The sequence below is a fragment of the Rhinatrema bivittatum genome, chromosome 2, assembly GCF_901001135.1.
Source record: "Rhinatrema bivittatum chromosome 2, aRhiBiv1.1, whole genome shotgun sequence".
Taxonomy (NCBI): Eukaryota; Metazoa; Chordata; class Amphibia; order Gymnophiona; family Rhinatrematidae; genus Rhinatrema; species Rhinatrema bivittatum.
In genome coordinates, this window is record NC_042616.1 from 42213968 (window position 1) to 42284976 (window position 71009).

General features: G+C 44.3%; 1 pseudogene; it reads left to right on the top strand.

Annotated features, from left to right (window-relative positions):
- Positions 1-3812: 3812 nt before the first annotated feature.
- On the top strand, positions 3813-51030 carry LOC115085921 (annotated as a pseudogene).
- Positions 51031-71009: the final 19979 nt, after the last annotated feature.

Consider the following 71009-nt stretch of genomic DNA (forward strand, 5'->3'; position numbering starts at 1 on the left):
TCTCATAACTCAGGATCAGAGTCGGTTGCGCCATCCCAACCTTCAATCCCTATCCCTGGCAGCATGGATGTTGAATACTTGATCTTACAGCCACTCAATCTTTCAACTAATGTCTCTCAAGTGCTTCTAGCTTCACGTAAACCTTCCACACGTAAGAACTATTCTTTGAAATGGAAACGGTTTAGTTTGTGGTGAGGGCAGAAACAAATTGATCCCTTTGCTTGCCCCACTACTTCTCTACTAGGGTACTTATATCACCTTTCAGACTCTGGTCTCCAGACTTCGTCCGTAAGGGTACATTTAAGTGCAATCTCAGCCTACCATAACAAGATAGGAGATGCACCTATTTCCATACAACCTCTTGTCAGTAGGTTTATGAGAGGTTTAACGCATCTAAAACCACCAATTCGGCCACCAGTCATAGAATGGGACCTGAATCTGGTCTTAACAAGGCTCATGCATTCCCCTTTTGAACCCATAGATTCATGTGATTTTAAATTTCTCACATGGAAGACTATCTTCCTCATAGCTATTACATCAGGTAGAAGGGTTAGTGAGCTACAAGCACTGGTCACATACTCACCCTATACAAAGTTCCTACATGACAGAGTGGTTCTCCGTACACATCCAAAATTCCTTCCTAAAATAGTTACAGAATTCCACTTGAACCAATCCATAGTTTTACCCACATTCTTTCCAAGGCCTCATTCCCATCCAGGGGAAACAGCCTTACATACCTTGGACTGTAAACGGGCCCTAGCGTTTTATATAAACCGCACGGCAGTCCACAGAACATCCACTCAACTTTTTGTATCTTATGATCCAAACAATTCAGGGAAAGCAGTGGGTAAACATACTATATCCAATTGGCTAGCAGATTGCATACAGTTTTGCTATGAAAAAGCAGGCCTTCCTCTCCAAGGGCGAGTAAAGGCGCATTCAGTAAGAGCAATGTCAACTTCAGTAGCACACTATCGTTCAGTGCCAATTCTCGACATATGTAAAGCAGCAACATGGAGTTCTCTTCACACCTTTGCAGCTCATTACTGTCTGGACAAACAAGGACGACAAGATTCAGCATATGGACAATCTGTCTTAAAGAACTTGTTCCCAGTTTAATCCCAATTCCTTCTACATCCAACCTGCTGTGATCATTGGCTGCCTCATTTCAACAACAATACTCACTGTTGCTTCAGTACAAAATGACTCAGCCTCTAGCTTGCTAATCACCCATATGTGAGGACTAGCATCCTGCTTGTCCTGGGATAAAGCAAAATTGCTTTCCTTGTAATAGGTGTTATCCCAGGACAGCAGGATGTAGTCCTCACGAAACCCACCCGCCACCCCGCGGAGTTGGGTCCGATACGTTTTATTATTTTATTTTTGCTAAAGCTTATTGCTACATACGAGACTGAAAAGAGACACCTGTGGCAGAGAATATCATGGCATGCAGGGCATGCTCAGTGGCCTCACAGGGCCAGTCAAAAGTTTCTAGAAACTTTGACAGACGTTTTCCCGCACTAGGGCTCTGTCAGTGACGTCAACCTTATGTGAGGACTACATCCTGCTGTCCTGGGATAACACCTATTACAAGGTAAGCAATTTTGCTAACTCGGTGGTTGTAAAAAAATAAAAATCTTTAGCTAAAATTAACAATTCCCCTCTATTCTTAATGGATGAAGACTTATTAAAAATGGAATAATTAGGTGGGCACAATGGTATCAGTAAAACAGGACCAGTATCAAGAAGCCATGTTTCATTTCTTTAACTTTTACCTTAGCTCAGCGACATCCACACAAGGTCTATCCAGTACTGAGCGGTAGGAAGAGCTGCGTTAGTGCCTACAGCACCCGCGGTTACCGCCCGCACAGTGCAGCTCACCTACCGCTCGATCCTGAACACTAATTATATGTAAATGTAAACCGCGTCCGTAATGCCTTAGTCCCGCGCAACCCATTTTACTGGATAGAGCGCCTATACAGTATCCTGGGTGCGCGGGCCTAAGGCTTCACGCCACACTGGTATCTGTCATTTCAAATGTCATTTGAAATGACAGATACCAGGAAGCGAAAAAACCAAAAGCAAAAAGTAAGTCGCTTCGTCGCTTCACTCTTCCCTCCTCCCGGAGCAAGGCTGCTTTTCGCGCCCTGCTCCGGGAGGAGGGAAGAGTGAAGCGGCGAAGCGACTTACTTCTTGCTTTTGGTTTTTTTGCTTCGCCGCTGTCAGTGTCCCCCCTCCTCTCGGAGCAGGGCGCGAAAAGCAGCCTTGCTCCGGGAGGAGGGGGGGCACTGACAGCGGCGAAGCAAACGGCGAAGACAGCGGCGAAGCAACAGCGAAGCGACTTTTCGGGTTTTTTTTTTGCTTCGCCGCTGTCAGTGTCCCCCCTCCTCTTGGAGCAGGGCGTGAAAAGCAGCCTTGCTCCGGGAGGAGGGGGGGCACTGACAGCGGCGAAGCAACAGCGAAGCGACTTTTCGGGTTTTTTTTTGCTTCGCCGCTGTCAGTGTCCCCCCCTCCTCTTGGAGCAGGGCGTGAAAAGCAGCCTTGCTCCGGGAGGAGGGGGGGCACTGACAGCGGCGAAGACAGCGGCGAAGCAAAAAAAAACCCAAAAGCAATTTTGGGTTTTTTTTTTCAAAAGCGACAATTTTTTTTTTTTTTCCAAAAGCGACTTACTTTTGGGATCTGTCAAGATCCCAAAAGTAAGTCACGTCTTGAGCGGCCAATTGTACGCTTCCCCCGTGCAGGCGGCCATCTTTGTCTTCGTCGGGAGGAGCTACGATCGCATGGGTTCCTGATGATGGCTTCAGAAAAGTAAGTTGGCAGGCGTCCAAAAGCGACTTACTTTTGGGATCTTGACAGATCCCAAAAGTAAGTCGCTTTTGGAAAAAAAAAAAATTGTCGCTTTTGAAAAAAAAAAAACAAAATTGCTTTTGGGTTTTTTTTGCTTCGCCGCTGTCTTCGCCGTTGCTTCGCCGCTGTCAGTGCCCCCCCTCCTCCCGGAGCAAGGCTGCTTTTCGCGCCCTGCTCCGAGAGGAGGGGGGACACTGACAGCGGCGAAGCAAAAAAAAACAGAAAGTCGCTTTGCCGTTGCAGTCTCCGTGGCAGCCCCAGTCCGGACATCGGAGGGGGGCTGCAACGTTTTTTTCGCTTTTTTTTTTTGGCTTCGGGAACAGGGGAGAGGACTGGGGCTGCCACGGAGACCGGCACCCATGATCGCGGCCGGAGCAGGTGAGCGGGGGCTGGGGGAAAGCTTGCCACCTACCCTTACCCCTGCCTCTACCGCAGGGGTCAGGGTAGGCGGTAAGTTTGCAGGTTAAATGAGCGACAAAACGGCAGGGAAAACTAGCGATAGTCGGGGCGCGGGTTACGGGATGCTAGGGAATAGCTAATTCGCTCGTTTGCATGCAATATCGAGCTAATTCGCTCGTTTGCATGCAATATACATGCCGCGGGCGGAAGGGGTTGCCCGGGGAATTTAGGACGCGGTAGGAGTAGGTTAAAGGGGATTCGGGATCGCAGGAAGGGCTAACGCGGCCGGAACGTGAGTAAAAAGCCGCTTAGGAGCAGGGTAAACGCGGCCGCACTTTACAGGATAGGCCTGAAGGTAAGCACCAAGAGACGGGAAGAGAAACTAAATCCAAAGAAAGAGAAATGGAGGGAAGGACACGTCCGAACCAATACCCAAGAACATTTCAGAATTTAAATATGCAGTGTTTATTTTTATTTCCCCCCCCATCGTATTTAAAAATCAATAGCTTTCGTTTTTGTTCTTTGCAGCTTTTATACATTAGAAGGAAACCTCCCTTCATACAGTGCGAGTCCTTGCAGCCTCCCTCCAGCATTGCCAGCTTTCGGGTTTTGCAGCTCCTCCCTCTTTTGCCCTCCTGACGTCAATAGCGTGAGCCGGACAGGAGGAGAAGCTGCTCTGCTAGAGGAAAGCCCGGGAAGAGAGGCTTTCTCCTCCTCTCCTGCAGCCTTTCCTCCCTCCCTCCCTCAGCATTGCAAGAGGCAAACGCTCAGCCACCCACGGGCAGAGCCCCCAACGCAGCGAGGAAAATGCCTGCAGGAGCTTCTGCTCAGGTAGGAGACGGGGAGAGCAGGCGCTCTCTTACCTGACTGCACAAAGTAATATGGACCCAGGCCTGGCTGCTTTGAGAGGGGCTGGGGGGGGGGGGGGGGGAGGAAGTTTCCAGGAACTGGTTTTGCAGGGCGGGTGGTTTGAATTGAAACCACTATGGGATTGGGGGCAGTGCGCGGCTGGGAAGGGGCAGTTTCACGCGCCCGCTCCCGCCTGCTGCTCCCCTCCCGCCTGCCCTTGTTTAAGTTGTGCTGGCGGGTTTAGCGTTCTTGTTGCAGCTTGGGGGGCGGGTAGCCCGAGCCGATTGGGGATTCAGCCTGGTGTTTCACGGCAGGAGTTCCTGTGGGAACACTGGGTGCATTTGTACCACATTGGGTTCCTTGCTGGTTAGTGGCGGGGGGGGGGGGGGGGTCTTCATGCCCCTTGCTGGAAGGTGGCGGGGGGTCCTGGGCATGTTTAATGTTAGTAAAGTCAGCTAACAGGTTCCTAGTCCGGAGGCGCTCATCTTGCAGGTCGGTGCGGATGGTCACACTACGGTGGCTGTTCCTGGTGAGTGGCTGGGGCTGCGGCCTGTTTGATCCCCACTTGTTGTTTTGTGTGTTTAGTGCAAGGATTTGTAAAAGAGAGGGTGAGGGAGAAGTGGATGTCTTGGGTGCCTATATTATGCCCCCAACCTCCTTCCCATTCTGTACAAACCCAGCCTGCCTGCAGCTTTTTAATTTGGGACACTGCAGAGTCAGCCATGACCGTAATAGGACCCCGAGGAAACCTTTGGTGTAGAAAAGAGACTCTGGGACTCTTCTGAATGTAAGGAAAGCGAGCAGGATTCCCAGAAATTAATATTTTGTATCACAGAATCTATGATAACTGGTTTCACATTGATATAATCTTATTTTGGGACTGTGCTATGTGAATATGACTTATAACTTTTGTTAGTTTACACTAATCTCAATATGAGCAGAGCTCAAAGGTTCCCAGGCATTGTTATACAATATGTAAAAATAACACGAAAGAGAGAACCCAGAACTGAGAATGAGGAAGCAGCCTAACTTCCTGAAGCATGCATTGAAGAGAAGCACCATTATTAGCCTGAGCAGCATCCGAGGCACTCGGCTCTTCCTGCAGTCAGAGAAAGAGCCCCCAATTCATTTCTAATCCTGAAGGCAGCAAAAGCAGAGAGGAAAATCAAATGCCTGCTGGAGTTTATGCTCAGGTAGGAGATTGCCCCCAACTTCCTGCCCCTCTCTATTTAAACACTTCTTCAGCTTTCTAAGCTGGAATATTGCAGAGGACCTGAGCAGGTTTGGGGCACTGAAAAGGCACTTTGGGACCATCCTATATGAAGGACTGGGTGTACATCTGTTTGGAAGTGTGTGTGTTGTGGGGGAGATTGTTTTGGGAAGGTGTAAGTGAGGGATTGTGAGGGTGTATATGTAGAGGAATGTGGGAAGTTTGTGACAGGAAGATTTCTGCATTTGCTTTGTGTTGTGTCATTGGGGGTGTGGGAGGTAGACTTGGGTGTGGATGTGTGGGAGTTGATGTGAATATGTTTGTCTTGGGCATGCATGTGGGAAGTTGGGTGGGGTGTTGGGAATTTGTGGCTGTGTGTTGGAGTGGTGGTGTGTGAAGATGTTTTTGGGGTGTATATAGGTGTGGATGGAATGGGTTGTGTATGTGATACTTATGTCGGGATCTGGGTTTAGTTTGGGGGGATGGATGTTTGTGGGGGAGGCGGGCTCAGTGTATGTGACGTGGAGTATAGAGCTGTTTGGAGTTTGTGTGTCACTTTGCAAGTGTGGGTGGGAGAGTTGGCTTTGATAGTGCCGTTTTTAATATCACCTTTCGCTAGCTGCTTCAATTATTTTTCTCTGTCTCTGCCAATGTTCTTTTGGAGTGGGGACTTTTGGAATGGAATGCTGGTCCCAAAGCGAAGGTGGTATGTGATAATTTATATTGTACAAAACAATTTAGTATAATAATTCATCAGCTTTAATTTCTATAATGCAGAGATGCTGTCACACAGGATGAAGTGAACATTCGGTACACCGACTCCGAGCCATGTTTCATAACTGCTGCGTTGGGGAGCACTTGCATCCGGAATTGGCCAAAATGAATTTAACATGCAATTGCTAAACATGGTTCCGAGTCAGGGAGCCAAATGTTCATTTCATCCTGTGTGACAGCTTTTCTGCATTATGTAAATTAAAATTCTCTGAATTATTATATTAAATTGTTTTGGACAATATAAATTATTTAACACACATCTTCCCTTTGATACTACTGCCTGGTGTGGTGATTATTACCCCGTTCTCTCTTGCTTTATGTAATATGGAGCACTGGTCAACATTCTACAGTATCTAACTCTTTTCTATTAAAAGAATTCGTATTTATTTTATGTGGTTCTATTCTCTGAAAATAGTAAATTAGTGTTTCAAGTTGTTGAATTGTTCTGACAAATTCACATTTTCTTCATGTATGCCAAATATGTATTTCTGATCCTATTGTACAGAGTCAATATATTATTTCATTTTTAATTAAAACCTATTTTATACACCATGCAATCCAAAGATCTAGGACTGCAAGGTTTATAAAATGTATTGGTGGCATACAATACAACATTCACAGTGAAGTTTATGCTTACTTGTTAATTTCCTTTCCTTTAGTCGTACCACCCCAGCATAGATAAGTGGGTTATGCCCTATAATGATCTGGTACAAACTTCAATTTTTCATTATTCTGTGTTAAAACTAAGACCATTGAAAGCAATGATTTATTTTGTTTTCCAAATTAGTACAACCCCCCCCCCCCCGAAAAAGCCAAAAAACTTCTCTTCAAGGGTATTAACCCAGAAATAAGCTTACAGTTAGGCTAGTTGCCTTCAGAGAAGGGAATAGCATACTTGTTACTAGATTTCTGAATCTACCAGACAGAGCTCTTGTTTGCTGCGGCTTCCTGGGCTGTTTTCTAGACTGGTCTAGCAGGATTTAAAAAAAGGAAATTTAACAGGTAAGTTTAAATGTCATCTTCCTTATAATCCATGCCAGACAAATCCAGATAAGTGGGATGTACCAAATCTCCACCCAGACCAGGCAGGAGGATGCCACAATAGCTCTCGGGAATTCTGCATTCAAGGCGTAACTTCTTCTCACCTGCATGCCCACAATGAAGTTTTAAGAGTAAGGATGCAATCAAGGTAACAGCACTGACCTGCCCTTATCTTCTGGAAAGACAGATTCTGACTCTGCCTACAAGAACTGCTGCTCCCTTGTTGGAACAGGGTCACTAGTCCTCTGAGTCCTGCAAACCCTTGCAGAACTGGGCCAAAGTGCTCGTCTCCTTGATTTCTCCTGAAATTGATGCCTTAGAAATCACAATCGGGCCGAGGCAGTAAAGTGCGCTCAGGACGAGCGCACTGATCGCCCCCATTTGGATGTGTGTATGTTTACTCCTTATTCGGTAAGGGGTAATGGCGTGTGGAAAATGCGCATCCAATGCGCCCCCTCCTCTCTGAAACTAATATGTCGATGAGCCTATTAGTTAGTCCCACGTGATACAGAAAGTAACGCCTGCCAAAGGCAGGAGTTAATTTCGTCCTGCACCGGGAAAGTGTACAGAAAAGTAGAAAAAACTGCTTTTCTGTACACCCTCCGACTTAATATCATAGTGATATTAAGTCAGAGGCCCCAAAAATAAAAAAAAAATTTTAAATAAAAAAAAGAAATTTTAAATCTGCCCATGGGTTGGAAGACGATGCTCAATTTTGCCAACGTCCGTTTTCTGAACCTGTGGCTGTCAGCGGGTTCGAGAACAGACGCCGGTAAAATTGAGCGTCGGCTGTCAAACCTGCTGACAACCACAGCTTCTGTCAAAAAGGAGGCGCTAGGGATGCGCTAGTGTCCCTAGCGCCTCCTTTTACCGCGGGCCCTAATTTGCATAATTTCCTTCCTGACTTGCATGCCCAGGAGAGTGGGCGCTTGCCCGCTCTCCCGCACCGTTTACTGCGTCGGCCAGAATGCTTTTACAAGATACATTAATGGACCAGAGACATCTGAGAATAAAATGGTCACCTATGAACAACTCAAAGGTGACCAATAATGGACTTGAAGTGGCCATCACTGTACTGGTCTATACCACTTGACTTTCTCATCATAAGTGAGATTCTGATAGAAGTGGAACATTATCCTCTAAAAAAAAAAAAAGAGTATATTGGGTGCAGAGTTATCCTTTCTTTTAAAAAGACCAAATAATTCACTTCAATAACAAAGTTGAAGTCTCCCCCCATAATTATAGGGCAATCTCCTAGTTTGGCAAGGTGAGATAGTAAAGTTGTGGTCATACACATTTGGGGCAGAAATGGAGGCCAGAAGTATAGGGGATCCCATTAGATGTCCTTTTACTAACACATAACGTCCCGATGGGTCCGCATGACATTCCGTCATTTTGAAGGAGACAGATTGGTGAATCAAAATGGCAACTCCCCTATTCTTTGAAATCCCAGTGGAATAATAAAGTTGTGAAACCCACTTTTTCTTTAATTTGGTGATTTCATGGGAAAGCATATGTGTCTCTTATAGAAATGTTATTTTTGCATGGAGTTTTGTTAACCGGGCAAAGACCTTCTCCCACTTTATGGGGGTACCTAGGCCCGCCACATTCCACGAGACTATGTCTACTGCCATAGTGAAGTGACCAAGTTGGTTAGTAAAAGGTATGGCCCATAAGACACAGAAAATAATCGCGACACAGCAAGCTGTCCCCCAAACCAGATGCAGTGCAACATATCCAAACAGTATAAGAAAAAGGAAAACACTGTCATGATCCATAACATCAACCATAATTGTAGCATTAAGTACCCGGGTTTACAGAGGTTCTCTATATAATTGCCCCCCCCCCCCCCACCCCCTTGACCTCAAATGAGGATGACCCAGCATGAGACCTAGTAACATGTCTCCCATGCGAGGGTCCCACTAACCCATACCCTGATTTAGTAAACCCTGATAAAATTAGGTGAGAGAACACGTAGATGTATTAATGTATTCGGCTGCCTCCCCCCTTCTCCATAGTAAAGAGATATTGCGCAGCACCTAAATAAAAAGTTCCTGGTGCTTCCCTGAACTCAACATCAGAAACAAATCAGAGAAACAGTTATTAATGATAACAGTAGAAACTTAACCAGTATCCTCAGGCTAGTAGAGGCGCCTCTTCCACTGCGCATTTGACCCTCAGTACGGATTGTAGCCAGTGTGCCACGGAGACTGTGACAGGAAAGGCTATAGAAAAATAAAATAAAAAGAAGCCATACTCCACATGATTGCGGTACTCCTGGTAGATACATGTCCACTGTGTAACAGAAAGAAAAGTTCTCCAATGTGAGGGAAATTTCTTTTTTGTTTAAACCAATGATGGTGCCATGCGCTTAGAGGCTCAAAGGTGTTCCTCAGCGGGATGGTGAACTGAGTTAGGAAGATTTTGCACAAAGCGCCGTGCATCCGCCGCAGAGTTAAACATTTTTATCTGTCCCTGATGAGTGATTCGGAGCCTGGCGGGAAACATAAGTGCGAATCGAATTTGCTTTTTTATTAATTCAGAACAGACGTCGTGGAAAGCTTTACGTTGCAGGGTCACTCTCGGAGAAAAATCTTGAAAGATCAAAATCTTATGGGACTCATAGCAGAATTCTCGCACTTTCCGGTAGTGTTGTAGGACAAGTGATCGATGTACAAAGTGTAAGAACCGTGCAATGACTACTCGGGGTTTGCGTTCGGAATCTCCGTCAGTTTTCCAGCCTAGCTGATGCGCCCTTTCAAAGAGACCCCCCGAGGGGGAGGCTAGGGAGGGGACCACACCAAGCAGCCATGCTTCCAGTACACGTGGGAGGTCTGCCTCAGGTAATGCTTCTGGGAACCCCACAAAGCGTAAGTTGTTTCGGCGTGTCAGATTCTCAAGGTCGTCAATCTTATCTTCACTTGCCGCCGCTTGTTTAACAAGTTCTTCAACTCGTTTTTCCAAGGAACCAATATCATCCTCGGCCAGGCCGACCCGGCCTTCGAGTCTCTCCGTACGGGCATCATATTCAGTGAGGGAGGCTCTCACATCTGCAATCTGTTCCGATAGTTGATGTAAACGAACATCTAATGCAGATGATACAGCGTGCGAGATTTTTTCTCCTAAGGTTTCGCCGTCCGGTTGTGAGGCCATGCTTGTTGTGGCGGCCATTTTGATGCTGGGAGCCGGCGATTTAGCTTTTTCCTTGTGTAGAGTTCTAGTAGCCATACAGCACCTCCAAGCACTCTGAGACGTAGGCGATGGGATGCTATATACTTCGAAAGAGGTATTTACCGCGCCAAAATCGGAGTTGGGTAAGTAAGATGGTTATGGATAAAGCCGGGGAGGCAGCCGGAGCCTGGAGGAAAGCGTCCTACCAAGCCCACCACATCACGTGATCTCCTATATTGTTAATTTAATAAAATGTCAGTCAAAATAATGGACATTAATCTCCAAAATTACAATGAGGAAATATAAAACATATTGATCAGAGGAAAGGGCAAATAAACAATTGTTACCATCACATTATCTATTCAAACAGCAATATTTCACAATATCCTTTACCTTTTTCCCCCTCCACCATACCATTATATGATTAAATATCCAAATACTATGCAATTGGGGAGACCAAGAATCAAGTTAGGAACAATTCACATTCAAAGCTCAATATAAAGGAAAATGAGGAGGGACCCAGTCTTGCTTCTTATGCAATAACATTAGTTGGCGGTATTCTCGATCAATGACTTGAGATCATCTGGTTCAAAATATACATATTTAAGATGATTAATTTTCATGATGCATTTGCATTGGTATCTAATATTAATCTGGGCCCCAGCTTGCTCAGCTGCTTGTTTTAAGGCAAGAAATTCTTTTCTCCTTTGGGTTGCTTTCACAATATCTGGGAAGATCCATAATAATGACCCTGTCTGTTCCTCAGAAACAGCTTGAGAACTAAATCTCTGTCAGAGGAAATATAAACTTAACAAGCACTGTTCCTCATCTTTCAATGGACTCTTCACCCGAAGCCTCCAGTATTGCTGAGGTATTAACAGAAGACTGATCTTCTTTTCTCTTATCAAAAGATACAAAGATAGCCAAAAGTGGCAATGCCTCAGCTGGAACTTTTAAAATTTCCTGAAGATATCTCTTGAACTGAAACATACTGAATTTGAGGAAAATTCAATATTCTCAAGTTCTCTTATCTTGCTTTTTTTATTCAGTCCATTTCCCCCTGTACCAAATTTCCTTGCACCTTCTGAATTTGAACCACTTTTTGTTCCAGGTCTTCTATTTTTGTAAAATGTACTCCAGCTTGTTGTTATAAAACTTGTGAACGTCTGTTTGCCTCAGCAGTAGCTGATGTCAATAAAGATATCGATCTTTCTAACGATATTAAAGCTGACCAAACACTGTCCAAAGTTATTACAGACAGTTTTTCAAAGTCCTTTCAGGAATATCAGCAAATATATCTCCCCCCGCCAGTTATTTCCACACTTCTGTGTTCTCTGGCGGTTCCTCCCTTCCCCCTAGGAGCAGATGCTAATTCTTAATGAACAAACTTCTTATCTGGCAAACATTTCTCTATCGGAGAAACTCCAAAATTCACGTTTTCATTTACTTCAAAATTCTTAACCACTTCCAATTGGTTTCCTTCGGTGTCTGGTCCAAACGGGGTTTCCACTCCCTCTGAATCTTTTGTCCGTTGCACTTCGCAGTTGTTGCCGGTATGGGGGGGGGAGGGTGTTGTCTGTGCTCCAGGGCTAAGAGAAATGGTCGAGGCAAGTGACGCTGCATTTAGCTCCACAGCAGTGTTCACAGCGCCTCCAACTCCTGGAGAAATGCCGGGTCCAGCGGCAAAAAAGCTCTGGATTCTGTGAGTCAAGCTTACTGGAAAATGATACACAAGTTATCTTTGTTTGCCCTTTCTTTTTGTACGTGGCATGTTTTCAAACAGGCACAAAAATAGGAAATAATTCAGAGCAGAGCATGTCCGACGTGTCTCTCCTTCAGGCAGCCATCTTGGTCTGAGAAATACATCCTTTAGACATCTGGAGGGCTCTGAATCCTGAAGTTAAAGATTTTTACTTATATTTCCAGAGCGTATAACCTTTGTCTAGGATTGACTACATTTTAGCCTCTCAATATTTTTTTCTCAAATTATGAAAGTAGAATTCGGTCTCCCTGTAGTCTCAGACCACTCCCTAATTTGGATAGATTTCAAGGTGGTGGAAGAAGGAAGAAAATGGAGATTTCCCAGTTTTTTTGCAAGGAGATGTTCAATCCTTTCTCTGCAAGAAGTGGAAGGATTTTGAAAGTAACAATAATCAACATTTATTTATTTATTTTACAACTTTTATATACCGGTATGGGTGAGGACATCATACCAGTTCAGAAATGAACAAAAGGACTGAAATTACATGGGAGGGCGATAACTTAAGAGCAGCAATGGAAGGAAAGGTTATATACAACAAAAAAGGAAACTCAAAAGAGAACTTAGAATACAGTATCATAATGTGGCAGTGCTAGGTGGGTAGGGAGTGGAGATACTATTCAGGGTAGGCAGTTTAAATAACCAGGTTTTTAACTTCTTTTTTGAATCTGAAGGAGCAGGGTTCGAGTCGCAGGGCAGGTGGGAGAGCATTCCAGAGGGACGGGCCAGCAATTGAGAACGCTCTGTCACCTGTGGTTGTGTGGCAGGCTGTTTTGAGTGGGGGGAGATTCCCTAACTTCTGGGAAACTAGTAAAGCTATTTTAAGTGAGGAAATCATTTCTTACCTAAATGGTAGGGGATAAGAGATTGAATAAATCAAAATTACAGTTAGGAAAGAAGTTAAAACTGGCAAAGGAAAAATGAGTGCGGCAGGGGTCTAAAAGCATGTAAAGAAGAATTTAAAAATATTGTAGAGTTTAAATTCACTCTTCATCAACATCACTTCTTCTCCTTTGGTAATAAAGTGGAAGCTACTGCCGAAGAGTTTGGAGGGGGAAATCATTTATCAAAAAGCTTAAAAATAACCGAGTTTAGATATCTGTGCATTCCTGAGGCATTTTTATGGAAAATTATATTCGGAAGATAGTCCGGGGAAAGGGGAGAGAGAGAGATTTTTTCCAGGGTCTACATGTGCCTGGTATTTCTGAGCAACATTTGGAACTTTTAAACAGGCTCATACGGACATGAGATTCAACAGGTCATAAAGACTAGTAAGTTTTGTAAGGCCCTTGGGCCTTATGAGTTTTTCTATGATTACTACAAGATTTTAAGCCAGCAAACTTTTTGACCCTATGTGTAATTTAATTTGGGGGGGGGGGGGGGGTGCTCTCTGGGATGATACGTTCCCTCCAGACTTTAATAAGGACACATCACGGAGTTGGATAAGGTGGGAAAAGACTTGCTTTCCCCAGCATCATATAGACCCATTTCCCTGCTGAATTGTGACTTGAAGATCTTTGCTAAACTCTTAGCAGATAGATTTGAGTCTGATAATACCATCTATGGTTTCCAACAACCAGGTGGGATTTCTCAAGGGCAGAGTGGCATTCTCCCATATTGTGAAATTATTTATTTAGTTTTATATACAGACATTCAATCTGACATATCACATCGGTTTACATTCAGGTACTGTAGGTATTTCTCTATCCCCAGACTACTTACAATCTAAGTTTGTACCTGATTAACTATGGCAATGACCATTTGTATTGCCAACAATATTCAGGCTGTGGAGATAGGCTTTGACTCTGAAAAGGCCTTTGATAGAATCTTGTCTGTACATATTTTCAGTATTACAGAAGTCTGGTTTTGCTAGAAATATTCTAAAGTATATAACACTTCTTTACGAGCATTAATTTCAAATAATATCGCTAATGGGCACAAGTTGGATGATTTCTGTATAGGAAGGGGGATGAGGCAGGGTTGCCCTCTATCCCCTCTGCTGTACATCTTGTCCATGGATCCTCTATTGAGGAGAATTGATACTGATAGTACAATTCAGGGATTTAATAAAGGAGGCCAATCCTTTAAAGTTGTGGCGTTTGAAAACAATGTCTTCGTCTTCCTCACAGAGCCAAATGAATCTATACCGAGATTTTGGATTTTGGGGAGTAAAAATCAGTCAGGACAAGTCTGAGATATTATATCTCCAGGGAACCTTGAGAGGATCGTGGGGCAAGGAATTCCCCTTACGTTGGATAGAGGGGGAGAGGAGGTAATTGGGGATAAAGATTCAAACTGACATTAGTAAACTTTGTCGGCTTTGTCCTTGTCGGCTCATTCTGATGTGGTCTGTTTTCTGAAAGAAGTGGAACATCTTCGTCATCCTTTGCATTTCCAGTGCCCCTATGGAGTCTCAATTGGTTTTGGATTTTTTGGTAGGCCCTATGCTTCAACCACTATGTGCAGTTTCTGACCTTGACACAGTGTTCCTTCTGGCAAATTGTTCTGCGTGTAGGGTTTCCAAGGTGCAGGCCTTGTCTTGCCAGGAGCCATTTCTCTTTTTACCAAAAGTGGTCTCTGAGTTTCAGTTGAACCAGTCCATCTCCCTGCCATCTCTGATCAGGGAGAGAAATGTAGAAGAGTCTCATCTGATGGGGCCCTTGGATGTCAAGCAGCATATACTGTGAGGTATCTGGAGGTCACTGGGCCTTTGTGTAGGTCGGATCGCCTGTTCGTCCTCCATGGCAGTATTAGACAGGGGGAGCAGTCTTGCAGGCTACAATAACTCGCTGGATTAAGAAGGTAGTCTCGGCTGCGTATGTGGATGATGGGAAGCAGTTACCAAGTCTGGATCGGGCCCATTCCACTCACCCTCAGGCAGTGTCATGGGCAGAAGTTGGATTGTTGTCTCCCATTGACATTTGCCAAGTTGCAACATGGTCCTCCTAACTCTCCCTGCCATGTATTATCGTCTGGATGTGCAAACCCAGGAGGATACAGACGTTGCCTCTTCGGTTTTGACAGTACCACTGGCAGGCCCCCACCCTGTTTGGGAGTAGCCTGGGTAGATCCCATTCCTTCTGAATTCATCTGACTGTACATTAAGAAATGAGAAAATTACTACTTACCTGATGATTTCCTTTTCTTTAGGACAGTCTTATGATTGCATAATGATCTTACTGTGTGTCTATGTGTTACAGGGCTTACTGGTAATTGTTACTCCAGTCCCTAGAGTAGTGTTATTACATTCTTGCTAAGTTCAATGTTGCTTGTTGGCTGAGTATTGCAGTGGTTATCTGTTTTTCATCAAGCTTTTTGATAGTCTGTCCACAGATGCTTATGAAGAGAATACTGGCAGGCTGATGTAACTGCAGGGGTGTATGTACTGTGACGTCAGTTTACTCCGTCTTCATCTGCTGGTAGGCTTGCATAACCCACTTGTTCTGGATTCATCCTAAAGAACAGGAAATTATCAGGTAAGTAGTAATTTCTCATTTACTTTTATAATGTAAAATAGATATATGTATTTAATTTATGCAAACTCATGCAAGTGCACTGCCTGTTAATACATTTTGCCACAGAATTAACAAATTCAGTGCAGAATTTACCCTGAGAAACTGGGATCTCTGATATCTCCCTGTAATTTACAAACAGAAGAAAAACCCTCCCTGTCATGCTGAGGTCCCCTGATGAAGGTGAAGCAGAAGGTGCTGAGTGTGGAAGGATTTGTGTTTCAGGTCCCAGTAACTTTTGAGGACATCGCCATCTATTTCTCCAAGAAGGAGTGGGAAGATCTAGAAGAACGGCAGAAGGAACTTTACAAGGATGTGATGATGGAGAATTATGAGACCCTCATCTCTCTGGGTAAGGGAGAATTTTACAATCTTTGTTAGCAACCTTGGGGCATCATGAAAAGGACAGTTCGGTGTCGAGGTTTTAGTAGCGTGAGCTGGTAAAAAAGTAAGAGAGCGAGTGCTGAAGTGGTCAGTTGGCTTCCTGTCAGCTGAACACATGCAGCAGATACTTTTTACTCCCTGGTAAGGGTGCAACATTTGATTGACTGTCTCAGTGGGTTATAGCAGGATAGAATGGATGCCACACGTGGCTTTTAATAAATTTAAGTGGCAGTCAATCAGGGCCTTCAAGGGATTCAGTGAATCCCCAGCCCTAATCGGTTCCTGCTATCATGGGAGCCAATCTTGCAATTCTTATCATGCGATGGCAACAGTAAATTATGTCCCATTCCACAAAGAGAACCTGTGATGTGGCAGGCTACCACAGAGCCCATCCCATGGAAGCTGAAGAAGAGAAGGGGACCAGTTGACAGCCAGTGGAGCCCATTTCACTCATGGGTAAATACAAGTCATCAAGGTGTCCATCCCAAGGTAGCTGAAGAAGAGGACCAATGATCCAGCAGCATGATGAAGAGGCAGAGAAGAGAGGGAGAGGCCCTGAGTGTGAATGAGTGAGTAAGAGAGACTGTGTGTGTGTGTGTGTGTGAGCCACTGAATGTGAGAGAATACCTGTGTATATGTGTGTGTGTGTGTGTGTGTGTGTATATATGTGAGAGCGAGAGTGCCTGTGTGTGAAAGCAAGAAAGCTACAGTATATGAGTGCCTTTTGTATGAGAGAGAACTTGTATATGTAAGGGAGAGACAGCCACTGAGTGTGAGAGTGTGTCTGTGTGTGAGAGGCATAGGGAGCTACTGAGTGTAAGCGAGTGCTTATGTTTGTAAGGGTGAGAGAGCTACTGGGTGTGTGCGAGTGCTTATGTGTGTGTGAGGGACTGAGAGCCACGGAGTGAGAGTGCCTATGTGTGTGTGAGGAAGAGAGAGCCACTTTGTGTGTGTGTGTGTGTATATGAGGGAGAGAGAGTCATTGAATGTGAGAGTACCTGTGTATGTGAACGACAGAGCCAAAGAGTGTGAGAAAGTGCCTAAGTGGGTGTGAGGGAGAGACATGAATACCTGAGTGTGTGAGAACCACTGACTGTGAGATAGTGTCTGTGTTTGTTTGTAAGGGTGAGAGAGCTCCTGAATGTGAGAGAGTACCTGTGTGTGTGTGTGTGTGCGTGCGTGTACGTGTGTGAGAGGAAGAGAGAGCCACTGAATGTGAGAATACCTTTGTGTGGAGGGACATAGAATGCTTATGTTTGTGTGAGAGTGCCTGTGGGTATGTGTGTGTGTGTGTGAGAGAGGGAGATAAAGCCTCAGATTATGAGAGTGCCTTTGTGTATGTGTGTGTGAAGAACAGTCAGCCACTGAATGTGGGAGTGCCTTTTTGTGTATGTGTGAGGGAGAGAGAGACAATGTGATAGTGTGTGTGTATTTGAAGAAGAAAGAGCCACTTAATTACTGTGTGTGGGAGAGAGAAAGCGGATAAAGTTTGTAAACCCTCTTCTCCCCCTCCCCCCACTAATCCAGGACAATCTCAGGGTGACTGGAAATCAGAATTTCCCCGTATGAAGAGTGGAGGATTTTTAAAAATTCTCATTAGTTTTAATTGTTGGTTGATCTTTGCAGTGCTGGTCTTTCCTGAGTAGGGTGGTTACCTTTTGAGTCCTGGGAGTTAGTGTTATTTTGATAAGGCAGATTGTTTCTTGGGCTAAACTGTATTCTTGGCAGGCTCTTATTTGGACTTTGTAAGTATTATCCTAAAATGCTGTCTCAGTAGCGTATGTGCGATGTAAGACCTGTCTTTAGATGCTAACATTTCTGATCTGACATCTTAAGAATGGGCCTGTGTAGTTTTAAAAGCTTTGCACAAGATTTTTAGGTAAGGGTATATTTTTATTTTGCAAGTAGTTTTAGGAAGCCTGACTTGTTCTGTTTACATAATAGGTGGTGTATTGGTGTTTTAGGGCCTGATGTAATATTTGCAATGTTATCTTTTTAAAGGTATCCCATATATAAATTTGTATTGTATCTTTATTTGTTGCTCACTATGGGAAAAATGTATCCCTTTTATATAATATTTCACGTAACTTTTTAAAAAAAAAACTGTGATGTACTCCAAAACACCCAAAGAATTTTTGAAGGAGAGGATGGAATGTTTCATAAGTTTTTCACTGTCAACGATCCACCTCCATCCTGAATATTTTTAATTTCTGAAACATGCGCCAAAGTGATTTAAAATATTTTTTATAACTGCTTCCCAAATGAATTGTCCTCTTGATGGCTAAAAATTAGCCGACTGATTTACAGGGATATCTTATTTCATGAATGACAGCAAAAACAGATTATTGCAAATAACAGGTCAACTTCCTTCGGCATAAACACTATGCTCACAGATGAAATATAGAAGAAACCGACTTATCTTAATGGCTATCGTTGTCCACCCGACAACTGAAACAAACTACTGCAACATCTGTCATAGCCACGGCAATCTGCCAGCATTGGCATCTTTTGAAGTTACATGACATCTTTCAAAACCCCCCAATAATAGTGACATCTGGAGGAGTAACTTACGAGACAAGTTAGTACTTGCACACTCTCCTATTGCCAAAGGGGCAGAAACACCAGGACACCATAAATGTGGTCAGTGTCTACACTGTACAAACTGTATAGAGGAGGAGGTTTGGGTGGACCCGGTGTCAAAGTATAAAGTATTTCGGAAGTCCAACACCAATTGTGATTCGACATACGTGGTATATGCCATCATTTGCCCTTGCCCAATGGTGTGTATATAGGTAGAACAACCCGCAGTATGAGAACGCGGTTAAATGAACATAAATCTCGGTTAAATACCCAGACTATCAAGGAACCGATCGTTTCACATTGTTTACAAGCCCTTCATCAATTCAGTCATCTGCAGTGGACCATCATAGACCAAGTTAAGGAGTCTCCATGGGAAGGTGACTGCTTAAATATATTTATTTTATTTATTTAAAGTTTTTCTTTACCGACATTCGTTAGATACATCACATTGGGTTACATTAGAACATAACGGTAGCAAAAGTTTGCTTTTACAGAAAACAAGAATTAAAAACAGTCAGTTGTGGCTACAGGGGGGAGGGACAGGGGAGGAAATAGGGGTAAAACAATCTGAATGAACATAGATAACTGCAATAGAGTGGGTGCTTGCAGGTTATGGGCTGGCTAGATATGGAGAGGGGTAGGGTAAACTATATATGTAGACAGGTAAACTATATATAAAATGGGTAAACTATATATAAAAATGCGAAGATAATTACATCTTGTACAGGTGTTGGCAGTTAGGGGGGGGAAGGGTTTAAAGAGAGGGTTAAGTGTATGCTTGCAAGAAAAGCCAGGTTTTTAGTTTTTATTTGAATTTTTCTGAGCTTGTTTCATGTCGAAGATCGGGGGATAAGGTGTTCCATAGTGTGGGGCCTGCGATGGAGAGGGATCGCTCTTTGATAGAGTTATAGTGGGTAAGTTTGGGTGAGGGTGTGTTTAAGGTTGCTGAGTATTGGGATCGGGTTGGTCTGTTGGTGTTACGGAAGATCAAGGAGTTGTTAAGCCATTTCATATTTTGGTTATGTAGGGTTTTGTGTATGATGTTGAGGGTTTTGTATTGGATGCGTTGTATGGGTAGCCAGTGTAGATGTTTGAGGATCAGGGTGATGGGTTGGTGAGAATCTGAGCAACTGAGTTCTGGAGCAATTGGAGGGAGGTGATGTGGATTTTGGGGAGGCCTAGTAAAAGAGAGTTGCAGTAGTCTATTTTCGAAAATATGGTTGCTTGGAGTACTGTTCTGAAATCATTGAAGTGGAGTAGGGGCTTTAGTTTTTTCAGGGTTTGTAGCTTAAAGTAACAGTCTTTCAAGGTGGAAGTAATGAGTTTTTTTTTATATTAAACCATCGGGAATCGTTTAGGATTTTTACTTTAAAAACCCAAACGCCGCAAGGCTTAAATGAAGAGCTGGATTGGAGCGCATTGGTTTGATACTTCGTTTCCCGCTGGCTCCATGTAAGGTGTGATTGGTTGGCTTTGAATGAAGGGGGGTAGCATATAATCACATCAGCTGTTATAGTGCAATTTGAGAGCGTTTCGTGAGAAGAGACAGGAATCTTTACAAATTTTATTTTGAGGCAGCAAAACAAGGGAAGCAGATTGGCCTGAGAAAGTTAAAAAGTCCGGCTTCAAAAAGAACGGCCTGAAAAAGCGACAGCATTCGTCTATGCAACGACTACTGACATGTAAATCCGGTTCAACATACTATATATATATATATCCCCTGAGGAAAGACCCTTTTCAGGTCTGAAACAAGGCCTTGTCGGGTGGACGACGACAGCCATTAAGATAAGTCGGTTTCTTCTATATTTCATCTGTGATCATAGTGTTTATGCTGGAGGAAGTTGACCTGTTATTTGCAATAATCGGTTTTCGCCGTCATTCATGAAATAAGATATCCCTGTAAATCAGTCGGCTAATTTTTAGCCATCAGAGGACAATTCATTTGGGAAGCAGTTATAAAAAATATTTTCAATCACTTTGGCGCACGTTTCAGAAATTAAAAATATTCAGGATAGAGGTGGATCGTTAATGATTAGAAATTGGTACATTACACAGTGGTAATGACATTGAAAAACTTATGAAACGTTCCACCCTCTCCTTCAAAACATTTTTTGGTGTTTTGGAGTACATCACAGTTTTTTAAAAGAAAAAGTTACTTGAAATATTATATAAAAGGGATACATTTTTCCCATAGTGAGCAACAAATAAAGATACAATACAAATGTATATATGGGATATTTTTGGAGTTGGGATTGATTGATCTATTAATATTCTAGCAAAAAAATCTTTTTGGTGCATGGTATTTTGGTTTGTTACATCTTTTTAAAGGTAGCATTGTTACTGTTTGAGTGCTGGCAGATAGTGCTTTTTTGGTATGGGAGGTTTACTATATTATAATTGTTTATCCATGGCTTTCTGAGGGCCTAATGCCATATGAGTTCCAAATGACTTTTGTGTCTTGGAGAGAGAGAGGACAGAGGGAGGAAGATTGCTGAAGACTTGGTGGTGGGTGTGGGAGGGGAGAGGGGATGGAGGGAATGAGACTGCTGGTGAATCAGGGTTGGGGGGAGATGGAATTGGAGAGGAGGCTGAAGGAGAGAGATTGAATCCCCTACTATAAATGTCATCACACGCTACTGAAAAATGTACACTTAATCGTACCATTAAAAAAGATCCTGTGGATCTGTAATGGCAACATGCACACACACTGGACATGCAGATTAATCTCAGTGGGGTAGCACATCCTCTTCATTTCTTTGTAAAGAGACTAGGCATTCTTTTAGATTTTCGGCAGGGCTTGGAGAAAGATATCTTCATTGTTACAAATTAATCCTAGTTTAAGCTGCATATGATTAGACGGCTTAAATCCTACCTGATGACTAATCAGCTTAGGACGGTGCTGTAGGCTCTGATTCTGTCCCAGGTGGATTCCTGTAATTCTTTCATAGATGACTTTCCTCAGAAACACATTCAAAGTCCTCAGATAATTCTAAATACGGCTGCTTGACAGATTTCCAGCTGTAACACAGGGGAACACATAGAGGTCCATATTCAGCCTTTGTCAGGCTCTGTTAGTTAGCTGGGTAAACATATCCAACTAATAGACGTTGTACATTCAGTAGTGCGGTCACACCGTCTAATATACCTGGATATGTTAAATTTAGCTGGATAAATTAATCTGACCAATTTTCAGACAACTGAACAGGCCAACCAAGGTTAGCCAGATAAGTCATCCACCAGCTCTGAATATTGGAGTTAGCCAGATAACTTATCCAGCTTGCTCAACTCCTCCCAGTTACACCCCTGGAAAGCTTCTAACTTATCCGGCTAAATTCTAGCTGGATAACTTATTAACTTATCCAGCTAGAATTAAGCCAGATAGTTGCCCACATTTTCATTTAGCTGGTTAACTTTTTAGTTAACCGGCTAAATGCTTTTGAATACGGGGCTTATAATCATCATCTTACTAAATTTACACTGGTTCCCTGTTTTATTTAGGCTTTATTTTAAAATTCTTTGCTTGACTTTAATAGCCTGACCTAGTGGTGGCCAGTAAAATTTAGCTGAAAATCTTAATGAATTCAGTTTCCCTTACTGAGGGATGACTTGTTGGGCTTTTTGTATTTCTTTAATTGTATTTTCCTTATTATCCTGCCAGACCAGTCTGGATGAGTGGCTTTCATTCACTCCTCAGCAGATGGAGGTAGAAAACACAAGCATTTTTTTGTTTCCCTATATATCTTGACAAAGCAGAAGAGGCTGCCAATAGTAGTTCTCTGCCTCCAGCAGATGATGAAGACAGACTGGGATAGCAGGAGTCAAAAAAGTTCTAGGACAAAAACCTGTGAGGGTCAATTTTCCTAGAGCTTCCGGGAGCAACCTAGAAAAAAGAAATGATTAGACCATAGGATGATGGGCAGCAGTGGCGGCTGTTCTTTCATGGAAAAAAAAATGCAGTTCCCATTTGTGCCTGGTCACTGGTGTTGGGACCCAACTGGAACATAAACTTAAAAAAAAAAAAAGTAAAGAAGCAGACTTCCTGAGCAGACACACCAGGGGAATTGGAGTTGGTGGAACCTGCCTTCACACAAATTGTGTCCAGATGGGCCTTCCATGGTGGGACCTGATTGTAGTCTGCTGGAATTCCAAGGCCAAGAGTTTATTTATTTATTTAAACATTTTTCTATACCGGTATTAGTGGTAACATCATTCCGGTTTACATCCGAACTGAAGGTTGAAAATACATTTGACAAGGGTAGGGGATACAGTAAATGAAAGGGAAAGAAGCTGGAATATTGGCAGGTACAGAGGTCAAACTGAAAAACTTAACAAATTAAACCAAGATATGTAGCTTGCTGAATATTTACATGGAATAATATATTCTGATATTTGCAGTATTTTGAAGAGTACGTTCATATTCTGATTCACAGGATATATATTAGAAAATGTAGAAATGGCAGGATTTTTAAGGTATAATTGGGTAATTGCAATAATTTAGAGGAGTGCGGTCGTATCGAGTTCTAGTAGAGGGTGCGTTTGGCTCTTGTTTTGGTGCAGCTGGGGAGGTAGCACAGTAGAGAAGTGGTTTAGTGGATTAGAAACGCCGTGGAGCTAGTCAGGGTAAGCCTGTTTGAAGAGCCAGGTCTTTAATTTATTTTTGAATTTGATGGTACAAGGTTCTAGTCGAAGGTTAGAGGGTAGTTGATTCCAGCGGGTGGGACCGGCAATGGAGAGGGCTCGTTCCCTTGTGGAGGTGAGGTGTGCCTTCTTGAGAGAAGAAATGTGGAGGGACGGAAAGAAGCTGACGGAAAGAAGCATTGATTCCTGATATAGCCTTGACCTCCAGAAGAATTTCTGTATGAATTTTCTATCTTATCCCATGATAAGGGGGAGCCTTCCAGAGTATTAGATCCTATACTGATTTGGTTATTCTAGTGGCACTGGACTGGGCCAGACACCCCTGGTATGCAGATCTGATCAGGCTGAAAAAAGGAGAAACCACTCAGGATGAGCATAGGCAGACAGGGGACAGAGGTAAGGGAAGATCCAGCTCTGTTCTAGCTTACAGACTGGCTATTTAAAGGAGAAGGTTGAGAAAATGTGAATACTCAAACTTCCAGAGGATAGAAATAATGGTTTATTCCACCCTTCTGCAGCTATGACACGTTTCAGGGAGTTAAAACAATATCATCTCAGGAAATCGGTAGCATTTTAGCAAACCTAGCAACTTTGTAGTTCACAGTCCTTTCAGGAGGAAAAAAGAGAAGAAATGTTAGGGGCCACAAGTGGGACCAGTTGTAATGACAGTTCCCAATAATGGTTTGAAGGCCCCATCTCTGGAGTTTCAGATAGACAATCAACTTCCATTGTTTTACTAGAGTTGAGTCCAGTTCACTTCAGACAGGGCAGTCTGGATTGCTGTCAGATGGTTACAACTTTCAGTTTTCATGCCCTGTTTCAGATACCTTTTTTGCTGACCACTGTCACTCCAGCAGAAGAGAAGTGGTTCAGGTGAATCTGTAGTGTCTTTGTCAAGTGGGAACTGTAGTTCCTTTTCTGTATTCAATTTATTTCATGGTACTCAGAGAGGAATTAAGGTCCTCCTGGTTCATTTTGGATCTGAAGCAGGTCAACAGGGTTCACAGGGCGTCTTGACTCTGAAGTCAGTCATGAAGGTGGTTAGACTGAGTTTTTCTCTCTAGATTTAATGGAGACCTATCTTAAAATCCTCATAAGGGTGGATAAGCAGAGATTCCTATGCTCTGTATTGTCCAGAGCATTGGTTCTCAACCTTTTTTCAGCTGGGACACACCTGACAGATGGTTCTCAAGTGCGTGACACACTGAACATGTGACCGTCACGGGACAAAATGTAAATATACATTCTGCATCCTCAGGAACCAGATCGACCCCCAAAAATGGGTGCAGAGCAGAACTAGGGCATTACCCATACAGCTCACGATACAAAAAAAGATATTCTGGATCTGATGACATCTCAGTAAAAGCAAAACAAACTCTCTTTACTGGCAAGCGCAATACCCCTCCTTATGAAAAGACAATAATTTACCACTACAAATATTTAACCAGGACCTAAACACTAATACACCTCCTATTGGGAAAACAGAGCAAGCCAAGCTGCTATAGATACCCACTTAGAAATAATTGTAAAACTATACTAATAAATGTTACAAAACAGCTGGTGAACAGAATAACATCCAACAATTACAAACTCATAAAAATTAATAAAAATAGTCTAAATATCAAAATATTTCAAACAGCAGACACATCACATAATACCCAATAATTAAAATGGCAGTCAATCAAGAAAAATAAACTTAAAAAGCTGCCTTTACTTACCCTCTCCAGCAACTCTCCTACTCCTTTCCCTTGCAGACCAATAGCACTCACCAGAAGCAGCAGTGGCTGCTGAAGCTCTGTCCTCACAGTCCTCTTCCTTAGGGCCCACAACCAGTCTCTGTCTCACACAGACCAATAACTTCCCTAACTAGTATCTCTTCCTCACACACACACACACACACACACACACACACACACACACACACACACACACACACACACACACACACACACACGTCACCTCCCTGACCAGTCTCTCTGTCTCTCACACACACACACACCAGTCACCTCCCTGACCAGTCTCTCTCAATCACACACATGCTCTGTCACTTACATGCAATCTCACACATACTGTGTCACTTACAACCACACACACTGCCACTCATGCACCCATTGTACCACATACACACAAGCTCTCACTTATGCACCCAGGCACCCATTCTACCACACACACACAAGCTCTCTCACTCATGCACCCAGGCACCCATTCTACCACACACACACACACAAGCTCTCTCACTCATGCACCCAGGCACCCATTCTAACACACACACACACACAAGCTCTCACTCATGCACCCAGGCACCCATTCTACCACACACACACACACACACACACACACACACACACAAGCTCTCACTCATGCACCCAGGCACCCATTCTACCACACACACACACACACACACACACACACACACACACAAGCTCTCACTCATGCACCCAGGCACCCATTCTACCACACACACAAGCTCACATGAAGCCTCTTCTCATTGTTTGGCCCAATAAGCCTGGCCTCCACTTCTCAGCCGCCTCTGGCCTGACCTCCCGCGGTGCGCAGGGTCTCTCCACTCTTCAGCCGCCGGCAGCAGCGCACAGCGTCTCTTCGTTCTTTGGCCCCGCCGGCGGCGGCGCACAGGTCTCTCCACTCTTCAGCCGCCGCCGGCGGTGCGCAGCGTCTCTTCCTCCTTCGGGCCCCGCCGGCATCGGCGCGCAGCGTCTCTTCATTCTTCGGCCCCACTGGCGTCGGCGCGCAGGTCTCTCTGCTCTTCAGCCGCCGGCAGCAGCACACAGCGTCTCTTCATTCTTCGGCCCCGCCGGCCTGGCCTCCAGCGGTGGCGCACAGCATCTCTCCATTCTTCAGCCCTGCCCCTGGGGAAAAGGGCAGCACAAGCGGGGCAGTGGAATACCGGGAGCCGCGACACACCTGCTGGTGCTTGGTGACACACTGGTGTGTCGCGACACACCGGTTGAGAACCACTGGTCCAGAGGACACTTCTAGTTCAGAGCCCCCAGGCCTTTCTCCAAAGTGATGGTGGTTGTCAGTGGCTTTGCACCAGAAAGGGTATTCCAGTTCCTCCTTACTTGAACAATTGTCTTTTCTGGATGTAGGAATGGGAAGAAGGTCATGCATTTACTACCGGAGAAGTAAGAGATCTTGCAAGGTAGTGAACTTTTGCAAAGAGCAAGCTGGTACCTGTTCTGTTTTTGGAATATTTGGCAGTCTAGTTTGACAGGAAGAAGGGCAGAGTACGTTTGACAACAGAGAGAATTCTCAATATTCAGAGTGCGATTTTACATCTGACCAAAGCTTCGTGGCACAGGACTAACTGCTAATCTTGGGGTTGATAGCAGCAGCCATGTACTTGATGACCTCTGCAAAGATTCACATGCAGTCCTTGCAGAGATCTCTCCTGCCTCAGAGATTGCCTTAGTTCCAGGTAAATTATATGTGACACGTAATGCTGCAGCGCCACTCCTGATACCCACGCAGGGTTACCCTGTGGCCACTTGGAGGACCTGCCAAGCACTGCACATTGTTTAGCCTCAGCCTTACTGTTCCTTATTCCAAAGGGTTTCAGTTCCCTAATTAGTTATCTGTATTTTCAGATTAGACTGCTTGCTGTGGCTAACCCTTCGGGAAGGGGAAGGTTCTCTCCCACATCCCTTTTCTATAATCTGTGTCTCAGAAAACACAGAAGAAGACTTTTTCTTTTTAGAATTTTACAGATAATCCATCTTTTATTAGTATTGAATCATAACAGCAAGCATGTTTCATTTTATGCAAATAGGTTTATAAGTATTTTATAAAATGTCTTGCTGGGGAGAAGGGTACAGCGCAGTGTACACGCTGATAGAGTCCCACCCTTCTCCAAATATCCAGTATTCCAACCACTCCTTATATACAGTTTATTTTTTTTTCTCTGTCTCACCTCAAACCCTCTGCATGCAGTCAGTTGTCATCCTTCTGACCGCCAGGACACATTTTCCTTCATTCTACAAATAGCTTAACTTCCCACATCGATTTCCCCTTTGGTGCTCTCTTGCACAGTTTCCACAGGTAAAACAAGGACTTTGGGTCGTGGTGATACACAGGCACTTGCACCCGTCCTCTGCCAGATACCAAGTTTCCCTATGTTGCTACAATGGCAGAAGAACAGTACAGATTTCCACAGTTTCACAGCCCCTGTGCCTCAAAAGGTCACAGGTTGTTACGAAATTGTTACAAGCGTCAGATCTCAGGAGTAACTTCAGATAATGTTTGTTCATAGAAAAAAGTGATGGATGCATGGAACAACCTCCCAGAAACAGATGAGTATTAACAAGCTTGTTAGTTTTAAAACAATATTTTTTATAAAATAAATGATTAAATGCTCCCTTAGCTATTTGTTACAACAATCACTTGGAAAATTGTCAGTATTATAATTTAGAAATTCTTAATATCATTAAAATACCTGCAGTTTCTCTTTCAGAATCTGTTAGGAAAAATATGCAAGAGTGCACGATTTTCTGTAAAATAATTCAATTTTAACCTAACTTTACTGATGGCAGGAAATTTTTGTTCTGAGGACTCTGATACTCTGTCTGTGTGCATCTGCAGTCCCAGGTCTCAGATTTCTGGATGATGCTGGTCGCGGCTTCTCTGGCTGCAGTGTGTCCTGCTGAATCTGTTGCTTCATCTCTGTCTTTATTCTTAAAGTTTTGAGAAAAAATTCTGTGGTTAGAGGTCACATGTTGTGTAGTAACCCAATTAAATATGGGTTGAGGTGATACCAGTTTTCTCAGGTTTTTGAGATGGAGGAGAGGGTGGGACTGGTTACGGTCATGGGTTTTCAGGTGAGGTAGTCATTTGCTGGCTGTCATTTCTAGAAAGTTCATATAATTTCAGCAGAGGCTATATCACTACTTGAGCCTTAATTTTAGGCTATTGTAAGAAAAGATGCACAGAAGAGAGACTGATATGTCCTGTTCAGCACCCAGGCCCTGTGTTTTTAGGTAAATAATTGATCTTTATTTTGCTCTCTACCTCTGGTTGGTCTTTTGTTTATGGACTTTTCTTGTGTTTGGATCTTATGTTGGTGGTGCTCTTCCAAGAGACTTTCCAAGTGATGGGCTTTGCTTTGGGTGAGGGAAGAATTCAGAATCACAGCATTCTTGATTTCATGAGTCATTTTTCCCCTGTCCAGATCTAATAATAATCCTGTAGCACTATGATTAATACCTTAGCATAAAATAATTATATATATATATAACTCATCCAACACAGACTGCCAGCTGCCATCATGAAATGACTGAAATCAAATGAATTGAGATCCAGTATGAAATTTTCATGTACACGTCCGTGACTCTGTAAGTGATTCTCCTAATGAGGAAATATTGTAGGAATCCTGAAGCCTCCTGCAGGTGAATAATCCTGCCCAGACTGGATGTGGAAGATTTGAGAGAGACAGAAGCTGTTCAGGTCACTCCTGACCAGATCTTTTATCTCCCAACTGTGTGAGCAATTTCATGGACCCCTTCAGTCCATAAAGACCCTCTCACAGGGTGTCTGTGGAGAGGAAAGGGATAACTGCTGACTGCTTCCTATGTCCTGTCTGCTGCTACAGATTGACAGGGGAGAGAACTGGAAACAGTCGGTTCTGTCTGCAGGTGTTGCCTCCATGGTTTCTTGAAAGGCTGATAATATCCAGTACCTGTGCATCCAGCAGAAGAGGCAGGAGGTGCAGGATGGCATTTAGTAGGGATACGCTGTTTCAGCCAAATTGTTTTGTTTAGTATGCACTAAATGCTTTTAGTGTTAGATACTTTAAAAATGTTAAATTGGTTTGGAGTGTACTAAAACTGAAACATTCTAAAATTCATAGAAACAAAATCACATGGAATGAAGCAAAATTAATGGGTTTTTTTAAATTCATTCCCCTACCTTTCGGAGTTAATGAAGTTTATGTATTTTAAGATGACTCTCCACCCTGAAAGCCAAACGTGACTCTTACGCATCAAGGATACAGGACTACAAATACAACCCAAAAGCCCTCTTCTCCTATGTATCTAATCTCACCAAGGCTGCGCCCTCTGCTATTGAAGACAACGAGGCCAGTAGCAAATGTGAGGAACTGGCCCTCTACTTTCATAATAAAGTTGCTAACATCCTCCTCAGATTTCCCCCTAATCCCCATCCACCCTCTGCTAGCACATGCACCACCTCTGCTACCTTTAACTCCATTGACACTGTCTCTTCCATTGAAATTGCATTCATCCTTAAAACGATCAAACCTGCAATCCATCCTTCAGACACTAGCCCCACCAAAGCCCTCCTCCTGATACCGGACACCATTGCTAAACCCATCGCCGACATCATTAACTCCTCTCTCTCCTCAGGCATCGTCCCCGACCCCCTCAAGCACACAGTTGTTAAACCACTGCTCAAAAAAACCCTCCCTAGACCCTAAGGACCCCTCCAACTTTCGCCCCATCTCCAATCTCCCTCTCATCTCAAATTATGGAAAAGGTCATCAACTCCCAATTAACGGATTACCTTGAGACGAATAACATACTACACTCCTCACAATTCGGTTTCTGTAAACACCTCAACACAGAGACCCTCCTTCTCTCCCTCACTGACTATCTCATTAGAGGCATGGACCAAGGACACTGCTACCTCCTGGCCCTGCTAGATATCTCTGCAGCCTTCGACACCATAAACCATAAGCACCTCCTCTCCTGTCTATCTGACATTGGCCTATCTGGCTCTGCATTCATGTGGTTCACCTCCTATCTCGCCAACAGGCAATTCTCAGTTAAGATAGGCAATGCAGAATCCTCCCACCATTCCCTCTCACAGGGAGTCCCCCAAGGTTCCTCCCTTTCATCTACCCTCTTCAACATCTATCTCACCCCGCTCTGCCAACTTTTAACAGACCTCTGCCTCAAATTCTATCTTTATGCTGACGATGTTCAAATCGTCATTCCCATTCAGGGCTCTTTAACTAAGGCACTCAAATTCTGGGGGAACTGCCTCGCAACCATCAATACCTTACTTACAAACCTCCACCTGGCTCTAAATACATCCAAAACGGAACTACTCCTTATTTCCCAACATCTCCCTATCAAACCCTCCATCGCAAATGACCCTGCCTACAACACCCTTCCATCACTGCACCATGCCAGTAACCTCGGGGTTCAGATCGACCAGCAATTGAACCTCAAAAAATGCATCAACACAATCCTCAAGGAGGGATTTTACAAACTCAATGTCATGAAAAAATTAAAACCCTTACTGCACCCCGGTGACTTCCGCACCGTCATCCAAGCCACACTCTCTTCTAAATTGGACTATTGTAATTCCCTCTTCCTTGGCCTACCCTACTCCTCCATAAAAACCCCTCCAGATGCTGCAAAATGCAGTAGCCAGAACCATCTCCAATGCACGTAAATATGGCCATATCACCCCTATCCTCAAGGACCTTCATTGGCTCCCGGTATCATCTCGCATACTCTTCAAGGCCCTTACCATTACACACAACTCAGACTGGCTTGATGATCCTCTCCGCCTCGCATGCTCTAATCGCCCTACTAGAACCTCCAACAAAAGGGGATCCTCCATGTGCCATCCCTAAAGAAGGCACACCTCTCATCCACAAGAGATTGGGCCTTTTCCATTGCTGGCCCTACGCACTGGAACGCACTCCCATCCAACCTCAAGCTAGAATCATGCCCCCTGAAATTCAGATCCTAACTAAAGACTTGGTTATTCAAACAAGCTTACCCTCCGAACAATTAAGAGCTCCCTACCCAATCGCGCCCCATGCCCCACAGTCTTCACCCTATCCTTGTACATAATTATGATTTTAATTTGATTTAATCAATTGAATTTTTCTAATTGTTTTAATTGCTTTATTTGCATTGCATTTGTTTTTCCATGTTGCCTTTGTGCCCGTTTTTGCTCCTTCCATTTATTTATTTATTTTAAAAACTTTTCTATACCGTCGCTTAGTTAAGTACCATCCCAACGGTTTACAAATAGGCACAAATAGGTATGTATCGTACATTCTAACAAGTGCCAACTAAAAAGGTTACAATATCGTTAATAAAGTTAAATTTTTGGGTAGTGATGGATTAGTCTGGGAAAGTTTATTGATGTACTTTATTTCGGTCTATTTCTCTACCGTATTGTGTATTTATAATATTGTGATGCCATTTATTTTTAGCTGCGTTTTTTCTGTATTTTTCGTTCTCTCTCTCCCTCTCTACCCCACTGTCTCTTTTGGAAAGGCTTGCTTAAAGAGCCATGTCTTTAAGGTTTTCTTAAAGGATTTGATATCACTCTGTAATCTGAGTTCAGTGGGCATTGTGTTCCATAGAAAGGGCCCAGTCAGTGATAAGGACCTTTCTCTTACTTGGGTTAGTTTTGCTGATTTTACTGTAGGGATTGTTAGTAGTGCTTTGTGGGACATGGACTCTTAGAGCTGTATTTAGCCAGTCTGCTTCTTTATCATATATTAGTTTGTGTATTGTGCATAAGGCTTTGTACTTGATCCTGTATTCAATTGGTAGCCAATGTAGTTCTGCTAAAGTTTCTGTTATATGGTCCCTTCTTTTTTTTCCTGTTAAAATTCTGGCTGCAGTATTTTGAAGTATTTGTAGTGGTCTGATTGATGAGCTGGGGAGTCCTAATAAGAGTGCATTGCAGTAATCAGTACTGGCGAAAACAAGTGTTTGTAGGATTGTTCTGAAGTGGTCAGTTCCCTGTACGTACCAGGATCATTCCAGACGGTGGGTTATGTCCCCTGTCCAGCAGATGGAGTCAGAACCAAAAACTCCCAGGGGAGGACCTATATAGCCACGCCTCCCTCGCCTCAATCCTCAGTATAGTTCTGACTCCAGCAGATGTGAGCAGGGGACACTGTGGTCCCCAGCACTTCTCTAAATTTATTTCTCTCTGAGGGATCAATTTAAAAAAAAAAGAAAAAGGAAAGTTTTTTTTTTTTTTTTTTTTTTAGGGGATAGGTTCTGTAGTGTTTACTGCCAGGACCACTCCGTTCAAAGAGAGACACTGTTTCTAGTCAGGAACTTGCTGACAGGCTGTGTTTTTGCCTGTCACTTTATTTCCCTCTCTCTTTCTATTCTTTTGTTTTCCTCTTCCTTGCTAGAGTGTGGTAAGTGTTGTTTTTATTTTATTTACAGTCGTTGGTAGGAACAGGAATTTGTGAGGGGTGGAAGTCGGTAGGGCCGACCGCTCCCCCCTAGCACCAGAGTTTTACTTTTCCCCTCCTCCCCTTCGGGGAGTGATTGGAGTCCCGCCCTCAGCTCTGCGATGACCCATTCCCCGGAGCTGCTCACCGTCGGGACGGCGCTTTCTCCGACGGTCTCTTGGGGATGGTGAGGGGTCCGGAGGCCGGATATTGCTTCGCCGCTTCAGTTGTTGCTGCGCGCCGCAGCCACCCCTCCCCCTCCCTCCCGCCTCGATGCAGAGATCGCCGAACGGCTCCGGAGCTCGGCAAGGGGTTCAGCAGCCCTCTGAGGGATTTTCTTCGGCTTTTCCTGAGGGGGAGTATAGCTTACCTGGTGGGCAGCTTGGAGGAGAGTCGGACCGCGCCGGCAGGAAGCGGCATGCCCCGTTTCCCCTCAGCGCGGGAACGGCGGCCATTTTGTTAGCTGACTCGGCGGCAGCTCTCTCTGAGGAGGACGTCGACGCTCCGCTCCAGGTTTCCTCTCACAGTATGGGGTTTCTGAGCAAAATGGACCAGGGCAGGCAAGGGGACGACGCCTCGGGGGGCCCCTCATCAGCACTTCCTGCTTTTTCGCCAGAATTTGTCGTTTTAATGCACAAGGCATTTTTACAGAGCAGGGATCCGAATCTTGGAAACTGGGGTCCCCCTCCTCCCAAACTGGCTTGCTTGACCCAGCTTTCGACGGCGGACCCTCCCTTAGGGAGGGCTTCTTTGCCCACAGGGGGTGCGGGGTCCGCTCGGCCCCCTCCTGTGGTCGCTATGCCGCTGCAGCAACCGTCGGGGGATTCATGGCAGGACCTAGATGCGGATGATCCCTCCCTGGCGGCCCAGGTAGAAGGTGACGACCCGAGGGTCCTCCGCATTTTTCAAGCAGCGGAGTTGGATGATCTCATCCCCCCCACATCCTGCAGGAAATGGACATCGACCCTCCTCCGGATCCTGTGGCTCAGGATCCGAAGATTAAGAAAGGGGACCCTCTGCTAGCGGGCTTACGACCCCTAGCGAAAGCTTTTCCCACGCATCACAACATCTTGCAATTGATTTCAAGGGAGTGGGATACTCCTGAGGCCAATCTTCGAGTCGGACGAGCCATGGAAAAATTATATCCTCTGCCTACTGATTTCTTGGAGATTCTTAAGGTTCCTGCGGTTGATTCGACGGTATCCGCGGTCACGAAACATACTACCATCCCGGTCACGGGTGGGACGGCGTTGAAGGATGTCCAGGATCGCAAGCTCGAGGTTTACCTCAAGCGTATCTTTGAGGTCTCAGCGTTGGGGATGAGGGCTGCTATCTGCAGTTCCCTAGCACAGCGAGCAGCTCTGCGTTGGGTACAACAGCTTCTCACATCCCAATCTTTGCCACAGGCAGAGACTATTCAGGCTGATAGACTTGAAGCAGTGGTTGCCTATGGAGCTGATGCTTTTTATGATCTGTTAAGGGTTCTCGCTCGGTCCATGGTGGCGGCGGGGTCCGCTCGCCGTCTTTTGTGGCCATGCAACTGGGCGGCAGATGCTTCGTCCAGGACGCGCCTGAGTTCCCTTCCTTTCAAGGGTAGGTGCCTGTTTGGGGAAGATTTGGATCAGATCATCAAATCTCTTAATGAGAATGTGGTGCACAAGCTACCAGAAGATCATCCACGTTCTTCTAGATCCTTTTATTCCTCCAGGAACAGGTACCGGAATCAACGGAGGTCGCGTCCTACCAGACAGCAGACACCTCGGGCGCCTTCTACACAATCACACACCTGGAACCGGTCCTTTCGTGGGCGCCGCCACGGTAAGGATACTCAAGGGGTAGGTTCCTCCTCGAAGGCTTCACAATGATGCCAGAGGGACCCACGAGGGGATCCCCCATCTAGGGGGTCGCCTTACTCTCTTCTACAAAGAGTGGGTCCAAATTACGTCGGATCAATGTGTGCTGGACATCTTAAGACAAGGCTACGTATTAGATTTTGTACACGAACCCCGAGACCGTTTTCTGTTTTCTCCTTGCAGTTCCCGCCTCAAACAATTAGCAGTTCGACAGACTCTCGATCGTCTGCTACAGCTGGGGGCGATAGTCCCGGTAGCGGCCTCTGAACTGGGAAGAGGACATTATTCGGTCTACTTCGTGGTTCCCAAGAAGGAGGGCACTTTTCGACCTATCCTGGATCTCAAGACGGTCAACAAGTGTCTCAGAGTTCCTCGTTTTCGTATGGAAACGCTCCAGTCAGTGTTAGCAGCTGTGCATCTGGGAGAATTCTTGGCCTCTTTGGACCTTACAGAAGCATACCTTCACATCCCGATCTATCACCATCATCAGCGCTTCTTACGCTTCAAGATTTTGGGACAACATTTTCAGTTTCGTGCTCTCCCCTTTGGCCTGGTGACAGCTCTGTGAGTCTTCACCAAGATCATGGTGGTGGTAGCGGCGGCGCTCCGCAGGGAGGGTATCCTAGTACATCCCTATCTAGACGACTGGCTCATTGGAGCGAAGTCGAGGGCGCAGGGCTACCGTGCTGTCGACAGAGTGGTACAGCTTCTTCAATCTCTGAGATGGATCGTCAATTTCTCAAAGAGCAAACTGATACCGTCCCAATCGCTGGATTTTCTGGGAGCACACTTCGACACCAGCCGGGCCAAGGTGTTTCTGCACCCGGACAGAGCTCGGGCTCTACACGCTCAGGTAACCGGTTTTATGGCTCTCGTCGCTCCCACAGCATGGGACTATCTTCAGGTGCTGGGAACCATGGCTTCAACTATCGATTTGGTACCGTGGGCCTTCACTCATCTCCGACCTCTCCAGAGGTCCCTACTTTCGCGATGGAACCCGGTGTCGAGAGATTTTCAGGCAGTGCTGCCCATTCCGGGTGTTGTCTTGAGCAGTCTACAGTGGTGGCTGGACCCTCAACGATTGGCTCAGGGAGTGTCTCTGCAGAACCCGGATTGGGTGGTCGTCACCACCGATGCCAGCCTCACCGGCTGGGGGGCGGTTTGTCAAGACAGGTCTCTCCAAGGCCGATGGACGGTAGATCAGTCCACTTGGCCCATCAATCTGCTGGAGACCAGGGCAGTCCATCTAGCGCTGCAGGGGTTCTACCCACTGGTACGCAGTCGAGCGGTTCGGATTCTCTCGGACAATGCGACCACCGTGGCGTATATCAATCGCCAAGGGGGCACCAGAAGCCATCTAGTCTCGTTGGAGACCGACGAGTTGATGGTGTGGGCGGAGCTACACTTGCAGCGTCTAGCGGCTTCGCACATAGCAGGCGTGGACAACGTGCAGGCAGATTTTCTCAGCCGGCAACACCTGGATCTAGGAGAGTGAGAACTCTCAGAGGACGCAATGCAGAGGATAGTGCAGCGTTGGGGGATACCCCATGTGGATCTAATGGCAACCGCGACAAATGCAAAGGCTGCCCGTTTCTTCAGCCGCAGGCGAGAGCACGGCGCGGAAGGAGTCGACGCACTGGTTCTTCCCTGGCCTCGACAGTGTCTCCTGTATGTCTTTCCTCCGTGGCCTCTAGTGGGCAAGGTCATCCGACGGATAGAGACGCATCAAGGTCCGGTGATTCTAGTTGCGCCGGAGTGGCCTCGACGTCCATGGTTTGCAGATCTTCTCAATCTGGCAGTGGAAGGCCCTCTTCGGCTCAGTCACCTACCACGTCTCCTTCGCCAAGGGCCAATATTTTTCAAGGAGGCAAATCGCTTCTGTCTTGCGGCTTGGCTTTTGAGAGGCGCCAATTAAGAAGACGCGGATATCCAGAATCTGTCATCTCGACGCTCCTGAAAGCTAGGAAGACTTCCACGTCGGTTACCTATGTCAGAGTATGGAAGGTTTTTGAGGAATGGTGTGAGTCAAAGACGATTCTGCCAACGCAGGCCTCAGTAGCGCATGTGCTTTCCTTCCTACAGGCGGGTCTGGATTTGGGCCTGGCCTATAATTCTCTTCGTGTGCAGGTGGCGGCTTTGGGAGCTTTCCTACGGAGTAACGACAGGGAGCTCCTGGCCTCACATCCGGATATTCTACGTTTTCTAAAGGGGGTAAAACACTTGAAGCCTCCCATTAGACCGCCTTGTCCTTCATGGAATTTGAATTTGGTACTCCGGGCTCTATGTGGTCCACCTTTTGAACCTCTGAGTACAGCCACAGTCAAGGATGTCACCCTTAAGACCATTTTCCTGGTGGCAATCAGCTCAGCACATCGGATCTCCGAATTACAAGCTCTTTCATGTCGGGAACCATACCTTCGTTTCACACCAGGGTGAGTTTCCCTGCAGACAGTTCCATCTTTTCTACTGAAGGTGGTCTCGGCTTTCCATCTCAACCAATCGATAGAGCTTCCATCATTTGTATCCTCTGATTCGTCTGACCTGCGTCGGTTGGATGTCCGACGTTCTTTGATACATTATTTGGAGGTCACTAATGATTTTCGACTCTCCGATCATTTGTTTGTCCTTTGGTCAGGGCCCAGGAAGGGTTGCATGGCATCCAAACAATCAATCGCTCGCTGGCTGAAAGCGATTATAGCTGCGTACATCGGAGTCGGTAAGTCTCCACCTTTAGCTATTAAGGCGCATTCTCTCAAGTGACGTCGTGGGCAGAAAGTTCTGCAGTTTCTTCTCAGGAAATCTGTAGGGCGGCAACATGGAAGTCGCTCCACACTTTTGCAAGACATTATCGTCTAGACCTTCGCTCGCCGTCTTACGGTCAGCTTGGAGACAGGGTCATACGGGCAGGGCTGTCCGCGACCCAGCCATGATGGGGAAGCTTTGGTACATCCCACCGTCTGGAATGATCCTGGTACGTACAGGGAAAAGAAAATTATTCCTTACCTGCTAATTTTCGTTCCTGTAGTACCTTGGATCATTCCAGACCCCTCCCTTACTTGGGGGTTCTTTGTGGGCCATCCCTGCTTTCCTGTCTTCACAATATTTTCACTCTGTATCTCTAGTTATTGCGAGCTGTGTCTTTGAACACAGTACTGTTTGCAAGTTCTCAGTTACAGCTTTTTGAGTACAAGTTAGTTGCTGTCACTTTCAGCTGTTATTTTCTCTATATTTTGAGATTAATTGATCCCTCTGGTTCTGTCTCTTCTCGTCTTGGCTTTGCTAGTCCGGTTACTGAGGATTGAGGCGAGGGAGGCGTGGCTATATAGGTCTTCCCCTGGGAGTTTTTGGTTCTGACTCCATCTGCTGGACAGGGGACATAACCCACCGTCTGGAATGATCCATGGTACTACAGGAACGAAAATTAGCAGGTAAGGAATAATTTTCTTGTGTGAGTAATGGTTTCAATCTTTTAAGGATCATGAGTTTTGCGTAACCTTCCCTTACTTTTAAGGATATGTGTTTTTAAATTGATTTCTGGATCCATTAATACTCCCAGATTTCTTACTTCTTCGGCCAGTTCTATTTTCTGGTTATTTCCTAGCGTTATTGGTGTTTTAACGATTTCAGTTTGTATTCGTTCAAGCTGTAGGAATTCTGTTTTATCAATGTTAATAACCAGCTCCATTTGGGTTAGAAGTTGTTTTATTATGCCAAGGTACATGTTTGCTAATCCTAGTGTTTTATCAATGGAGTCCTCTATTGGTAGAATTAGCTGAATGTCGTCAGCGTAAATGTAATGAATTATCCCTACTCCTGCCAGTAGATGACAAAGGGGCAGCATATATATATTGAAGAGGGTGGCAGACAGAGCTGAACCTTGAGGTACTCCAGTTTCGAGTTTAAGTTTTTTTGAAAGAGTGTTTTTTATCATAACTTGGAAGAACCTATTGCTGAGATAAGATTTAAACCAGTTAATCGTTTTGTCGCATAATCCTATTTCTTCTAGTCTTTTGAGTAATGTTTGGTGGTTTACCATATCAAAAGCTGTGGATAAATCTAGCATTATAAGGATGTAATGTTTGCTGTTATCGAAACCTCTTAAGATGTTGTCGGTTAATGAGAGAAGTAATGTTTCAGTACTGTAGTGTTTTCGGAAACCGTGTTGCGAAGGGTACAGTATGTTGTTTTCATCTAGGTGTTCAGCTAATTGTTTTTGCACTGCTTTCTCTATTAATTTGGCTATTAATGGGAGGTTAGAGACTGGACGGTAGTTGTTGAGAATTAGGGGGTCACTGTTTTTCTTTTTTATTATTGGTTTTATGATTGCCCCTTTCAGTATGTCTGGCATTATTCCTTCTGTTAGTGATAGGTTTATGATGTTCGTTAAGGTTGGGGCTACTACCTTGGTGATCTTTTTTATCTCTGTTGTGGGTATGGTATCAATCATATGGGGGTTTGTATTTTTAATCATTGATTCTACTTCTAGTTGTGATATTTCCTCAAAAGCTGACCATGGGTTAACATCTCTCTTTTGCATTATGATTGCTTGTTTGGTGTTATTTGGGAGCTTATTTCTTAGGTTTGATATTTTATCACTAAAGAATTGGGCTATTTCATTACATTTTGATTCAGGTAGGCTTTGAGGTGACTCTTGCTTGTCGGTTGTAAGATTTGTTACTATAGCAAAGAGGGTCCTTGGGTTGTTGGCGAATTTTTCTATTTTGTTACTATAGTATTCTTTTTTAGTATTCAAGATTAGTTGTTTGTAGTAGGCTAGGTGTTTCCTGAATTTGTTTAGGTTTTCAATTGTTTTGTTTTTTCTCCATGTTTTTTTGAATTTTCTGAGGTTTGTTTTTGCATCCTTTATTTTTGTATTATGCCATTGGTTATTTTGTTTTGTTTCTTTGATATGTAGTGTTTTCATGGGGTTTACCATATTGGCTATTTTTTTTGTTGATTCTAACCAATGATCCATACTTTCTTTTGGTTCTATGTACCCCCTTCCCCCTCCCTGTTCAATGTATTTTCCATTCTTTTGTTCCACTGTAAACCGACATGATGTTTCGACTAATATCGGTATAAAAAAATTCCTAAATAAATTGTACTCTTTGACAGCCAGGCTATAAGGATAAGTAATGAATGTTTACTGTATGTGACTTTTCTGAGTGATACAGGGCCTCTAAAGTGTGCTGCTGTAACCAAGAGTTTGAATATTTTTATTCCTTATTGTTGGAGAATATATGAAGGGTGAAAACTCTTTTTCAATTTGCTAAAATTAGGCAACTCACACTCAATGATGGGAAGCCTAATACAGTGTTCTTCTCCCAGGAAAAGACATTCTGACTGTCTCCCCTGATGTTATATCCCACATTGAACGGGGAGAAGAGCCATATATCAGAGACGAGCCAGGATCAGAGGAAAGAGAAACTGGGAAAATCAGCTGCTCAGGTGAGTGCAGTAATAAAAGGCACGGGTGTAAACCTGCTGAGATGAAGAGTGGAAGGAGCAGCTGGGAACTGCAGAGACCCCCTTCACAAGCTCCTCTGGAGATCTCTTTAAACACTCACAGGGTTTCTGTTGCAGGCGTCAGTCACACAGGATGTCCTTTTCCAAATCCAGACAGCCAAAGCCCTGTGACATGGTTTCTGTAAGATGAACTGCTCCCTCTTGGGTTGGATCCCCCTAGTCTAATCATTGCATGATTTACAGTATTAGGTCTCTTTGGCTTACAGCTATGTATGTTACTGGTTTACTAAGTAAGGAAACAGGAAGTGCTGTAGCAGCCACTCCTGATTATTGTCCCAGCTCCTCTCCTGTGGTTGGTTCTGTGCTGGAACTTGGCATACCCCAGTGTGGATTTCTTTCCATTATCAAAAAATGCTTTATTTCCTATTGATCTGAATTCTAGTTACATCAGAGCCCTTCATATCTCTGAAATATCATAATCTGTCTCTCCAGAAAACAGCATTATGTCCAATTTCTTTTTTGTGTCTAGAAAAAGATGAATCCAGAAAAAATAATACAGAACCAAATCACAGCAAAGTTGGTGAGAATCCAGAGGAGAACGAGATATTATCAGAAAAAGATGGAGAGAATACTTCATGTTCTGACTCTGGAAGAAATTGTCAGAAGATAAACTGTGCCACTGAGGGACTATTTTTATGTACTGAGTGTGATAATAGCATCAGCAGAAAAGATAAATTATCATACCAGAAAATCAAAAGGAAAAAAATACTCGTTTCATGGTCTAAATATCAGAAAGATTTCACAAGCAAAGAAATGTTATCTCACCAAAAGATCAATTCTTATCAAAGACCATTATGTATTAAATGTGGAAAATATTTCATAACAAAAACAGTATTCTTTCCTAAGAAACCTTTGTTATGCACTGAGTCTGGTAAAAGCTTCAAACAGAAGATGCACCTCGTAAACCAAAAGAGAACTCACACAGAAGTGAAACAGTTTCCATGTAATGAGTGCAGTAAAAGTTTCAAGAGCAAGTCTGATCTTGCAATCCACCAGAGAATTCACACAGGATTGAAACCATTTACATGTACTGAGTGTGGTAAACTCTTCAATCACAATTCAGGTCTCACAATGCACCAGAGAATCCACACTGGGGAGAAACCATTCATATGTACTGAGTGTGGTAAAAGTTTTACTTGGAAGTCAAACCTCACTGTCCACCAGAGAACTCACACAGGACTGAAACCATTTACATGTACTGAATGCAGTAAAAGTTTTAATTGGAAGTCAAACCTCACTGTCCATCAGAGAATTCACACAGGACTGAAACCATTTACATGTATTGAATGCAGTAAAAGTTTTAATTGGAAGTCAAGTCTCGCAGCTCACGAGAGAACTCACACAGAATTGAAACCATTTATGTGTACAGTGTGCTGTAAAGGTTTCAAGAGCAAGTCCGAACTCACAGTTCACCAAAGAATCCACAGTAGTGAAAAAAAGTTCATATGTACGGAGTGTGGTAAAAGTTTGTCGGAAAAGAAATCTTGCACTCCACCAGAGAATTCACACAGGACTGAAACCATTCACATGTACTGAGTGCAATAAAACTTTCAATTCAACATCAGATCTCAGAGTCCACCAGAGAATTCACACAGGTGTGAAACCATATACATGTACTGAGTGTGGTAAACTCTTCAATAACAATTCAGATCTCACAAAGCACCAGAGAATCCACACTGGGGAGAAACCATTCATATGTATGGAGTGTGGTAAAAGTTTTAATTTGAAGGCAAACCTCACTGTCCACCAGAGAACTCACACAGGACTGAAACCATTTACATGTACTGAGTGCTGTAAAACTTTCAAGAGCAAGTCTGATGTTGCAGTCCACCAGAGAATTCACACAGGGGTGAAACCATTTACATGTTCTGAGTGTGGTAAAAGCTTCAGTCAAAAGGTGCATCTCACAATCCACCAGACAATCCATACAGGTGTGAAACCATTTACATGTTCTGAGTGTGGTAAAAGCTTCAGTCAAAAGGTGCATCTCACAAGCCACCAGATAATCCACACAGGAGTGAAACCATTTGTGTACAGTGTGCTGTAAAAGTTTCAAGAGCAAGTCCGAACTCACAGTCCACCAAAGAATCCACAGTAGTGAGAAAATGTTCATATGTACTGAGTGTGGTAAAATATTTAATTGGAAGTCAAACCTCACTGTCCTCTAGAGAACTCACACAGGTGTGTAACCATTCACATGTTCTCTGTGGTAAAAGCTTCAATCAGAAGAAATACCTCAAATACCACCAATGATTACACACTTATGCAAAACTATTCATGTGTACGGAGTGTGATAAATGTTTCAATTACAAGTCTAATCTTGCAGTTCATCAAAGAACTCACACAGAAGCGAAACCATTTATTTGTACAGAATGTTGTAAATGCAACAACACCAACGGCTTCTGACCTTACAGATCTTCTGACAAGAGAAGAGCTGCGGGGTTGGTTCATGGAGTTAGACAGATTTTAAGCAGCAGAAAAAAGAGCTACTCAAATCTATATCTGAAATAAGGGAGGACTTAGCGCTGGGTAATCAAGTTGATGAATTAGAAATGTGCGCAGGTTGTCATGCACAGGTATTACAAAATCTCTTCGAGCAGCAGAAACTCGTCTCTACTGACATGGCTGCACTAGCTGAAAAATTAGAAGACATCGAGAACTCCACATGCTGCAATTTAAGGATAAGGGGAATCCCTGAACCTGATACCTATAAAGATGTAGCGTTAGTGGCAAAAAATATTTGCATTTATATCCTCTCATTTCAGACCAGCACAGGGGGACTGGATGGCAGCCATCTTAACCCAGTCAAGACTGAGAGGGCGCATAGAGCCCTAGGCTCTAGATCTGATAATAAGGCTTGGGATATTGTACTCTGCCTGCACAGTTATATGCTCAAAAATCACTCATCTTTGAACTGGCGAGAAAGCAGTCTGATTTACTTTGGGAAGGCCATTCTAGTTCTATTTTTCAAGATCTAGCGCCTTCTACTCTCCGCAGACGTTTCGAGATGCGAGATGTTACCAAAGCATTATGGGATGCGCATCTCCGCTACAGATGGACCTTTCCTTTTGGCCTGCTTTTCGTGGTCAAGGGAATCACATACAGAGTGAAAACAGTGTCAGAAGCAGTAGTTGCCTTCAAACAAGCCAATATCTCCTTTACCTTTCCAGTCCCAAAGATGGCGGTCGAGATGGATAACATCCCAAAATGGCAGCATGCAGGCAAAGGTGGAAGGAGACTACAAAGGCAGTCGAAGACCTGCTATGCTATGTCTGATCAGGGATGATGGGAAGATGTGGGCTCTCTGCAGCAGCGGTTTGTCATTGTGGACTATTTTTGGAGTCCTGAATTTTTCCTTTCTATCCATGAACTTTAATTGTTTATATGTTGGGTTATGCACTTTTAGTCTTCTTGCGCCATGTTTTGAAGGCCTTTTCTGCTGGGGCCAATTAGTATGTGGGGAAATTGTGTTGGCTGACTTTAGTTAGTGTCTGATTTGAAGGGTCTGGGGGGGGGCCTGGCTCTCTTTCTATATTGGTCGGTCAGTAATGTCCCCCAGGAGTTGGTGGATCTACCAGGGTGTTGGGGTAGTTCAAATACAGAATTATTTTTGGGGTGGGTATTTGTTATATTTGCTTTATATTTCTGTTGCTGGAGAGGATTGCACGTATTCATTTTATGGAGCCTTCAGGCGCAACACATAATCTCCTAATGATAACTGTGATTGTAATGCAATGACAGCTAAATTTTTTCCCTGAATGTCAAGGGTCTTAATACTTTTCGGAAACGCTAGCTTTTATTTGCAGAACTCAAACAGCATAATATAACTATTGCATTTCTCCAAGAAACTCACTTACGGAAAAAGTATGAATGCCTACTTTCTCCTAAAGATTATCGTCATCAACTTTTTGCAGCAAGCTCAGTGGGCAATAAATATGCGGGTGTTGCTATCCTAATCTCTAATTTCTTCATACATGAGGTACTTTTTTGTTTTTCTGATCCAAGTGATTGATACTTTATGCTAACTATTAGAGTGGGCAGTGAGGTCATCGCTTTGGTTAATATCTATTCTCCCAACTGTGACCAGGCTTCTTTTTTACAGAGGCTAGATGGAGTTTTGTTTGCTTATATGAAAGGACCGCTGATCATAGGGGGGGGATTTCAATATCACCAAAAGTTTAGAACTAGATAATATACAACAAATTAATTCTCAGATGCAAGGGGGGAGGAAATTGTTTGGCTCTCTGATTTCCCAATGGTATGATTGTGGTCAGTGCTTTTGGCGCCTTAATGAAAATTTACCGAGGAACAAGCCTTTTGTTGAAACTCTTGTGCTAAAGATAATATGGGTAGCCATGACTGATGCTGCTGCCCATGCCCAACCCTTTACAACAAATGAACACACGTAACACCAGGTTGAGGATCAAACAGGCCGCAGCTTTTATTAACATCCCGAAGCCCAAGCCATTTTATCATAACAACAAATTCCCCCTCCCCTGCCCATCTGCCACCAACCAGCAAGATGGGCACTCAGAGGCTATCCCAGCCTGTATGCGGTCACATCATGGACACGACCCCCGCCAACGCTCACCACGGAGCTGACCATGTCGACCCCCTCCCCCCCACTACCTCCCCAGTAAGGAGTCGTACCATCAACAACTGCACCCAGTTCAGTTAGGAATCACTGACCTGACCCCAGTCAAGTCAGACACTTTTAACCACCGCATAATCCCCCTATCGGCTCGGGCTACCTGCCACAGGCGCAGGTAAGAATTACCTGCGACCCACTCAGTATGTATTGCAAGGCCTCTTGCAGTGCATTCAAAAAGAGGTCCAAGCCCACAAAGGATAAATAAACCACATCCCCCCTTAACAACCCCGTCTCAAGGTCCCAAGCCCAATCATGGCGCATATCCTTTGTACCTACGGCATATCCTTTGTACCTACGGCTAAATGTAACCTGTTTGATCTTAAAGTACATCTGCACCGCTTTATTCGGTCACTTAAGATCAAATCATTCTTTGCAGACACCGCGCCTGGCACTGATTTTTCATTAGTTCGGCCCAGATCCCGGTGGGTCCCACCGGGCCCTGTGGATCCTTTGATTTTGGCTTTTGAACGCCTAGTGGACCACGATCTAACTAAGCTGGCGGGAAGTCAGCATTACACTAAATTTAATCTCTCTAAATCCGAATTCCAGGCGGCGCTGTCTCTCCAGCATGATTCATCTATAGTGATCAAACCGGCGGATAAGGGTGGCGGTATTGTAGTGCAGGATAAATCATGTTATCTATCAGAAGTGATGAGGCAACTGAGTGACACCTCTTTCTATCTTCCGTTACCAAATGATCCATCTCCGCAACTATATCAGCAAATTAAACATGTGGTCGACGAGGCAGTTGACCGCCACATTTTAACATCCCGGGAGGCCAAATTCCTCACACCTGCATACTGTATCACTCCGGTTTTTTACACCCTCCCGAAAGTACATAAAAGCCTTCAGAATCCCCCAGGTCGCCCTATAGTGGCGGGGATCGGTTCTATTTTAGAACCCCTGTCCCAATTCGTTGACCTGTTTCTTAAATCTTTTATACCAAATATAAAGTCATACGTCAGGGATTCTTCACACTTTATTACCTTGCTAGATCAAACACCGGTTCCCCAAGAACCTTTTCTTTTTGTGACACTCGACATTGTCTCCCTCTATACCAGCATTCCCCAGTCTGATGCTTTACGAGTTATTGAACAGGTATTGAACTCTCGGATTGGTCCTCAACGTATTCCAACCTCTTTTTTGATCTCTTTAGCTACACTGGCACTCACTAAGAATTTTTTTCGGTTCAATGATTCTTTCTACCTGCAAACGAAAGGCACAGCTATGGGTGCCACTATGGCCCCTAGCCTGGCCTGCCTTTATGTGGCAGAATTTGAGAACACCTTTGTGTATTCTGCTGAAGGTTTTCAAAATGTCACACTATGGCTTCGCTATATCGATGACATCTTTCTATTATGGGGAGGTACAGAGGTCCAATTGTTTATGTTCATTGATTATCTTAATGCATGCAACTCCAATCTGCAGTTTAACTTTTGTGTACACCGTTCCCAGATTGCTTTTTTAGATGTGCTGGTATCAGTTGAGGATGACCGTTTCTCGACTACTATTTTTCGCAAAGCAACAGACCGCAATACTTTGTTATCTTTTCAAAGTTGCCACCCGAGTGCACTTCGCAAAAACATCCCGACAGGTCAATTTTTTAGGCTGCGTAGATTATGTACCACTCATAGGGAATTTTTAGTTAAAGCCGAGGAGATGTCATCTCGCTTTGTGTCAAGAGGATATCCTAGAACTGTGGTTAAAAAAGCGATGAAACGCGCTCTATATACCAATAGGGACCTATTATTCACCCCTCCTCAACACGCTGAGTCATCAGTAACTAATTTCATTTTACCCTTCTCGACCTTGAGCCGGCCCATCACTCATATGATTCGGAGACATTGGGAGGCTTTATCTTTAAATACGTTGTTTACTGATCCCTTGAGGTTCACTTTTCGGCGTGGTAGAAATCTACGCGATAAATTGATTCACGCAGACCTTCCAGCATCTCCGGTTCCCATCAGTGAGCCTGGCCATTATCCTTGTGGTCACTGCACAGTGTGTATATACACCAAAATTACCACTAGTGTGAGGCATCCGACCACTGGTAAACTGTTTCAATTACGTTTTCACTCTGACTGTACTACATCAGGTGTAGTCTATATGCTTTCCTGCCCTTGTTCTTTAGTGTACGTCGGCAAAACTACCCGGATGGTAAAAACCCGGATTATAGAGCATTGCTCTAATATCCGTTTGCAACGTGAAAAGGAACCCTTAGTTGATCACTGGCTTAAAAAATCTCATTCACTCTCAGACCTTTCATTTTGCGTTCTTGAGGTTGTTCCGCGTCCTGCTCGTGGGGGTAATTACTCTGAGGTATTAGGCAGGATTGAACAACGGTGGATCTTTACTCTAGATACAGTATTTCCGAAAGGTTTAAACCGTGAGATCGAATGGTTTTTATTTTTTTGAAGAATACTGACTAGCAGGGTAGGCTGTTCTTGGTACTGCTCTGGTGCCTTATAGGAACGGCAGCCAATGACTGGAGTCCCTTGACTCACGTGGTTGCCTTCCCGTAATTTTGGCGCCAACTGTCATCTTTAAATACCTGTCATTGTAAAAGGGCATTGCGCTCCCGTCTATCTTTAAATGCTGTGAACAGGTATGTGAAGTTTTGTACAATGCATTATGGTCGGTTGTAAGTCCTCTTTTGTCTATCCTGACGCTTGTTTATTTTCCGTGTTACAGCTTATTGTGTGAATGCCTGAAGTGGTGATCCCCCCCGATGCAGCCCGCGGCGAAACACGGGTCCGTGTCGGGGGACGCCATTAAGCTGCTGCCTGTATAAATCTGTGGAGTTGCCATATTGAAGGAATAAAACATCATACATTTTATATGACTTTTGAAGTTTTGTGTCAGGACTGAACATTCATCTGCACTATCTGTATTCTATGATATTGCTTCAGGTGCAGTACTTGCTCATTGTGGTTTGTTGGTCGGGCATATGATAAACCCCCATACCAGCTAACCAGGAGCCAATCTGCTGATTTGCCTTGGCACGACAACGGCACAAAACCTTATTCGCGATCAAAGCAGGCCTTGGAATTATATCGGACCAGCAAATTACAGTGGCAGGGAACAAAATAGGAAACAGTCACTAGGTCCCTGCGCACCATGCCAATGAACTTGTGGCCAGATATTTTGCCCCAGTCATATTCCCACCCAGGTGGATGATTAAAACCTGCGGCAGGCTGAAACAGCTGAGCTCCCTTTGCAGACAATTCAGAAACTCTGCCCAACGCATTCCCTGTTGCCCCAGCCAGCAAACATTCACCCCCTGGCCCTCCAAGTCCAAATGTGGCCCATAAGGGTGCCCACAGGTGTCGGAATGTCCCCAGGCTACATAGGAATGTCCCACACAATCATCCCCTGGTGTGCTGCACCTGCAAAGAGAAAAGAATATCTTGGATGACTTAATTACTGGGCCGCAGATACCCGGTGAAAGCATCTGACTTCCACCTACCAATCCTTTGGATCACTCCCCCTAACAGACCTGAGGTCGCCGCGGATGTTTCTGCACCAATCCAGAAGGAGTGAGTCCTGAACCTCGAGGTATCCAACCCCAACGCAGTCAAACACATCTGTAGAACTGCCTCAAACTGATACTTTGTCAGGGGCCGCAAGTCGTGGGGAACCAGAAAATGAACCCCCCCCCCCCCCTTCCGGGCAAATTCGCCCAAAAGCCACTGCGTTCACCACAGGGCAGGTCTGCAATCCCAGAACCGAATGAAGCACCACAGACGACCCTCTACCCGCTTGATCGGTTTTTGACCTATGAATAACTAAGGTCACCGAATCCTCCCGTATGTTCGCATTCCTAAGTAAGAGGCCAGAAGCCTCAGAAACCTCAGAACCCTGAGAGGCTCTTGCTACCAGCTCGCTAATGCGAAAAGCGCCAAAGAAGGTGAACACGAAAGTGAGCCGAAATAGACAATACTCTAATTGCTATTACAAATACTCGTAATTGCAGCAAGTCCCATATTTTTCCCAAAATCTCATGAGTAATCAGGAGACATTTATCTGGAACCGCCGCAGGCCCACCCCAGCATCAGCCGACGAACCAGGAATCTCCCTACAGGAAAGCCCCAGCCATGAGCCCTCATAAAAAAGGAGAATCCGGACAATTGCCTACCCACCGATGCCCTGGAAGCCCCGCTCATCCTTGTCCTCTCAATAAATTGTATGATGTGTTCAACCTGCCAGGAAAGACATAACCTTGTTTTGCGGACGCCACATAACTGCTCCAGGTGGACGGAGCTAATAATGCCCGGAGCAGCTTCCGGGAACTGAAACTCCAAAGGAAATGTGGCACTGATGCTCCCTGCTGATCCGCTTCCGGTGCGAGCTCCCGAAACAAGGATCACTTACAATGAGAATCAGCCACAGCGTTAGAAACCCCGGGAACATGCCTAGCCCGTACAGTGATGTTCAATCTCATACAGCGCAGCACGAACTCATGCAGCAGATCAGACACGCAGACTGCCTGTTAATGACATCAACTACTCTGGTTGTCACACCAAAACACTACTCTCCTGTCTTGAAATTGCGATCCCCAAAGGAACACAGATACGACAATGGAGAACAATTCAAGGAACGTAATGTTCTTGGTAACCCCAGCCTCCCTCCAGTCCTCCAGCCAAGATGCGCACACCAGGCACCCTGGAAGTAGGCGCCGAAACCAACTGACCGGTAAATAATTCTAAGACGCAATTTGAGGCAGAATCATTTTGCCACAATAATGAGCCATTGAAATCCGACAGGAAACTATCCAAAATCCGTAAATATTCCCTCAGCTGCTCTTTTATGCAAATCCGCCATACTAGAACTCAGCCTTCTCAGAAAAACCCTAGCCATAGGAAGCACGTGGCAAGCAAAATTCAGACTGCCCATCAGGGATTGCATCTGGCGCAGAGTCAGCCCTGGACACCAAATCCCTCATGATCACCAGTTTGTCCGCCGGCAAGTGTGAGATTATCCCACTGATAATCTCACACAGAGTCCAACTCAATGCCCAAGAAAACCAGCCAAGTACAAGGACCTTCCGTCTTGTCCTCTGCTAACGGGATGCCAAAGTCAGCAGCAGTGCCACGGAAACAGCTCAACAGGTGCAAACAAGTCGATGAAGATGAGTCACCAACAAAAATGAAATTGTCCAAATGCACGATTTTCGCCACCCCAGCTCGCTCGGCAACCACCCAATGAACAAAGGAACTAAATGTTCAAAATAAGCACAGGCAATGGAATACTCCATAGGCAGGCATTTGTCAAAATAGAACGCTTCCTGGAAAATGAAACCAAGCAATGGGAACGACTCAGGGTGGTTTGGAAGCAACCGGAAGGCAGAATCAATATCCACCTTCGCCATCAGAGCCCCCGCGCCATAACGATGAACCATTGACATCACCGAATGAAAAGAGGCATACCGCATGGTGCAGAGATCTTTGGGAATGTAATCATTGACCGAATTGCCTTCCGGGAATGACAGATTATGGATCAAACGAAACTTACCCAGTTCCTTTTTGGGCACCACCGACAGCAGGGATAGAACCATGCCCTTGAAGGGAGGGACCTGAAAAGGACCCGCAATTCTACCCGAGTCGATCTCCTGTTGCACTTTAGCGGCTACCACATGGGCCAGTTTATGAACGACGGACAATTCTGACCCCCCCCCCCCCCATCAGATCTTCAAAGGGGATATGAAAACCATATGCAAAACCCTGAAAGAGCAACACAGCTTCCACTTTGTGATACCTACCCAGCCATACTGTCAGCTGCTAAACGGATGGGGGTAGGAGCCAACCCCGTTACCTCACTTCAGGGGCTTTTTGCAAAAAACCCACCGCCACTCCCGACACTGGATCATTTCAGACACTTGGGGGTGGGGTGACCCAACCCGCAATTGGAGCATGCATGTTTGAACTTGCAGTCAGGCTGACCAGTTGAACTTCCAACACACATGTGGGAAACTGGCCCCGACTCGACTGCCCCCTGCTGGAGCCGGTCCTGTCTGAAAGGGTTGCTCGTAAGGCACGCCAGATATTCCGCTAACTGCCCTTCTGCCAGAAGATCCTACCTTGGCACACATCTGTGTCAACCACAACCTGACAACCCTACTGCCCCAAACCATAAATTTGATCTCCTCCATCTGGTCTTGAAAATGCTCATCATAATTGATCCACGAACAACCCTCGTACACCTGGCTGGCTGCCAGAATAGCATCTGCAGATGCCAGCATGGGGCCATACTGAGCCGGATCACGATAACCCACCACACTAGCCAAATGGAGGAATGAGTGGGACCAGTTGAGCACATTGCGAGCCACCCTCTGTTGTGCACCCTGAAATCTATCCGCACTCCCTTTTTTCCTCTTCTCCCTACGCTTCCCCCTACGACCCTCTAACAGCTGGAAAATATCGATGTACTTGCGCTGCCTGATCTTCTTGCGAAGCGACTTGGGCACATCTCCCACAACTCGGACAGACTGACTAATGCAGGCGCACCCCTCGACTGACCCTGCTCCCCTGCCTGGCTTTTCTCGCCAGAACCTACTAAAGAAGGGCCAGAAGAGGTAGAAAAGGAGGAAGATGAAGAGGAAGAAGAATCCGAGGAGCTGGACTGGGAGCGCTTTTTTTTATGCTGCGATTTCTCGCGTTACTTGTAAATTGAAGAACCAGGAGCCAGAGGCTCTGCAGCCCCTCCCTGTGAAACCACCGCCTGCTCTGTCAAACTAGGAATCCCGAGCCCTGACGGAACGTGAACCCCAATCTGCGACTGACCTGAACCCCCTGTGATAACCTCGGACTCACTAAGTTGTCTGCTGTCTGCACGTATCCCAGTGATGTTCGAGCCTCGGGCACAGCCGGTATTACCCATTGCACTGGGGGTTGAAATCTGGGAGCTGCTGTCAGGACCCATCTCACTGGGGGTTGTAGCTCGGAAACTGTTGGTGGGATCCATCTCACTGGGGTCAGGGGCCCAGAAGCTGGAGGTGAATGCCGCAGCCGAGACCAGAGGAACTCTGCTCAATTTAAAGCCAAAATATATTGTATAAATATTTTAATTCAACATGATATCAAAATACATTTTAAATACAAATGCTACGTGCAATACATCATATCCACGTTTAAAATGTACACATCATACTGCCATCCATACCACACATACCATCACAACACACCACATAATAAAAAGAACAACATATGCATCTACAATATAAATACCCAGTACAGTACATTACATATTCAACAATCATCAGTTGTAACACAATACCTAGTATCTGCACTTTCTTTAACACATATCCTATTACATAGCGTATTATTTAATTATTCAGGATTCTCGAGTGTCAAAACTGATACATAGTATCTTCCATTATTCAAAATTTAATAATTAATCTACTAATGCAATATAATGTACCCTACGATGTAATACCCTACGATGTAATACCCGACGGGACACCCGTTTCGCCCCTTCCTAGGGGCTTCTTCAGGGATATACTGCTGTGTTGTTCACATCAACATTGTATCTGCATCTTCATGGGATATATTGTTCAACATCCATGCGTTGAAATTACTTTCCTGAATTCCATGAAGATCATTAAGTGGATATCACATTGCACGGAGCAGTCAATTCTCCAACCTGATTATTTCAAACCGCTGTATATATACTTCACTTGCAAGCACGCATTTGCAGGAAATACGATGTTAATGGATTTCTCAAAGGGAACTGTCTCACATTTATTCAATACCTTAACAGTACTCACGGGCCATCTGCATTCATAATTATTACTTCACCAAGAAAGTATCTCTTCAATAAGTTTGCTGCGACAGACGCCGACACCAAACTCCCGTCCTCACAACGAGGAAGATGAAGAGGAAGAAGAATCCGAGGAGCTGGACTGGGAGCGCTTTTTTTAATGCTGCGATTTCTCGCATTACTTGTAAATTGAAGAACCATCTGTCGACGGGAGTTTGGTGTCGGCGTCTGTCGCAGCAAACTTATTGAAGAGATACTTTCTTGGTGAAGTAATAATTACATCGTAGGGTACATTATATTGCATTAGTAGATTAATTATTACATTTTGAATAATGGAAGATACTATGTATCAGTTTTGACACTCGAGAATCCTGAATAATTAAATAATACGCTATGTAATAGGATATGTGTTAAAGAAAGTGCAGATACTAGGTATCGTGTTACAACAACTGATGATTGTTGAATGTGTAATGTACTGTACTGGGTATTTATATTGTAGATGCATATGTTGTTCTTTTTATTATGTGGTGTGTTGTGATGGTATGTGTGGTATGGATGGCAGTATGATGTGTACATTTTAAACGTGGATATGATGTATTGCACGTAGCATTTGTGTTTAAAATGTATTTTGATATCATGTTGAAATAAAATATTTATACAATATATTTTGGCTTTAAATTGAGCAGAGTTCCTCTGGGTTAGTAATGTATTTATCTGATTAACAGAGGATGCACTTAAGTATATGACCTCAGCAGCCGAGACCAGATCATATCGCCAGCCCTCCTGTCGCGAAGAACCAGGACCATCACCCACCTCTCCAGCAGGATAAGCCTGTGAAGAAGGAGCAGCAGCAACCGAAGACCTGGAAGACGCCGTGACTGCCGGACCTCCTGGAGGACCCCCAGGGAAGAAGGGCCAACGATGCGGACCCATAGCAAAAGATGGCGATGCCGGAGCCCCTCGCCAAGAACCAGGAACCCCCCCCCCCCCCCCAAGGGGACATCGAAAGGCTGCATCCCCCTAAACCTCCCTTGAGGGCACCGATACCAAGCAAGAGGAAATCCCTCACCCCACGGCTGAAGAAAAGGACCCGAGCCGGATCTGGGTCACACATCCCAGAGGAACCTTCCCCACCCCCCCCCCCCCCCCCCCCCCCCCCCCGCTTTTGCCCAGAAGGAGCCCATTAGGAAGACCCACCAAAACTTGTCCGAACCTCGGAGTCCGTCCGTCCCCCCCCCCCCCCCCCCCCCCGACCCCCTGGGCATGGCATTCTCCCCCCAGGCTCCAACCCCCTTGAAGCAGGCAAAATCAAAATATTCTGTACAGCACTTCCCACAGCTTCAGCACCGGACAGCTCTGAGTGCGAAGCTGCAGCCTGACACAGCAGTAGGGGAAGGCACAGGAGCTCCCGGTACTCGCAAGAGCAGAAGGGGGAGGGCCGCAGTTACTCACTGCATCCGGTCCCGGGGAAGCCGCCGGCGTCCCCGACTTCTGCCTTGCAGAGATCCTCACGCTGCGGGTTTTGGACCGCGACGCCCCCCCCCCCCCCCACAGCTGCTGGAAGCGCCAAGACCTGCCTCCCTGAACCTGTCACATCGGAGCACGGCCAAACCGACCCCCGACCTCCCTGTCACCACGGAGCTCACCCGGGGCCGCCAGGGATGCTTCTTCCCCCGGCATGGCTGCTTCCTCAGACGCCATTTCACCGCGGCGAGTCAGGCCGAAACTAAGGAGCAGAGGCCGGACTTGCAGCGTCAGACGCGACGGCAGGCAAGTAAAGGAATGGCTGCTGATCGCAACAACCCTCACTCAACTTCTCCCACTCCCATCTACCCCTGCCGAGGAGGAACCAATGGGTTCCCAGAAACAAGTGGTTTGAAACAGACCTCCAACTCCCCCCCCCCCCCCCCCTCCCCTGACCTATTTTGCTGCATGGGCCACCGGATATTGGCAGCAGCAGCTCCCATCCCCCAGCCCACTTTAACCATCAGTTTGCCAGGATGACCTGGCACCATATTACAGCAGCCAGGCAGGTATGGGACCTGCCTGACCTTACAATGCAGGAGAATTTTCTCCTCCCTGTTTCCACTTCTACATCTAAACCTGTAATCTGGGAATGTTCTAAAAGTGGTGGCACAAGGTTTTTTTAATTTCATACGCCACACACTATAAGAAAGAACATAATTCTAAGCATTCTCTAGGGAGCACATGTGTACACAATCCAGATCAGTGTTACAAAACTTATCCTCAATTTGATCTGAATTACAGCTTCTGGATAATGCTAATATCGCTCACCAGCTTGATTTGCTTAAACAGGAGCATTTTGAGGGGAGAATAAGGCTAGCTGATACCTAGCACGACGTCTGAAGGCCTTACAATTTGGATCTCAAAATTTTAGCTAAAGTTTTGGCAGAGCGCCTAAATAAGATCCTACCACAATGAGGGGCAGATTTTTAAAGGGTTACGCGCGTAACCGCGAAAACTTGCTCCTGCACAGGCTGAGCCTATTTTGCATAGGCCTGGCGATGCGCGCATGTCCCAGGGCTTGAAAAAAGGGGCAGGGCATGGCCAGAAGCCTCTCTATTGCCGCTGGGCCCGGGGATCGCTGGCCGGCACTTGGCCGGCACGCGCAACCTACTAATAAAACAAAGGTTAGGGGGGGACTAGGTAGGGTGGGGGCCGGGTTAGTGAGGGGAAGGGAGGGGGCGGAAGGAAAGTTCCCTCTGAGGCCACTCCGATTTCAGATATTTTATAAAATCGGACGTAGATTCGTGTGTGCAGGTTTTAAAATCTGGCCCTTAGTGCATTATGACCAAATGAGTTTTATTCCTCACCGATGGGCAGCAGATAATGTGCAGAAGATTGCGGTCTTGCTCTGGTGGGTTCATAAGAAGGTACCAACTGTGCTATTGTCTATTGATGCCGAAAAGGCATGTGACATGGTACATTGGTCTTTTTTATTCAGAACTCTCCGGAAATTGCAGTTTGGTCCCTCCTTCTTACGATAGGTTGAAAAATTATAAGATTCTCCTGAAGCGAGGGTGAAAGTGAATGGAGAGTATGGAGGATGTTTCACCATAGGCCATGGAACCAGACAAGGTTGCCCTCTATCCCCTCTATTTTGCCCTCTTTTTTCGAACTCTTTACCACTCGAATTTGATTATTTCATCAGAATATGGGGGCAGAGGTCGGCAGTCATCTGTATAAAATTTTATTGTTCGCTGATGATATCCTTTTCACTATATGTGATCCCTCTTTTTCACTACCAGGAGTCAAATCAGAATTACAACGCTTTAGCAGGGTTTTGGGGTTTAAAGTCAATTTGGATAAATCAGAACTCTTGGATATCAATTTAGATACAATCACGCAGTCTTAGCTTAGTAAGGCCTTTGCCTTCCGTTGGGCAAAAGCTTCCCTGAAGTACCTCGGTGTTCATATCAGCCCTCATATAGATGACTTACATAGTTTGAACTATACACTACTATCAAAGGCGGTGCATAGGGATCTGGATAGGTGGAACAGAGCCTGCTTTTCTTGGCTAGGCCGTATAGCTATTATTAAGATGAATATCTTGCCCAGGTTTCCCTATTTATTTATCACTCTCCCCATATTTTTACCTACTGTTCTGCTATGTCGGTGGCAAAAGAAAATTTTTTTTGTTTTATTTGGAGAAGGTGCCCGCCACATGTAGCTAGGGCAATTCTATATCAACCTAAGAAAACAGGTGGCATGGGCATACCCAACCTTTTTTGGTAGTTTGCTATAGCACAACTGTGGGCGCTTATGGATCTCCACTGTTCTGTAGAGCATAAGCAATGGATGTTACTGGAGCAAAGCATGGTGGGTTTAATGCCCTTGGCAGCGCTTCCCTGGCAGCCTTCTTCTACTTGGCGTTCCATGTGCACTTTGCCTATTGCATTATCAACTACTTTGTGAGTTTGGAAACAGTGGAGACGTAGGGTTGTGGGCAGTGCTTCTTATTTTTCTCTTTCCCATTTATTTCACAATACAGCCTTCCCTATTTGTAGACCTATCCATGCCTTTTCAGACTGGAAATCCCATGTCCTATATAAATTTGGTCATTTAATAGAGGGTGATGAGGTTATTTCAATTAACTCCATAATTTCTCACTACCATACGACCTCTCTAAAGTTTTTGCAGTATGCACAAGTCAGACATTTTCTCCTTAGGTAGCAGAAGGCCTTGGCCATTAGACCGGGTAAATCAATGTTTGAAAATTATGTGAACAAGTGGATAAGTTAAAGGGCCTAGTATCCAAGGAGTATGATATTCTCAGTTATTGCAAAGATGAAAAATTCTCACGTCTTAAGGCCTGGGAGTTGGATTTGGGGGAAGAGTTAGAGATGGAGACATGGGATGACATCTATTCCAATGCCAGTAAATGTTCAGTACCTGCTAACCTTCAGGAAAATTGCTATAAAATGCTGTTTCGCTGGCATCTTACTCCATTAAAATTATATAACGTTTCCAGCCGTGAACAATCTGTGCTGCAGAAATTGTGGGCATATAGGTACTTACATCCATGTATGATGGGAATACTCGTTGATTCAGCCCTTTTGGTGTGGAATTAATGATTGGACATCTACAATGTTGGGAACTGATAATCATTTTAGTGCTAGGCACGTTTTGCTGGGAATACCTGTGGCTCAGTTCTCTTAAGTCTCAACACCGTTTATACCAGCAGATTTTTATAGCAACCAGGAGCGAGATTGGCTGGCTGTGGAAGAGCCCTGATCTTCCCTCTTTCCAAAGTGTAGTTTGTCGCTTACATAAAAATTATCGTTTATCACATATTACAGCGTTGCGACATAATGGTCTTAGAGCTTTCAGGGATATATGGGGCCCTTTTATGCAATGGAGTCGATTGCAGGGGAAAGAGAGTTAGCACACTCTGCTATCTATTCTTTAACTGTTACTATCCATTTATGCTTCTTGCCTTTTGGTCGTTAGCTTACATTTCGAGCTCCCCTGGTCAAATTTTGTTGAGTTCTGTCGAAATCCTCTTGTTGCATTACACAATGTGTTACTGCGCCTGAGCAGTTCTCCTTTATAGCTCTGTTTTGAATATCAATCCAATTATGTTGACATGGCCATTTTTGATCAGCATTATTTTATGTTATTCTATTTTATTTTACTGTTTTATTTGATATGATTTGATCTGTGTTTCTTGCATATGATATGGGATATAGGGCTTGGGCATTGTTATGAACAGACTCTTTGGATGATTGTTTATTGTTGTTCTTTTTAAGGATTATATGTTATATGCACAATATCCAATAAAAATTTTCAATACAAACAAAAACAAAGAAAACTACTCCATGCCTACCAGGTGATAGATGGCAACCTGTGTGTGCACAGATTGTACATCCCCAGAAAATGCATGTGGTATGGCCCTTATAGAAATTGCTTATTTAACAGAATCAACATTCCCAAATACTCTAAAAGCGATGAAGTACAAAAGTGAAAGGCCAAAATTGGACTCTATTTTTACACTTGGATAAGTGTTTTGATGATTAGAAGGAATGAGCGAGAATTTACCAGAATATCTGAGAAAATAAGTAACAATTTGCAGTCCAAGATAAAAAAAAACCTCTTTATAGAATGAGAACAGCAACCAAGGAAAAAGAATTAGCAAAAGCATAAATACAGTGGGGGAAAACAAAGAGGTACTTCACCATCAATGTATGGATCAAAACCTGACACAGGAATGGTTAAGGGATGAAATTAAACCTTAAAGATGAGAATGATTGATAACTGCAATGCTGGACATTGGAGTACAGACTAGATGGATCACAGCTTGCATAGAAAGTAAAACAGACAATTGCAGTTCTTTATAACAGACAAAGAAATGGTTACACATCTCATCAGTGGTTGGGTTGTTGTAATCCAAATGTAACCACAATACTTATATAACTATAAAAGACCACCAATCAGAACAGTTAACAAATTCCAGTAACTTTATTATAAACTCATTGCAGTGCATATTCCTTAGCAACTGCACCTAAGACCTAGATCTAGAAACCAAGGAGAAGCAACAAAGTATAACATTTATTAAATTGCCTGGACTGATTAGTCAAATTGAGTCCCTCTGCTGTTTTCCTTCTGAGTGCACAGGGGAGGGCAGTGATTTAGTAATATTTATGATTCCTGCTCCATACATCCCCCAACTGAGGATACTCCTCCCATATCTCAAGTCACAGAGAAAACTACCCAGTTCCTTCCTTGATCCCACATGTCAGTCTTTCTTCCCTGTGTTCTGTCTGACAGGGGACCTGCTGCAAGGTAAGAGTGTGTCACTGTTTAAGGACTAATCTCATCTGGTTATCAAAGAATCAGGCTTTGCCAATTGTCCAGCCTGCAGATTGTGTGCCCAGCTATGGAGACCAGTTCTTGGGATAAGAAGATCATATTGGCCTGCTTGCTCTATTTCTGCATCATATGCAAATGAACAGCAATAGTTGTGCTGATGTCAGAAGGCCTGTATACACAGAGGCACAATAAGACAGACTGGCTCATCCACTGGAAACTGTTTAAACACTGTAACAAAAACACTGGGATCACAATCCTGACACAACTTAACATAGACATCCACTATGACAGTCGAGACCCCACCCCCTCCCTGCTCGAGAGCCATTCCCTCAAACAAAATGAGAGGCCAAAAACTGGATGTAGAGGCCGCAGCTTTAATGTGGATAGTATATACGATAAATTCGGTACACGAGCCACAGGTCTCCATCGACACCAACCGTGTCTGACCAGTGCCGCCGCCATGTTACCTAGCAAAACAGCCATCAAGTCCAAGCCCTCGCCGTGACCTTCAAGCAAGGTGGCCACCCTCAACTGGCAAAGTCAGCCTGCTCCCCCATGCACCCGCTAAGGCTGCAACAATTCCTTAAAAATGCCAGTAGCTACTCCTAAGAAGAATATTATGCTGTCTAACTCATGCCTGAGGGTGGTGGGAACGCAGGAGAAATGAAAAGGGGGTGGATCAGGGAAGCAGCTGCTTAAATACACCCTGTGATGTCATCTATCTGTGCCGGAGCCCTGGAGCCCTGTACCGTGTCACTGCGCCATTCTCGTGATGCACAAGCCTGCCTGCCCTCTACCCTCGTGTGGGGGGGGGAGGGGGGAATCATAATAACATCGACATCCGCTATGACTGTCATGACCACACCCCTTCCCTGCCTGAGAGCCATTCCCTCAAACAAAATGAGACAGAGGCCAAAAAACTGGATGTAGAGGCCACAGCTTTGTTTGATAGTATATACGATATACACGAGCCACAGGTCTCCCACAACACCAAACGTGTCTGACCAGAGCTGTCCCACCATGTTACCTAGCAAAACAGCCATCGAGTCCAACCCCCCCCCCACCCTCAACCAAGCAAAGTCAGCCCACTGGCTCGTGCACCCACCACCAGCATGAGGTAGTACAACTTGCCTCATGCCCCCAACCTAAAGCTGTGGCCTCCTCACGTGAAGATTATCCTCTAAGGCCTCCTGCATCGCATTATTGAAAAGATTGTGCCTACAGAGGCCCTCGCAAGGCTCATCTGCCCACTCATGTTGCCTACTCAATACAAAGGTAGTTTATTTCTGTAAATAGGGGGGAAGTACACTTTATTAAATGTTTACACCAAAATTCTTAAAATTGCACTTTTTGAAGAAAAACACTTTGCTTATGCTCGGACCGATGATTATACAAGAACCATTTGGTTGCTAAGAACATGAAATATTGTTTATATACCTAGAGTGGCATGAAGGTCCATTTATAATATTTATTTTGTTATGATTGATTTGGCTTAGCAATACGTTTTCACTTTTGAATTTTTTCAGTTGCGACACTCTTGGACTCTGTTTGTGATTTACACTAATCTAATGATGTCATTAGAAATAGTGCTGAACCTTGAACAAGATGGCGGCATAGAGGAAACATCGAATGCACGCTGTGAGTTATAGCTATACACTTTTCTAACTAAATCGCTGATAATGCCGTCAAAAAGAAAGGGGAAAGTGAAGGATTTTCCCTCTGAACCCCTACCTTCCCTGATGCAGTTTAAGATTCTGTGTTTTTTTTGTCCCAGCCGGATTTAGAGGGAGTCAGTGAGCCCGATGGAAATCCCAGCGGAGGAGAGCGGGAGTTTCCTGTGGAGGAGGCGCCAGACCAGCGACCGCCTCCGGCACAGCGTGACCCCGGCAGAGATGCTGCACAGTCGCAGACTGATGACGCGGTACCTGCGACTGAGTTCGAGGGGGCATCCCTTAGTGTTGCGCCCGTTGGTCGCAGACGGCTGCGCCCTCTTGCTCACCTTTCTCCTGCCTATTTCAGCTCCAGTGGGTAAGATGGCTGCCTCCGCTGCCACACGCCGACCGCTCCGGCGTCCCCAGACCGGCATGGGCGATTGCGTTAGCCATTTTCCTCCTGGCATCACATAGGGCATGCGCATGCGTTCTGACCTTTCTTTTATGTGCGTCATGGTGGGAACCTCGGGGGGCGTCCACTCCGCAAGATGTCACTCCCTTCACTATACCAGCTATGAGTTAGCCAGGATTCCCTTCTGCTGTTTTCGCCTCATTACCAAATGCTCACCGCTCTGTGTTCTCGCTCAGGACAACTTTGATACCTGCTCCTCAGGGGCCTTGCCTCGTCCTGGACCTCTGCTTCTCAGGGATTCCTCTCTACAACAGCCTTCAAGACTGAGTGAGTACTCCTGCTCTTCAGTCTGTTTCTGCCTCTGCCTCACCACCCACAGAGTTGATCCTCGGCGTACCCCACTCCGCAGACCACTACCGGATCTGCCCTCTCTGGCATACCATCTGTGACTGGGTTTTCGGCCTACCTCACTCTGCGGACCACTACCGGACCCATCACCTTCTCAAGACCTGGTGAGACTCCATCTCAGCATTTCCTACGCTACAGTGCATAGACTGGACTACGCCATCTGAGATCCTCCTCTTTTGGTTAAGGATCGCTGCCCGCTCCTCGGGCTACTTTCACCACTGGCTGTATAATAAAGACTCTGAGTCCGTTACTACTAGAGCCAGCCTAACGCTACAAGTCCCCAAAGGAGCCATCTCTTGTTGCGACCAAGGGCCCATGACTATATCAAAATTACAACACTTAGCAGTGTGCAGGAAGTGGAAAGCTCCCTGTTAGCCGGAGTGAGGACAAACTCTGGCAGAGGAAGCAGCCTGGTAGTAGGACCAAAGGAATCTCTGGGGAGAGAAGACGCTGAGACCTTTGAGGACGGGAACCAGGAACAATCGACAACCTGTGCTCAGGGTGAGTCTTTGCTGTTACCCACTAAGCCTGAGGCAGTAACCCTAGAGGCACTCTGGGTCTTGGTGGCAGGCTTCGGCGTTTCTCTGCAACGATTAGAAAACAAGATGGACTCAGTCGCGTATAATTGCCAACAAAACATTTTGGGGGTACAGGAACTTACTTCAGCAATTACTAACAGGGTTGCTGAGGTGGAGAATAAAATCCAGTCTGTTCAAGTTTAAATACTGGCATAATTAAGGATCAACTTGCCTGTTCTAGGAGACTGGAGATATTGGAAAATAATACTAGACAGCTGAATTTGAGGATCCTAAAATTTTCCACAAATTGTTGGTGAAAATTCCTATATTACTCTGAAGCGTTTCCTAACAGAAGCCCTGGCATTTCCTTAGGACAATATACCTTCTATAAACCTTTGTCATTTTCTTAATAAAAGGGCTTCTAGTTTGGGGGATACTGCTGGTTTACCTATTTCTGCTAACTTAACAAATTTCCTAGAAAATTCAAATTTGGAGGTAATAGGAAAACTTTATTAGTTTCCTTTATTTCCACTAGTGATGTTAATAATGTAATGAGAGCCTTGTTTAGGAAGTTTCCTGTTACTTTCCATGATCAGTCAGTAAGAATTTACCCTGCTCTATCTCAAGCGCCGCAGTCTAGAAGGAAGGAATTTTTGTCTTATAGGCATTAGGTTTTACTTTCACACTAAGATACCCATTGTTGTTGTTACGTGTGTTTTAGTGGATCCTTGGGTGCTATGGAGATGACCACGCCCACGGGGAGGAGCCCCATGAGGAGCCACAGCACTAAGCTAGACTCTGGTACAGAAAACACCGGAATATGAACTCTTTATTATACAGCTTGATGTAGCCACCAGGTGGCAGTGGTGAGTTGTAGTCTCAGGGACCTCGGCAGAGGGAGCCCTTCGCTCCTGGATGACGTCAGGAGGTTCCACAGCAGGTTACCCAGCAAAGCGATACTGTGGATGAGACAGATGAGATGTTAGCTGTTATGGAAGCGATTCCATCAGATAGTTGTAGAAAGGTACAAGCAGGGAGAGCAGGCCCTCGAGGAGCGAGTACCTGTTCCCTGAATGGCACCTGAAATAGAACAGAGGGCCCCCGAGGAGCAGGTACCAAGTTAGTCAAATCCCGAAGGGCAGAAGGAGAACTTCCTGCAGGCAGCAGGGAAGCGGCAGAGTAACACAGACAGGAATAGAACGAATCCTTATTCGAGCCTTTGCCAACTCAATGAGCTAGCAATCTTGAGAAGTAGATATACCCGGATGGGCGTGACGTCAGCTGAGGGAACGCCCTCGAGGTTCGTGCCACTGGGTGTACTTAGACGTGGATTCTGCGCGCGTGCATCCTAGCAGGTACCTGGGAGGAGCAACAGCATACGGCTGCACCACAGCTGCTCTGGGGATGCCAGAGAGGTCGGCTTGACGACGCTGCGGTAGCCACCTTGCCCAGGTAAGCGGGAGGAGCCGAGATAGGGGTCCAGCAAGCGGGGCGAAGCCGTTGAAGACCGGACGCAACACCCATGCAGATGTATTTTGAAAAGAGGTGATGAGTCCTTAGTTTTCTTTCAACCCGATCAAATACAACGGTTTGTATTAGCCCATAAGCCATCCACCTCCTCTCCAGTAGCTAACTTGGGAGTGGGCATATAAATATGGAAAATACCGGTGAAATTCTATGTAATGCCATAAGTGTGATGAATTTCCTAAGATATTGCCTATAATTTCTTGGCTTAACCTATTTTATGATTTAATTTTTCTTGTCTCTTATTGTATCACAAATTGGATACGAAATGTACTGGAATATTTTTGGTTTATGATATATATGATGTATCTGACTGGGATATTTGAACAGAATTTATTCAATTTGTAAATTTAAAAAATTGATAGATAAAGAATAATAACAAAAAAAAGAAATAGTGCTGAACCTGTTTAAATAAGGCACAAAAACCCTTTGATACATATGGATATTTCAAAAAGGCTATCCAAACCTTCCTAAATAGGAATAAATGTAAAAACATTTCTGCACTTTGTCTAAAGGTTAGTGTCATTCTGCAAGCCTGCTTGCATCTAGCTTTGGGTAAAAACCTGGTTTCCATGGAGTTACTATGGCGACTCCATGTTGATGGCTTCAGAATGTTCATATTGGACCAGTTTTTTTCCTTCTTGTTCCTAATATTCCTCTCTGTTAATGCACAGACCGTATTTTTCCTATATGAATTCTATAGACTATCCCCTTCCCTCCCCCCCCAGCTGATAGCATGCTGTGGTTTTTGTGGAGTAGGTTGACCACCTGGGCTGACTGACCAGTGATGGAGAATAACTGAAGAGTAAGCAGATAAACGTGCCTGACTTAATATGGTCCAGACTGGAGAGAACTTCGATATGTTATCTATATGCTATAATCCGGAATTTTGTAGGGAGACCATGTGCCGGGAAAGCTTGTACTTGGCACGATAACCTGTTCAATCGTGCGTTCTATGGGATTTGAATTTGGATGAATGAACAGCGAATGGGTGTTGGGTAAAAATACTAAGAATATTGATGGAAGGATTCTAAATCTGGTTCGTGGTTGGCCTTAAGTAAGAGAACATAGGACCCCAAACCCTTTGCATTGTATCCCTGCTTTTTACCAATGAGTTGTTTGCAATCTGATTTTTTTTTTTAATCTCAGCTCATTAATTTTAATGGCTATGGGAAAAACCTATTGAAATAAATGATAATAAATTGTTCCAGAAAACCCAAATAAATTAATTAAAACTATCAAAATTATATTCATTCTCTTTCAATCCTTCCCTACATGTCATTCATTCACTCATTCCCGCTAAATACCAACACAGCCACTTCTAGACCTTTTTTATAAATAAATCTAAATTGTAAACATTTTGAAGCAAACTAAAGGTATGACATTACTTTAGATGTTCCCTCTGGTGACTCCCCTCCCCCACCAAATCAATTTCTGAGGGATTTTTGCCACTTATGAGTGCCTAGGGATCCCTATCCACAATGGGTTAGATATCTAATTAATTAGCCACTTCTAGACTCATGGTTGTAGTCGGGTTAGCCACACTCCCTCACTTGGCCACCATTATCAAAATGTAAACTTTTATTAATTTGGAAAAGTTATATAAATTAATTGGTGCCAGGTTCGCCATTGTGATTCCCAGGTGTTTTAAACTTATTTGGCAATCTCTACCCAGGCTTGCCACCAAAATCACCATATTTTAAAAACTTAAAACATGTTTGTTTTATTTTTAATTTACTTTTAAAGTGCATACAAAGAGGCTCTGATCTGTTGTCAGTACTAGCCAGTCTGGTGGTGCTAGGGAAGTTCCCTTCCTTAGATGATCCACCTGCAGCCACCACTGCAGTTGGGAGGAGACATCCATGGCAGGAGGGGCCGAATTCAATAGTCCTGAGACTGCAGGTTCCACCGAGGCAGCAGGGAGCACTGAAGAGGACACATATGCACCCTCGCCCACGGGACCACTTCCAGGGTTGCTGCCATTAAGCCAAGTACATGCAGGTAGGCCCATACGATCGGGCATGGAGTGTTCAGTAACAGATAGAGTTGTGTCATCAATTTCTGAATGCATGCTTCCGGCAGAAAAATCTTTGCCCTGCTTCATGTGACGCCGAATCACAAGGTATTCCACAGACTGACCATACAGAGAAAAAAAACTCTTGCTGTAGTTACACGATGTTAGGTTCCATATTAGGAGCTACCAACCAGGAAAAAGATCTAGACATCAGCTTGCTAGTCAAATACCACCACTGATAGCTTAAACTCAAGGATGCAATATAAAGGATTATGTGGTAAAATCTTGGTTACTGTTGTCCTCTGATCTTAAAAATTTGGATTCTATGGGTTATTTTCCCTGTGGAAGTTGATCTTTTTGGTTTGAAATGATCCTTGTCATGTCCCAATATCTGGAAAAAAATTATAAATTAAAGTACTAACTGCCTAGTGACTTATGTGATCATATGCCCATGTCCTATGATATATGTGGGAAAAACCAAAAGAATGATCAAGAAATGATTGATAGAACATCGCAGCAGTCTTTCCACTAAGAAAGTACAAGTGTCAGTGGTACAGCACCACTTGGATCAGGACCGGTCTTCCTAACATTTAAAATGGTGCATTTTAGAGTACATTAAGGAAAGCTTAAGAGGAAGGAACAGATAAATGAAGTTGACTTGAGGGAACAGTTATGGAATTTTAAATTACAGACAATGGTCCCTCATGGTTTAAATGTGGATATTGAATGGTATTGTATCAGCTGATTTCATATATTGATACCACAGGGTTTTGTTTTTTTTTGGTTCAATAATTTTTTAGAGAATACAATCATAGAAAAACAAAGACCAGAAAAATTGGCCTACTGTCACATACAACAATTAAGGCGGAACAGAGTTCAAATACAATAATAAGAATTATAGTTACAGACAGCATATCCAAACATATTAGTATTCCCCATACCCCCCCCCACCACACATACAAACACACACACTCACACACTACATCATTATAAAGTTAATCCATTAAAGATGCATGAACTGAAGAGTATCCAAAAGTGGATGCTCCATTCAGGAATAACCTCTGGTAAGCTAAGATAATAATGTGGTGTCAGAAGAAGTAGGCCTAGATTAGGTCAATTATGTTTGTCATTTTTAGATTTTTGTGCTGGTTTCAATTTTACACAATAGTAAACTGCAATCTTTGTTTGAGATATAAAGAAGAAGGTTATTGAACAATTCATAATTGAAGGTATATGAAATATGCCATTTTAGCTTGAAAGTAAAAACACAAGTTCATTCCCCTTCAGGCAGAACAATTGTTTGAAACCCAGACGCTTTATAATGGCTGGGCAGTGGTTAAAGTAGCTGAGTGGCTTCTTTCTTAATTCCCATAGAAAAGCAAAGTATCTTCACACTGTATTTGCGTGATGTTTGCATTTATTATCCCAGTAAATTGAGTATATATAATAATCTAGGACTAATGTGGGAAAAATGTGGGCACGACAAAGGGGCAGCCACCCTTTGTACGCCCCTTCGTACACCCCGAGAACTCACAGAGAACAGGAAACTCTTGCTGAACAACCATGGATCACCAAACATGGACAACAAGAGAGAAGAACAGGTAACACAAACAATTAGAGTCTGCCTAAATAAAGGTAAGTACGGCAGAAAATTCACGAAAAACTACAAAGACAAAGTAAAATACAAAGCAACAAACACTATACAAACATCTAATACAAATCAAAAGAACCAAGAACATAAACAATGGAGATTTAAACCTACTAATGATCATCTTCCTACTAGTAAATGCACAAGCCATAACCAAGAAATTCCCAATCATCACGGATCTACTCTATGACATCAAACCCAAATTCATTGCAATAACAGAGTCCTGGCTAAAAAATCTGACACAGTTTTAAAAAACCAAATAGCACACAAGAACTATGATGTATTCTCAATTCCCAGAGCAAACAAAAGAGGAGGTGGACTCCTACTAATAACTGAAAAAAACTTAAATGTAAACTACTACCCATAATACCCCCAATGAACCATGAAATTGCTATGTTTGAAACCCTCAACATACAAATATGTCTCATTTACTGCCCTCCAAGCCTCCTGGAACTAAATATATCACCACTAATAGAATTCTTCACAACACACTTAAATACAACAAAACCCACAATAGTATTAGGAGATTTCAATCTACAAATGGACGTACACCCTTTATCAAACACCTGCCGAACCTTAATGGACATAATGACAGCCCTAGGGTTCACCTTAATTACAGACAATCCAACACACAAAGCAGGACACTCCCTTGACCTGACATTCATAAATAGTAGCTTCTTAGAATACATTAAAACAAACTACTCACAAATTCCATGGTCCGACCATTTTCTAATAGTCCACCATCAAATATACGAGGCCCCAGCCAAAACATAGAACGGAACCAATAGAATTTAAGTACTGACCGCCATTTAACATTGAAACATTAGGAAACAAATTAGACGAAAAACTAAAAGAAGTTGAGTTTAAGGATGGCTACTCAGCAATAAAAACTTGGATAGAAACAATGAACAAACTAGCAGATGAAATCAACCTGATGAAACACACGATCATCAGAGAACCAAAACAAACCAACCCATGGTATAACCAAAAGATAAAAGAAATCAAGCAAAATCTGAGAAAAAAAGAAAAAGACTGGAAAAAACACAAAACAAATGAAAACCTAACTAGATATAGAAAACACCTAGCCTACTACAAACAAACAATCCTTGATGCAAAAAAACAATACAATAGATCAAAAATTGAAAAATTTTCAAATAATCCTAGAACGTTATTCACCATAGTCCAAAACCTGACCAACGACACAACAGAAGCTCCCACAGAGTTACCTGAAAACAAATGTAATGAAATAGCTCAATACTTCGATGACAAAATTACAAACCTTAAAAACAAAATTCCCAACACAACAAAACAAGAAATCAAAATGCACATAAGAGACAGTGCACATTGGTCCACTTTTGAGGAAACAACTGAACCTGAAGTAGAAGCCATGCTAAAAAAAAGATAAACCCAGCCCCACATATAATTGACACCATACCAACAAACGACATCAAAAAACTAGCCAACATAGTCTCCCCCACATTAACAAAAATCATAAACCTCTCCTTAGAGGAAGGATTCCTTCCAAATAATCTGAAAGGAGCAATAATTAAACCAATAATAAAGAAAAAAAAACAGTGACCCACTTATACTGAGTAATTACAGACCAGTCTCAAATCTGCCACTAATAGCAAAATTAATAGAAAAAATCATTCAAAAACAACTAGCTGAACACCTAGATAACAATAATATACTGTACCCCTCACAGCACAGATTTCGCAAACATTACAGCACCAAAACCCTACTACTCTCATTGACTGACAGCATAATGAGAGGTTTTGACAATGGTAAACATTACATCCTACTAATGCTCGACCTATCCTCTGCCTTTGACACAATAAATCATGACATACTGCTAAAAAGACTTGACGAAATTGGATTAAAGGAAAAAACTAAAGCCTGGTTCAGATCATACCTAAGTAACAGATATTATCAAGTTCAAATAAAAAACACATTGTCAGAGAAAATAAATCTAGTAACTGGAGTACCACAAGGATCAGCACTCGCCGCTACACTCTTTAATATCTACCTACTTCCACTGTGCCATCTCCTAGCTGGCCTGGGTATCATACACTACATATATGCCGATGATATTCAAATGTTATTACCAATCGAAGACTCACTGGAAAAAACCTAGCAATCATGTACCTTGACATCATTAAACAACTACTAAACCAAATGGAGCTAGTCATTAACATAGAAAAAACCGAATTCCTGCATCTTGAATGAAAAAAAACATGACAGTCATCCAATCTCCTACACTACTAAAAAAGAATCAGAAAATTGAGGAGAGAGGAGGGAGAGAAGGAATACTTTTGTGAGCCGGTAAACACCTTGCCTGCCTTCCGGGGGAAACTCTGGAGCCCTGTCGGTCGCAGAAGGAGAGTGGCGTGCAGTGGGCGGAGCCCAGGGGTGGAGACGGAAGCAGCTTATAAAATCGAACTGCTACTGACCAGGACTCGAGAGAGGAGGGAGAGAAGGAATACTTTTGTGAGCCGGTAAACACCTTGCCTGCCTTCTGGGGGAAACTCTGGAGCCCTGACGGTCGCAGAAGGAGAGTGGCGTGCAGTGGGCGGAGCCCAGGGGCGGAGACGGAAGCAGCTTATAAAATCGAATTGAGAGCGGCGCGCAGCAGAGCCGATGCGCCGCTGAAGCCAGGCGTGCGCCTACTCGACTTTGCCGGACTTTGCCGCTGCCACTGCCCCCAGATACTGTGTTAAAATATATTTTTAAACTTATCCCTCCTGCTTGGCTCTAGCATTCAGTGGCTAATTAAGAGACCTTGTGTAAGCCGGTGTGATGGAGTAATTAACATGCCAGCTAAGAGGAAAGGGAAAGTGAGGGTTTTTCCCTCCCTGCCCTCCTCACTCGCATCACCCATCCAGCAGGCAATCACAAACTTTATGGTCCCACCTATACCGCAAGTTCAGAATGCCAAGGAACCTGATGAGTCAGGAAGTGTGGGAGGACTCCCTAACTCTGCAGAGGAGGCTTCTCTAAGTCTGAACATCGGACTTCCCCCAGTTCAGAGGAAAACTGGGGAAGGCAATGGAACAGTCCTAATTGAGACCAGTGTTCAGGAGGCTATGGCGGGAGGGACAGAAAGACCCGCCACAAGCCCTGAGCAACTAAGGACGGCTTTAGATGCTGCTAATTCATTTAGTAGCAGAAAAGTGGAAATGCCTTCTTGACCTGAACTGGTTACATTGGATTCAATTTGGGAAATGATGGCAGTGATGACTATGAATATTAAGGAGTTAGAGGGGAAAATTGATTTATATAATTCTAGATATTTGCAAGACTCTACCCAGTTCCAAGAGCACCTTAAGAGATCAGATGAAAGGATAAGGAATTTAGAAAACAAAGAGATCAAAAATCAGGAATTTAATATAGCAGTTGTAAAAGACAGAGACCAGATTGCAAATAGATTAGAAGCACTTGAGAACAACGTGAAGCGCTTTAATATTCGGATCTTAAATTTTAGTGTTGCGAAAAATAGTTTTAGCACACTCTACAACAATTTAACAGCCTTTAAAAGCATTTTGCTCATACTAAACACAACAATTTGACAGAAACAGCATATCCCAACCTAAAAGCCAGTCTGAACCTCCTGCCGCTTCTGCTGGGTGCACGGGTACTGGATACTGTCAGAGTTTTAGGAACCCACAGAAGTGATACATCTGGAGAATGAACTGTCTGTTGCCAGTTCTCTCTCCTGTCAACCTGTGGCGGAAGGCAGGAGATTCAGGACCATGAGCAGGGGGCACTTTCCTCTCTACAGATATCATGAGGGGTTCTTTATGAAAGTGCGCTTTACTGCGATCCTGGGAGAGAAAAAGGGGGTCCAGAATTCAGAACTTGGGTGGGTGGGAGATCTTTGGAAGGAGGGTGGGCTGAGGAAGCAATACTCAGTGGTGTATTTAGCAGGGAGGGCTTGGCTCGGCTGGCATTTATAACATTTATTTTTAAATTTCAGTGGGTTGGGTGGGGTTCAGACTTTTGTAGTAAGCAGTGCGTATTGGGCTGGGAGGCCCACGGTTTATTTCAATTTTTTTTTTTTTTTTTAAAAGGATGGCCACTTAAATGGACATTTTTTTTTTTTTTTTAATATTTTTATTGGCAAATACAAGCACAATCAAAACATGTGAGCCATATCAACCATATCCGTCCCACATCCCATAAACCAATGATACAATGCATAAACTGCCAATAAACATTTTATCCCCTTTAAATTCCCCCTTCCCCCCATCCCACCCCCCCTCCCTGATAAATCACACATTTGAGCTTCCTGCAACAGTGATCAGTAACTACAATAGAACAGCTATAAAAAAAAGAAAAAAAGTACAATAAGTAATAGGAAAATGTCCCTT